Raw genomic sequence first — 72089 nt, 5'->3', positions numbered from 1 at the left:
CGTATGGTGGCATTGGATAATTTCAGTAAAAAAATTAGTTGTAGATTTAAAAAAAAAAGGAAGAAGAGAGACACTCACTTCCCTCTTCTAGTATTTTGAAAAGATATGATACAATTGCTGTTTCCAAATGTCTTTTCACTTGTTAATCTCTTAATTTCATCTTTTCTTTTTTTTAATGATTAACTAAAGACTCCGTTGTCAGCATTTTACAAAGAGGCACAATATGTATCTTTATTTTTAACTAATTCTTTTCACTATTAAGAGCAAATTTGATATAGACTAATAATAATAGAAGTACGTATCCAAATTCCAGCAGTCTTCTTTCATATTTTACTTTACTTAGAACAATAGCTTTTTAAAGCTATTTTAAGTCACCAAGCAAGCCTTCATGTAGACTTATTAATACAATGTATGATAATCAATCCAGAAACAGTTTCTTTCAGCATGTCCTTTCATTTGAAGTCAGCATCATTAGGGCAGGAGAACTGTTTCAACACAGTCTGCTCATCCATACAGTACATTTCCATATGCTCCTAATCCTAGAAAGAGTTACTCACATGTGTCCAAAGATGTTATTTGGCCTGATCTTGAATTCTGAGGGAAGACACTGACTAGGAAGAAGTTGAGTGTATTTGCCAGCTGTACAGAGGATGAATATTGTAAGAGGTGTATTAAAATGGTTTTATTAGGATGCTAATTAAATATTTCATTCACTGATATGAAATCTATCTTTCATTGAAGTGGAAACCTCACACCAGTTAATTTCAAGAGGAATTTTGTGGGTATCAGTTTGGTGTTCTAAAAACACAATTTGGTAAACACAATTTGAATTTTTCAGGAAACATATCCTCCCAGAAATAAGTTGGCAAGTAGAAGTCTGATTAAATGAACTGTAGCTCATGAAAGCTTATGCTTAAATAAATTTGTTATAGTCTCTAATGTGCCACAAGTACTCCTTTTTCTTTTTGCGGATACAGACTAACACAGCTGCTACTCTGAAACCGGAGATTTCTGTATAATTTATTATATTCATAACTGGTCTACTTAAAAGGTCATCTGAAAATCAACTGAAGGTTCCAATTTTGCAGTCAGATTATTGTTCCAAATGTATCTGGAGCCTACCATTATTCAGCCCTCTATCTATGAGCTTCCTCTTTCTCACTTTCTCATTGTCCTCCTACTCACGTGCTTATATATTCACACATATATAAAGTATATATAAAATATACTTTATTGCTGACCCTTCCAGACCTGGCAAGAGTGTGCAACATACGACTGCACAGTTCATATTTCACTAGGACTGAGTTTGGATGTATGGGGGGGGGAGGGTCAAATGGACACTATGACTATGCAGCTGAGAAAAGGACTAATAAGCTTCTGTGTGAGCTATAAAGTGAGGATACAAATGCTTCGTAACAAATAATATTTAAAATGTTTAAGAGATATCACTGAAGTTACAGTCATCATCAACCCCAACTATGGGATTCTGAAAACACTTACAGCCAGGCTTAACTTTATTCACATGTATAGTCCCAATGAAATTCACACTGCTGACATCTCTGTTGCTGTTGGGTCTTATAACACCAATGTCTGAAAAGAGAGACATTAAATTCAAATAACTTCTGATCTGTACAACAGCTGTACACATACATCAATCTGCTTTGGTCCCCTCTTGCCAACTCAGTGATGTGTTGGCAATAATCCAAATTACTGGAAAAAGTAATTTTATCACATGAAAAGTGAAAAAAAGATGAATAAAAGCAATTTAACAAAAATCAATATTTATCTTCTTCTGTTACATGGCTCCTATATCAGTGAAGTGAAATAAATCTGAAATCAAATATTTCATCCAGTGCATTTACTTTCAATTACCAGAAGATTTAGAACTATAAATTACAAAAGAACAATTTGTCATTTTATCCTATCATTGATGAAACTTATTAGTATTGTTCCAGAGATTACCTACGTCAGGGTTCAGTTTCATGTTTATGATTCATGTTGATGGGGGAGTAGATATGTTCAAAACAATTGCTTTTAATTGCAAGAGATGAAACAAAAAAAAGTCACTGTAAGCAAAAATTGCTTTTTTTAAATGACAATATGAATTTCTCCACTCAGTGCAACAAAATCTTTTTTAGGCTAAGGGCTTAAATAATAATAATAACAAAAAATACACTAATTGTTGCTGAGTAGTACCTTAGGCCCAGATACTCTAAGATATTGAGGAGTTAGGCACCTAAATCCTTTGAGGGCCTTTCTCACAAGTCATCCCAATGAAGTCAAAGTCCTAGTGCCCTTATGGTGTGCTCTTCCTCTCTTCTTTCTCAGGTTTATGGATTTTCTTTCCTCCCAGGCTCTGGGCTTAAATAGCAAATGTTGATCACATCATAATGGGCCAAATTCTATCCAGCCAGTTTTGTGTAATTAATACACAATGTAATTGAATACTTATGAATAAAACTAAAAATTTTGCTCAAAGTGTAAAGTTTTAAGAAACTGAGGAAAAATAATTAAAATCAGGCCATCTATAGTAGTTTCTGAAACTTCTGCCAGCAAGTATTTTCCTGTTCTATGTATCTAATCTATATTTTTCCAGAATGTGTCTCTCTTCAGACCATTCTAGCTCGGCTCATAATCAATCATAATTTTATTTTCAATTACACTGGAACCACAAAAGGCTGTATATTTCAAGGAGCACCAGAAACGTTTTGGATAATCAGTAGTTTGGTTAAATGAGGGAGACAGCTGGATAAAGGAGTTCTAGATCTGATTATGTTTGATAAGAGAGATTTTATACTAAGATTAAGAGATATTTAAAGAAGTTAATACTTCCCTTATTCAAAAAGGAAATTTTAAAAATTCTCTTTTTCAGAATATTCATAGTGAGGACAATGACATATAGCAGTAGTGAGGAATCATAAGCAACATTCAATACATAACATTACTGCTTGCATAAATTGGTACTACATTTTTATATTTTATGAAAAAATAATAACAGGGAAACCAGTTATCTGGTATGCACTCACAGAACTCAACTGAGTATCTGTCTTCCCCTAGAGTCTTCCCTGAGTTTAATTGTACCATTTGTTTCACTAGAAAATAAAGGCCTCTAAAATTACAGCCTCATTAGGTTTTCAGAGGTGGAAGCTGATTTTTCTGTCGTATGTCAACTATTCCTTACAAGAGTGTAAGAGATACAATTGGCATAATCATTTACAAATTTGGAGAATAATTTGTTAATCTTTCCAGGCAATGCACTGAAACACACCAAAACCTTGAGGGCTAAGAAGTTAATGCTTTGCTGGTTGTCGTGATCTTTTTTAATTTGTCATAATGGCAGGAACAAATCTGTTACCATCTAATGGTTCTAGTCTATATAACAAATAGAGATATGCTAAACTGACTGTATTCCATCTGTTGATGTTACTATTCATAGTACTCTATTCATTCAGATTTGTAGTCACATTATGTTATGCTATTTTAAGTGGAGTCACACAGTGACATTACTATATGTCACATAGCATTTCACAAATAGAGCTTCTAAGAGATTTATGAATATAGCGGTATGTGAATATGATGTTAGAAAGCCAACAACATTGAATTTTAAATGGTTCACTGAATAGATATACAGATTCTGTAGATTGATACTGCCATCAGTTCTGGAATCCTGTTTAGACTTCCATAATGTTCTTTATAGATCTGTGTAACTAAATGAAACCAGTACCTCAAATACAAGGCCCTTTGAATTTCAAGTTTTCAGATTTGAATCCTTGAATCCCAAACTTGTATTTTTTAATTGCAATGTGGATGGTGGATGATTTCTTTGGAACCCATCAGTCAAGATAGTGTAAACTTCTCATGCTTATTTGAACTTTGTACATTTTTATCACTTTAGAGCTAAAATCTCTCAAAAACAGATTGTGAGATTTTACCAGCATCAAATGCAATCCAGTGCATAAAAACAAAAAAATCAGAGGTAGGAGAGGGAGTTCGTTTTAGGAAATCCATGATACATAACTGTTTCTACTCCATCAAGGGGAAGAAGACAAACTTCTAAGGAAAATGGGCCTCTATTTTATATATATCTGACGAATTTTGTGCAGCTCCATATGTGGCATTTTACATATATCTATTTTCTAAATGCACAAATTAGTCCATAAAATAGTTTGCATATTTGTAAAATATTAGTATATCACCATAAAATTCAGCTTAAAATCATAACACACATCACCATGCAGTAAAAGGGGCAGGTCATAAACTGTAAAAAAACCTGGCAGTTGTGACAGGTGAGTGGATGCTGATGGGGTTTCTGGAGAGTAGGAGAGTACTAGGAGGGGGTTCTCAGGGTAGAAGAAGCCAGAGCAACTGGATCAGTGGTGTCTGGGCATGAAGATGTGGTGGCTATAGAGGAGCTGCAAGATTGGAGATGGCTTGGGGAAGCTAGTGGTAGCGAAGAGAAGCTGGATTTGTGGGGGTATCTAGTGAGGGTGGGGTACTTTTGTTTCTTGGAGGAAAGCTAGGAACATCTGAATTTGTGAGAGGTGTCCCAGGGGAATATGAAGGCAGCTGGGTCTTGTCAGGTGGATGGGAGTGTCTCCGGAGAGGCCGGGTGAGGCTGGATGGTTACTGGGTGGAAGAGACTGGGGTGGGTAGTGCCCCTCTGCCCAGTCTTTGGTTTTTACTACTTCTGTCTCTTCATAGCTGATCTTATGCAGCTCAGATCCAGCAGGGAGATGGTGGCCATGTGGTATAACAGCAGCCATTCCTGTAATGTAGCTCAGTGTGTGATGTTCAGTCTGGCCTGTGGGAATGCATGGGAGGCCACTGCCTGTGTGACACTCGGCAAGTGCAGTAAAAGGTTACAATTAAATAAATCCAGTAGTCCATACAGCACAGTGAGGAGACTTCTCAAAACAAAACTCATCATAATCCCTGTGACTTCAAGTTTCTCTGCATGGTCCAAAAATCATTTAGTAGTCCACATTTAGCAATCTCATTCAGAACATGAGTCAGCTAATGCTCCCTTCCTATAAAGAAAGTTTGAGCTACAACAGGGCAATCCTATAAAACATGAAATGAACTAAATACCTGAACAATGTTTGCTTAATAATGTAGCCATGCTTCCAACACAAACAGTTATCCAAACCACCCTATAAAAGGTACCACAATACCTGCATAGTACACAGTAGCCAATAACTTTAATTCCAGAGAAAACATGACCCTGCAATGGTAGGAGAATCAGAGTGTCTGATACAGTCAATGAAATTTCACTCAATAATACAGTAATAAAAATAAACTAACAGCAATAGCTGTGAAGTTACAGGACAATAGTGACAACTACAGCTCTATTTGGAGTAACAACTCCGCACTTCCGCAGTGCAAAAGGTGGATGGGATGATGTGTCCTAAAATGGGAATGGGGAAGGGATTAGAATAATCCTGTTATTCCGTCCCCTCATAGGGGCATTAATCCAATAGCCAGCTAACTAGCCAGGCAGTAGTTCCTGTTAGGGGCAGTGAGATGCTGCAGTCTGACAGCCTCTGTTCACTTGCGGGCTAGGTGCTCCTCTCATCAAAGAAGGGGAGTCAATGTTTCATTTACATTAAACAAGTTTATATTGGCAACAATATGGGTACATCATATTGTAGCCAAACATGTAATAATCGTATATATGCTCAAGCTCTATCCAAATAACATCTTTACCAAATATTCAGTTTTGAAGGAGAAATTACCTCACTCTGGTTAAAATCTTCGAAGCAGAATTTCAATAAATTTAAAAAAAAATCCCTCTTCATTACCAACATTTGAAAGACTTAAACTGGTGATATGCACCAGATGCAAAAGGAAAGAGGGGAGGAGTCCAGCCTCTGATGGACCACGCCTTCAAAAGTGTAACTAAGATCAATTTGTTGTGTGAGTCGTGTTTCTTACCTCCATTGTTATAAGGAAACATGGTTGTGTGAACAGAAAAACAAATGAACAGGTTTTCCACACCCTTCAATTTTCTCTTTTCAAGCACACTCATAACAGAATTATCATATACAATGGGGAGATTTTATGGGAGACTCTTACTAGTAAGTTAGTAGCAAATCATTGTCAAACAAAATCAAGTCCTTTCTCTCCTTGGTTGTGTAAGGATTTACTAAATATATATCTCCTGAAGATAGTATTATATATGTGAAAATGAATATATGAAAAATACTGGCACTGCAGCAGGCCAAACTACTCCAGAAAAACCTCATAGAAAAAGCAATGTGAGTAGGGAATTGGTGCTCTGTCAGGGTGAGCGGAGTTTGTGGTCTCACAGAAGAGTATTGGTGTGGACAAGGCCTACTAATTCTGCTAATCCTGTATATCTACAGGAAATATTATCCCAGTCCTGGACAAACCCAGATAGATCCTTCACTTTCACAGAACTCCATCCCCTACCCACCAGCACATCTACACTTGCCGTTGTTCTCCTGTTCCACATGGGCTTCCTTGCTGTGAAGGAGAATTAATGTCCAAGTATGCCTTATGTTGACTAAGATTTAAAGGCGTTGTGTTAGAAAGTGTTAGTTGAATGTTCTAACTAACACATTTGAAAAGTCTACTATAGACAAAGCTCTTTAGAGTTTAACATTTGCTGAGCAGGTTGTGTTTAAACCTGATCTCCACACTAGTTTTAACCTAATGAGTTTAGCACAAGTTAAACTTGACTTTTAGAATGTGTTAGTTAGACTGGGTTAACTCCTAGTCAAACTAGGCCTTAGAAGCTGATTATGTCCTAAGTCTCCTGCTTGGCTCTTTTTCTATACTGGCATATAACTCCTCAAAGAAAAAGATTTACAGAAATTCAACTTCAGTGTCTGCATAAAGGGACTTCCACAAGCTTCTGGAGCAGTAGGAGCATTTGCTGAAGCCACTACTTCCTCCTTCCCCTCCCCCATTTGCAGCCTTGGTAGTTTTTGAACCCAATTTATTGCTCCTTTTCTCTGCACAGTGGAGGAGAGAATTTCACCCACTTTTGGATATTCTATCAAATTACTGTTTAAAAAAATCAATTTTGACAATGATGTATTTGTAAGAAACAGCCTAAGAATCTTCCTTGTTCCAGATTAGTGATCAAGCACCTCAATAACCTAAAGGTTTTGTACAGAAGATTTGTTAAAATTAGTAGCCCCTTTGTTCACTGTTTTTAAACATAAACATGGTTTATCCTGATGTGAAATCAATAATTGTTCCATTTCCATTTCTAATTATATCTGGCACTGGTTAGAGCAGTTCATATATAAATCCTAACAAATTCTTCAAAGTGCTGGGATGGAGGGAGGATGAAGACTATTCTGTTAAAAGAGTTAGTGAATATTGTGTGTCTTGAGTCTATCTTGATTGCATTGATTAGTTTATTAAACTATCATTCAGTACAAGTATAATCATGTTTTAGGTGGTAGCTATATTAAAAACGTGAAGACTCAAAACTATAACTTTTATATTGATGTTGTGCAGCTTGACCCGTGAAGCACAACACTAGACTAAAAGATGAATGATTATCTGAATTCCTTTCTATCATGGATGGTTTAAATATTAACATACTTGAAAGAAAAATATTGAAATCTGGTTTGTACTTTTAGGAGGAAAGAATATTTAGTGGGAATGCAGGTTTCTACTGTACTATATGTATTTGTGCCCAGATATGAATTTATTCAGGTATTTAGAAACTCTTGTGTTTCAATGTAAATGCTTGGATAATAAACAGCAGTTCTAGGGCCAGTATTTTAAAGGTCCAATATCTTTGCACATAAATCATATTTAATCAATCAACATTGACTATTTAGTACCTAATCAGAACGTCTTCCTGGCTGCAGACTGGGCATGGACTGTAAAAGAACTTCAACCTACTTGTAACTATGCAAGCAGTTATGGCATCATGAACTTATGTTTACTTTTTAAGATTTGACTCAGTGTTTGATCTCTTTCATAAATTTTGTCATAGCACTGATGAGGTAGAAATCGAAGACGCAGAACTGACATAGATTATGATGCCAGAGTATTTAAAATACTGGTCAGTTTGTCCATTTAACTTTAAAATGGCAGAATAGATGAAGAAATGTGGAAGATATATAACTTATATAACTGACTAAATGGTTTTGTTGTGCTTCTTTGTGGTAATCTAGAATGCGTTACTCTTGCTAACTACATTATTGTTTTATTTATTGCTATGTTTGCTTCCCTTTGAGGCACTTGATTGTGTGAGCAATTTGAATGGACAGCTTCCCAGACCCAGATAGTCAATTCATATACTGGCAACAAATTATTTTCTAAATGCCAAGTAAAAAATAATTAGAAATGGGAAAATAGCATCTTCATACATTTCCATGAAAGACAGACAGAAATCAGAATATTCATCCCTCTACCCTCCACTCCCACACACACATATATATCCCAGGTAGCAGAATTTTCATGAATGCACACACAAGTTACATGTTATAGCATCTTCACCTATAGTGATGGCACCTCTTTGATTCCAGCAAGCATCTATTTGATGAGGAATGGTGGTTTAATGTCGACAATTTTGGACACTAGTCAGGGACAATTTAGTGTTGTGTACATAATTGCAACATCACTGCACACACTTGTTTAGTCACATTGGTATAAGACACAATGGTGCAGTGTATCTACACCAGTCAGTCATCTGTTGCAGTGCCTATCCCACAAGGCTTGACACAGCTTGTGCAGCAGATGCCTATTGTTTATCAAAAAGTCTATTTAAACTTTTCTGGTTGTTCTAATGGACACCTTGAATTCTTCTATCATGCACAAGAATCCATGCGTGATAAGTCGGCGTACTTCCTGGTGGTGAAACACAATCTCCCACTGGCTTATTGATCCTGCCTAGCTTTCAGTGATAGGTGAATGGCTTGACTGTTGACAGAGCCATTGCTCAGAGCTTCCACTGAAAGTTAGAAAGAAACGTTGTGGAATTATACCAGGCGGACTAATTGCATGATTACAGCTGCAAAACTTTGGAAGGGCAGCAGTGGCATGAAAGCCTGTGCAATGTTGCAAGAATGCTTGTATAAAAACAAGAGGTACATTCTGTGCTGCATGCATGCCAGAGGCTTGCACTGGTGATGACACTACCAAAATGTTGTAGCGTAAACAGGCTTTTTTGAGGAAGATGATTCTGGCTGAAGTTTTAGACACATGAGAAGTAAAAATTGCAATACTAGATAAAACCAAGGATCCATCAGGTCCTTCATATTGCCTTCAAGGGTGAGTCTACCTCTGGATATTTTTGTAAATTTCCATCGGTTGAACTACCATTACTGCACCTCCTTCAGTGACAGTAACTGGGGGAGTTCTGGTGCAGGCGAGTCTACAATGTTTTAACCTTTTTCATATTACTATGCTCAAAGTCGGTGTAAACAATATGGTGGTTAGAATGACAGTGGATGTCTTTGCCCTGTCTGTATCAGCACTCCCATAGTTGACGTTTTACTGGTGGTAGTGCAACAATGGGACATTTCAGGAAACTACTAGTGTAGACAAGTCCAAAGTAGCCAATACTACGTTCTTCACAGTTGGGATAATGCCTACCCCATTAATGGACAATTATACAAGAACATATCTGCGGAGGATGTTTCTTTATAACCAAACATATAGCACTAGGTTCATGCCCTAAAGTTTGAGGTTGATGGACATCCCTTCTAAAGTTTTATCCTTGATAGTTTTATCCTTGCCTATTTAAAGCAATAGGAATGATACACATATTGGAATGCATATCCCAGGTATATATCTATTCATTTCTCTCCCACCAAAGAAATATTTTCCAAAGTGTTGCTTTGTTTCATTTGTTACAAATAGCATTGTATCACAAATCTTTTTCTGAACTGACAGCTGGTAGAGTTAGTGTAGTTGCCAAGCCAGCCTCAGGGGGAGGAGGGAGAGCATCAGGCTGGGGCAAATAGGGTGTGGTGAAGTTGAGCTCCCCTACAATTGAACCTCTGACCTCCATTCATATAACTTACATCACTAGCAGAGAATAGAGTAGGCACCATGTAGCTCTAATATTCATCATGTCCAGGTAAACAAAGATCAGTGAGCTGTAACAAGCAGCAGAAGCATGGTGGAGAATCAGCCCATTAGTAATCTATGAAAATTGTTGCTCTAATGCAATGCAGAGAATATGCAATATATTCACTGTGGTGGAAAATATGAATTCTGGGTAGTGATTCTAATGTTATTCTTTTTTTCAGGAATCCTGGTGTATGAATAGTGTGACATATCAAATACACCCCTGCCACTGTAAATTCCATAATTACAATAATCTACCACAACTAGTGATTTATCAATCCCTATGCACCATTAATTATATGTTGCCTCAATCCAAAAGAGATTTGATAAGCTATACTGCGTTGTTTTTTTCAATTTCAGATCCTTTGGCAGAAATTGGAAAAATTCAAGTTTCATTTACAGAATTATTAACAAAACAATTGTCTCATGGAATAAATTAGGGATCATGATTTTAAATAGTAACTGGAACTAAAAGATTGTGCAAATCAATCACCATCTATACTTATATATTCCTAATTTAGGGATCTCTTCTCTTCTCAATGTGTAAGTCCTATTAATGTTAGGTGTTGCATTCATAATTCTATGGTGAACCTAGGCTTCTAACAAGTATAATTAATTTTCTTCTTCTCTTTAAAGCAATGTAAGATAAATGCAGTAAATAAATATCATCATTGCATGCAGACAATCAGTAAGCCACATTATAATGCATAAGTCATTGAGGAACACTGCACATTGAATAGCCAGCAATCAATAGTAAATGAACAGGAAGTTCCCACAGCAGGATTCATAAATGGTTAAAAAGAAGCAAACAGTCAGAATTAAAGGAATAATTGAGCAAAATAATCTTATATCCCTAGTTCTAACATTTTTTCTTCAAGTTAAGGTGTCTGCACAACATAAATCAAGCACAATTTTACACTTAACGGAAATAGTGTTTTAGAACTTTAGAGTTGAAAGTAACTTAGTGTAATAATTTTTTTAAAACTAGGCACACATATACATGTGAGATTAGGCAGAGGGGTGAGTTTGTTGAGAAAACATCACTGCAGGACTCCATTCATACTTATCAAAGTAGTAAAAATAAAATAATGTAAAATAAAAGTGTGCATGTGACAGCACTCATGAAGTAGAAATGGAAAAGTTAGAAATGGAATAGGTTGGAATACAAAACTATGATGATATTTTCAAAGGTGACTAATGATTTGGGTGCCATATAAGTTTTGGTGTGCCCACCATAGAGTGGGTGGACATCACTTTCTGAATATCAGGCCCTTTAAGGGTCATAGGCTGGGCATCCAAGAATTGACATCCCAAATCAGTAGTTATATTTTTTCATGTATTTATTTTACTTTTGTTATGAACATAATTATATGATTGCTTATAAGGTAACACTCAGCAGTCTCATCATGGGTAAATAGAGTTTACCCACTTCTCATTTGGGCAATATGGAATTTAGGTTAGTTCACCCACTTTTTTTTTTTTACCACTACACCACTAGTCGGACTTAGATGAAGTTTTAGGGTAAAACAGGACATCACACTGTTTGGAGGGAAACCTTTATAGAAGCACAAACATTTACAAAAATACTAAATAGAACTTAGAAAAATGCTGAAAAATACTGTATATTTTTGTATACATATCTTTTTCCAAATTTTAATTGTGTGAATTCTTTATAAGCACAGCCTGACCCAGCTGCCACTTAGGTGAGTCTAAGATAAATGCAACCATTCATGGGAACAAAATTACTCGTGTTTGCAGGATTGGGTTGCTTAGATGTACAGAACCGAACTGTTAGGTGATAATTGGGGTAGTCAGCAAAATGTTGAATCTACAAGGTCACAGCAGTGGTTTCACATTTGTTTTACTTCATCTGTTGCAAATAGCTTTGACTTGTGTGATCAGAGAGCTGGTATCAAATAAAAAAAATAAATTAGGTGTATTATATTAGATCAGGCCATTTTCATTTTGAATTACTATCATTTCCCAGTGGATTATATCAGATTCCTTTGTGTTGCATCACAAACAGCTGAGATGGTATAGAAATACAGCTCCTATAGGCTAACAGAACTGGAGGTTCCCTTGATATTCAGCTGAAGAAGTGGAAGCTTAGGAGAAGATTTAGAAGAGATCTTTGTACCTTTTTTTTTTTTAAAAAATTATCACTAAGGTCATGCCCCTCTCAACTCCTTCCTCTGCCCCGTGTAGGGATGTGAACCCTAAGGATACCATCCTTAGGTCCCAGTCCAGCACAGCATTTTGGCACATGCAGCAGGGAACAGTCATTGTGTTTCCCTGAGCACAGGGACAGCAGTTGGGAGTCTCCTTTGAGCCAGGCGTGTAAGGGCCTGAGAGCTCTCCCTGGGGCATACCCATGCAACAGCCACTCACAATCTGATTTTCTGGTTAATAGACCTATAGATCTATTGATGCAGAGGAAAGGTAAGGGTGTAAAACAAAAACTCATTTACTTACTTTTAACACTCAAATGCACCAGTCTTTTCCCATTGATTGTGCAGTTTCCTTCAGAGATACTGGCACTATACAGAGGTTCTATTAAGAACGGATGAATCATCATGAGCATTCAGATGCATATATTAGATATGAGTAATAGTAAGACATATTGCCCGGCACACGCTCAGCTGGATCTTTAAGAATCTGTGCGAACTATTTCTTATTCATTTATGCTGGTAGTTTTAGCTTTATTTAATACTGTGAAATAGCCGAACATGATTCTCTCTCAAGTGCCTTTCCATTGCTGTACTTTTTTTCCATTTGCATGCACTGTAATGAAGCCTGCCTTTATTCCAGTATTCTGTCAGTTTTAAAAAAAGGCGCCAGGTATGCATTCATGTATATTGTGGCATGAAGGGGTTTAACAGGCAGTAGGAAATGATATGATGTTGTGGTTTGTACCAGTGACCAATACCAGTCTGGGTATCAGCTAGTTATGCTTTCTGGGCTACTGCTTTTAACTATTAAATTTGAGAAGTTTTCTCTCTATATATTTGGTGAAGAATTCTTACCAGAAACTTGACTACAAACATGAAAAATTTCACTGATAAACCCAGTTGCCTTAAAAACATAGGGCTAGATTGTGACTTTAAGCACAGCCCTGAACAAGACACGATGCATAAATTGCTCCTATCCAAAAGCCATTTTGACTCAAATGCACACCTCTGTTTCAAAGCCACACCTTGCCTTTTATTTGCTCCTGAAGATTATTAATGTACTGATTACCTTTAAACAGCAGAAAATTGCTACTGCCTCTCATTCTGGCTTAGTTATTCTGACTAACAAGTAAGGACATGGCCTCCATGGTCTGCCCTGCCTCACTCATTCCCTGCCTCTCCTCTCCCTCTCTCTACCCATCTGCCCTGAGGCAGGAATAAGGAGGTAAGTAGCTCTGTTTACTCCTGTGCACCTGGACCAATGGATAGCCTGTTCTTACCTCCTTTCATGCAAGTTAAAATTAAGCCCATAATTCTCAGACAAAACACCTTCACACATGTCTAACTAGGACTATTTCAGTCTGCAGTTGCAAGGTGTTTTTTTAGGCTTCTTGCACTTTAAATCATCTCATAACACAAGGATCCCCAAGTGGGAGGGGAAGAGGTCTAACCCAAACAGGTTTCCTGTTTTTAAAGATTAGGGGTCATTAATTTGATGACTTCAAACATGGGTCTCTCACAACTGCTGGCAGTGGTGTTGATCTGTGTCCCTAAGCAGATTCAAGTACCCCTGAACCATGTTTTATAAGGTTTTACATCCTCTTTGCACAGGTGTAAAAGGAGAAAGTTAATGGAGAATCAGGTCCAAGATATGCAATGTGGGTAATAACTTCATGTAAGTTTGCTGGAGGGTTTTGGAGTTCCTTTTTTTTTTTAATGTTTGATTTTCCAGTCTAGACTGTATTTATGCAGCTCTTTGGTTGATTGGTTGTTTTTTTGGTATGTGTGTGTGTATTATCTGATGTATATATGAAAATAAAACATGAATTGGTAACTATATAATTAAAACACCACTAGGAAATGGCACAGCTTTCAACTTAACTCATAGATCAGAAGATATGTGAACACACATAGAATTTAAAACAAATTCATATTATGAAGACATGGGAAGCAATTGGGCTTTGGAATAATAACAAATGTGTCTAATAGCCTATTAGGCAAGGTTATTCAAGGAAACAACACAGGGATCATTCGGGAAACAAATATTATATGGCACAATGGAGAAAATGAAATACAGAAAAGGGAATGTGTTTTGACAGGCCTTTACTCTCAACACCCCCCAAAAATAATCTTTTGTTTTTATTTATGTCTTTCCTTAGGGCGAATGTGTCCTTGTTGCATATTCCTTTTAAAATGTCCTGTAAAATGATTATGGCACCTGCTGCAGACCAACTTCACTGGTTTATGGCTGCACAGACAAAATGGTCACCGTGTAAATCTACAAGCTGCCAGAATGTTCACACATACTATCCTGGAATTGCTGGTGATCTTTTATTATTTAACTTTAAATATTTTACGCTCCTGACACAAATCCAATATTGCTCGCATGGCTGGATGATGTTTTCAGATTCTAAGGTCACTTGCTGTGGCCAGTAGTTCATGAACCCTGTAAACAAACATTTTCCAACATTGTATTTTGCTTCAATACCATTGTATAAAAATGATCTCTTTCTTGAACATAAACCTGAGATTCTGACACGACTATTCATTCCACAAATGATCACTTTTTCCAGGAGCTTATTTCTTCCAACAATATGTGTAAATCTGAGAGATATGCCATTCTCTAAATCTGAGCAGTATGCCAAGTGATTTGGAAACAAAGTTTGGTAATTCTGAACTCTGTCCATTGGGTAAGGTTGGAGTTTTGTCCATCTGTCAACTAATTATGTAACAAAAGGAAAGCATCATAAAGTACCTGTCTGGCTTTCAGTAAGGGCTCCAATGCAGTCATCTACCAAAGATGTTACTCTTTATACATGCTATGCCATCTTACAGATTTTCTTTACTAAATGATTTTTTTATTTATAGAGGGACAGAAACATTTCCATAAACTTGGGCCTAAGAGGAAGCAGAGGCTAGCTGTTAGAGCACAGAGCTACCAAAGAGTATGATATTGGACATGTCAGCTATTCCTACCATGTCTCAATTTTTCCATCTGTAAAATGCACCTAACATTTCCCTTCCTCAGAGGGGAGCTATGACACTTAGATCATTAATGTTTGTAAAGCACTTTGAGGTCTTGAGATGAGAGGTATTATAATAATTCTTTGCACTTTTATAAGAATAAATACAAATATACCAAACATATAACCAAATTTACTATGTTTCAGAGTAGCAGGCGTGTTAGTCTGTATTCGCAAAAAGAAAAGGAGTACTTGTGGCACCTTAGAGACTAACAAATTTATTAGAGCATAAGCTTTCGTGAGCTACAGCTCACTTCATCGGATGCATTTGGTGGAAAAAACAGAGGAGAGATTTATACACACACACACACACACACACACACACACACAGAGAACATGAAACAATGGGTTTATCATACACACTGTAAGGAGAGTGATCACCCCCCTGCTGTTGGTGATGGCTTATCTTAAGTGATCACTCTCCTTACAGTGTGTATGATAAACCCATTGTTTCATGTTCTCTGTGTGTGTGTGTATATAAATCTCTCCTCTGTTTTTTCCACCAAATGCATCCGATGAAGTGAGCTGTAGCTCACGAAAGCTTATGCTCTAATAAATTTGTTAGTCTCTAAGGTGCCACAAGTACTCCTTTTCTTTTTGCAAATTTACTATGCTCACATATGTCTTTTCATATCTAGAGCTGCTTGAAAATTTATTTTTTCATAAGGTTTGGAATTTTCTGTTTTTTGACAAAATGATTAGAAACAACTGTTATGTGCCAAATTATTGAAAAACAATCAGAAAATAGCATAAGAAGTTTTGAAGAAATTGAGGGTTTTTTTCATTTTAGTATTATTATCTTTACATAGCCTATCATTTTCTTTTTATTTATAGTTTATTTAACTTTATTTTTATTCCTTTCCATGGTCCCACATGGAGCAGAAGCTTTCATTAGTCTGCCCCAGGTGGTTTTCCTGCCAATGGAAACCAAAATGAGCATGAGTAATTTAAATGGTTCCTTCTAATGTATGTTACATTGCACTTACTAGGGCATTATTCATTTTAACTATATTTGTCATGCCCAGTACTTAAGTATTTAGTCTCTTTGGAATCCCTTATAGTATGATCTTGTTTTGATTAAGCTACAAATCATGTCAACTGCAAATTGTATACCTCATTGCTGACCTTTTCTCCTTCTCTGACATTCTCCTACAGATCCTTAAGGTATCCCGTTGTCAACTTTTCCCATGCTGGAAATTGATTATCTATTCCTATTTTTATAGTGTCTTTCTTCACCAGTGTCTAATCCATGACAGTACTTTCCCTCTCACCTTGGTCATACTTAATTTCTTTAATAGCATCCCATGAGGGACTTTGACAAAGGTTTTTTAAAAGACTGACTCAACTATATCAACCACTTTTCCTTTTCTCACTTTTTTGCAGACATGCTTCTAGATTGGACAGCATGTTTCCTTTTAGGAAAAAACACTGGTTTGTCCCTTTCTCATATCATATTAACCTTAGTGTTTCCAAACTCTCTTTTATAATTGTGTCAACTGATTCACCTGGTATTGAAGTCAGGTTTAGTAGTCTGTTATACCCAGGATCATCTCTAGAGCCAATATGAAAGATATCTGTAATATTTTTAGTCTACAGTAAAGTATCTGTTCTTAGCGAGACGCTTCATCTTTTTGTTAGTAGCTCAGATACTTCATTCTGAAGTTCCTTATGAATCCTTGAATGAGCACTATTCAGTACTGGTGATTTATTGCTCTTAGTTTATCAATTTGTTCTAGCACCTCCACTTTTTGCAACATAGTTTTAATTAGCTGAAAACAGAAGAGAAGACTCATGCAATAAAATCATTTAGCTTGTCTGCACTGTTCTTCTCTTCTCTTCCTTACTCCATAGAATTAGGGGATCATTGATTCTATTACTCACTTCCTGCTTCTGATGAAATCTTTGTTTCTTTTAATATGTTAGTTTATTTGTTCTTCAAATTCCTTTTTAGCGCTCAAAATGTCCATCTTAAATTCTACTTTCGATCAACTTTTTTATCGTTAACTTATTCTAGTCGTCACCTCCTCTAAGTGCCAGCTGAGGTAACACTGAGGTATTCCGTATGCTAAGAAGTGAAATTTTCAAATTCTAAGTACTCTACATTAGTGTTTGTTGAATTTCAAGTACAGTGTTAAGTGCCAATGCCAGGGGACTTCATTAACACATACATACATTTTTACAGCATCAAATAAGAAAGTAAGGATTTTCTTTCTAAATTCTAAATCATAAATCTGCAACTAGCATTGCTTCAATGTACGTCATATTTTTATTACAATATAAAATAACTGACCTAATAATGCAAAAATTTAATCTTGTATATACATAATCCAACACAAGCTAAAATCAACTCCCACATCCAAAAAACGCTATTTGGATTTCTCTGTGCCCATCTGACTCACTAAAAAAAGCATAATTGATCCAAAACAGGTCTGTAGTCAGTTCAAACACTTTAGGCGTCTTGCTGCCTATGCCTAAATATTCTGGCCTTCAGTGATCAAGAACAATCAAAATGACATGATGCTTCATCATGGAACTTCTGCATTTGATTAATGGAGCTAGACAGTGAAAGTGAATTAAATATTCCGGCATGTTAGGCATAGGCAGGAAGACATTAGAATGAGAAGCCTAAAACATCTGACCTGACTATAGAACTGTTTTGAATCTCTCTCTCTCTCCATCTCTGTGACACAATGAACATTTAGTCATTTAAACAAAGTGGAACAGGAGAGCTTGAGAATGTGACAGACTGCCCTGAAGCCTGGTGGGTAAAATACTCACCTGGGATGTGGGAGACCAGCATTCATGTCCCAGTTCCAAATCAGCCCAGAGCAGGATTTGAAGCTGGGTGAGTGCCCCAGGCTAGTGGTTATTCTAGAGTTTGTATGCTCTCTTATACCAAAATATGCATCCAGAAACTTTCATGATAAAAGTTTTGTCAAAAATGATGCTTTCCCACAAAAGGGTTCCGTTTTGATGAATTGGTACTTTTCAACAACAACAAAAAATTAATTGAAAAGATCCTGACCAGCTCAGCTCCCCACCCTGATTCACTTTATACCATATTCAGGTAGTTTCATTAAAATGAGTGGAACTACTAGCAAGGGCCAAAGAATCTGGCCCTTTAGTTACAGTTGTATTGTTAGGTTCATTAGGATTGGAATCTGTTTATAATCTCTTTTCAATAGATTAGTCTTTAAAATAATATTAAAGGGCCTGATTTTGCAAAGTGCTTGCTTAATTGTTAAGCACATGCTTAAGTCCATGTCTATTCACAAATGTACTTTAATCCCATCATTTTAATAATAATCTTGTTCAGGGCACATCATGTAATCACATTCTAGCTTTTAACAATAAAAGAATGTGAGCTAAAATAATCCATATGGATAATGTGCAAATATGAGATTGTAAAATTCCCAGACAGCTCTATTATATAAAATGAAAGTTTTTTTATAGGAAATGCCCATTCATCAAAATCAAAATGGTGAGAAAGAGTTGGAATCAATGTAATATAATAGTAATCAATGTAATCAAAGGTAATGTCCTAATTCAAAAAAGTCTCAAAATTGTCAGCATGTCCCATTTCAACATTTTCTAAATGAAAAGCTTTCATGGGTGAATACCCACTTCATCGGATGCATGAAAAGGGTTTATTTTTCCAATTCAAAATTACTTGTTTCAAAATTTTAATTTATACAAAAAAATTAAAAGATCAAAATGAAAAAAAATAAATTCTGAAAAGCAAAATATTTTAATCAACTTGATAGAAAGCTTTTAGATTACCAGTTTGCAACAATTTGAGATTTTGACTTTTTTTGTTTCAGGATGGGGAAAAAATATGGTGATTGTAAGAATTCTTTCAGGATCAGAAAACCATATCCTGCCCAGCTTTATCATATAACATAGATCTCACTGTATGTTTGGGCTTTATCATATAGTAACAGCAACTCAAATAAACCAGAATTAATAAACCTGATTCACACTCACAATAAAAAACTGTGAATGATGCTATGGAAGTAATCAATCATAATTCCAATGAAGGGCTTTAATGACATCACAATTGTAATAGGACAGCTCAGGAGGTTTATATAGTGATTTGAATCTAAACATGGAATTACAGTTTCAACTGCACTTGTTTTATTCAGACTAGTTCCAGACTCCTGGCACAGATTTCTGCTACCTCCCTTTTCCTGTCTTCAAGTCACACAATCCATTTAATTGATGCTTTCTGCTTCCTTTTCCTACAGATTCACATTGTCAGTGTTACCTTCCTTCCTTCTTCCAACCCTCACAGCTTTTTCTTCCTCATCTAGCCACCCATCAATTCCCCCAGTAGTTACTTTCCCCAATAGTCTTCTTCAAACACAAACAAAGCATTCTTCTCTCCTTTTCTGGCAGCTCTCACCTGCCATTCTGGTGACTTCTACAAAACTAGAGTGGCCGTCAGCTAACTTTACAAGAAGGGAAGATAGCAAGCAATTGCCTGCTGTATTTAATAATTCATAGGTCTGATGACACATTAACTGACATTTTTTCCCATGGTTACAAAATGCTTAAAAATATTATAGAGTCCCTAAAAATATTTCCATACTTCAGAGAAGTGGGAAAAGTTTACCTGTTATTCCAATAAGAATACAACTAACCTTTTATAGAAGAAATAGCCTTTACACTTGTCTTTTCATTAGAACACCAGAATTCACCATTATTTCAATTAGTAGTGAATACTCATGAAATACATTTTTATATAATCAAGCATCAATATTACTGAGAGGCCTGCTAGTGTGCATCAGCAAGGTCAAATGCTCAGAAGCACAGCTTAACAAGAAATGCATTTTTATAAGCCTTAATTAAAATTTATTTTTATTCTTTTTTATTACAGTGGTAAATTTCAGCCTGCAACATTCAGAAGGAGAAAAAATCCAACGAAAGAACAATTTTTCAAATTCAAGCCTGTGGCAAGGAGAGAAACTACATCACCTTAAGTAACTCCTTCAGTCCTGAATACAAGTTTGTTCTTCAAGTGGATACGATATAGTCATGACAATTTTAAGGACTTGATACTTCGAATATAGGAACCAACTTCTGGGACACACTTAACTGGGAAAACACTGTGGGCTATGGATCCATAGCTGTCTATTCCATACAGCACAAACATACTCTTACCATTGACATCCAGTTTTAGAAAGTGGTGCCAAGGTTGCAAATATACTACAGAGAGCCCTGTAAGAGGTTGGGTAACTCCAATGAGATGCTGAGCATCTTTACAGAGTACCTGGCAGATTGGCTCAAAATCTCCAGTTCCTCTAATGAATATCCTAAATTTTCTTTTGCTCCCTTCTCAGGGCTGGCACAGAATTCAATTCAGGTGCAACTCTCTTTTGTAGTGGCAAGTGGGCAAAAAAGATTAATCTTTCTCATACTGCTGACTATCATATTGCATTGCCTCACGCATTTTCCCTCCATTAATATCTTATGTATCTTCTCTCCCTTCTCTTTACACCCAGATTCAGAAGGTCTTGGATGCTTGGGAGAAGCAGAGGTGAAGGTAGTATAACTCAGTCACCCTTTCCCTCTTATAATGTAGCTCATTGAGTAGCCATGCCTGACTATCTGTGAAGAGGAGTTTATCATTATGTATTTAGTTGTTTTATGCTTAATGTCATTCATTGATCTTTACTTCTGGAAATACTGTACTGGATAAATCAGAGACCAATAGCTGACATAAATGTCATTTAAATAAACCTGAAAATTTAAATTGAAAAACAGACCTCAGATTCACTGACACTCAGATGATGTCCCCAGAAAATAGTATCAACTGACAAAGATGACTAAAGAAAATACAAATCCAAAAAGTAAGAGGGCCAGATTCTCAAAGTGATTTAGGCACCTAAAAATGCAGTTTAGTGGGATTTATAGAAGCACATAAGCAGGTAAGATACCTAACTCCCTTGAAAGTCAATTGAACTTACGTGACTAAATCACAGACACTTCTGAAAATGCTACAAGGCACCAATCTGCATCTTTGAAAATGATTTTGAAAATCTGACCCAAAATAGATATTTAGAAGAATAAGACAGTATCTTAAAATTTTGGCTGACCAGTTGGGACATGTGATGGATTTTGAAGGATTTTCTGTCATATGCTTATTATTGGTTCCCAACTTTCAGAATTTCCCATTGTCATTTCAATTTCAACTGTGAAGAGGGAGTTCCTTTAAAGAAATTTGTTTCTAGAATTATTTCATACCATCCTGCTCAAATAAACATTTGACAGCAGACACCTGGCCGGTTTTGTTTAGAAAACTCCAAGATTAAATGTAGCCCACTGATTAATAATCATACACTAAATTGATATAAACTAGATTTTAAATGAATTAAGAGTGTACACAAGTTCTTCACCAGTCTAATTAAATCAGTTTTTAAACTGATTTAAAGTTAAACCAATACTTACTCTGAATATAGACAAGGCTTTAGGCTCCAATTAGACATTTAAGTATGTCTTTAACATTACCACATTTGTAAAAAATGGAATTTGTAGGCCTGTTTAGATGTTGGTATTACTAGAAAACCGATTGTTAAATGTGTATGGAAAAGAAGGAGGTCATTGATGGGAAAGGGCACTCTCAGATTTTTAAAGACACCTAGATATTTAAAGATGCAGATAGGCCTAGTGGGATTTTCAATAGCACCTAAGCAGCCAGCTGCCATTGAAATTAATAGGAATTATTCCACTAGTTGATTTGCTAAAGTAGAAGTCTTCATGTTTAGGTGCCTAAATATCTCTTAAAAATCTGTCCTTCAGATAATATCATACCATATCAGATAGATTAGATTGTTAATATAATTGTACATAACCTAGTTTTGCAGCCTTCCAGGTACAGTGATGATCCCATGCCATTGGGATACTCTTAGCTGTCTTGTTCAAATTAACTTCAACAAAATTACAGACTCTATGGCCACTTTTTAAATAATTTGTGTCTGATGTCATAACTACCTAAGCTCAGCACACTACAGGCAAGGGAAATGTATTAAGACACAGACAAGGTCTATAGCATAATTCAGTCTCTTTTGACTGGGAGAGCACATGGAGGGATTTTGCAGCATGAATAGAAGAATAGATGCTTTTGTTCTGAGCTCATCCATATACTCATCCAGCATAAAAAAATTAAAATCCCCCAAATGATTTTTTTCTTTAATATTGTTTAGAGGACAGAATTTTTCTTTCTTTCTTTTTCTCCCTCCCTCACTCCAAAAGACAATTTCTGTATACAGAAAAAGGACCAGAGAATCAATCAATCAATCAATACATTTTGCAGTAAGATTATTTTTGTTTTTGTTGTCTACCTAAGTGTGAAAATTCTTTTCAACTAGTAGGGTTGCACAGGTGTAAATCAGGTTACACTTTGGCTATTTACACATAAATTTGAAGAGAATTGCATTTCCCTTTCAGAGCACGAGATAGCTGCTGACCCAGTAGTTTCAACAGGATTTCCATGCTTCAGGGTCATGAAGGACAACTGCTGTTCTTTGGAGGATGTTCCCTCTCCTCCAGAACAGCATGCTTAGAATGCCTGATTTAAAAAAAAAAAAGTATTTGTTAAGCCTGGCTAAGCAATGACTATTGGGAACATGAAAACAATCTACAAAGTCTAAAATGATGGAAACCTAAAGGAAGGATGGCTTACCTCACTGCCCAGCTATCTATGTTTCTTATTGGAGACTGTTTTTTTTTTAATTAAACAATCCCAACAATACATATAAAATGATGGGGTCTAAATTAGCTGTTACGACTCAAGAAAGAGATTTTGGAGTCATTGTGGATTGTTCTCTGAAAACAGCCACTCAATATGCAGTGGCAGTCAAAAAAGCTAACAGAACATTGGGAATCATTAAGAAACGGATCAATAATAAGACAGAAAATATCATATTGCCTCTATATAAATCCATGGTACACCCACATCTTGAATACTGTGTGCAGATGTGGTCATCCCATCTCACCAAATACATACTGGAATTGGAAAAGGTACAGAAGAGAGCAACAAAAATGAATAGGAGCATGGAACACCTTCCACATGAAGAGATATGATTTAGATTGGGATTTTTCAGGTTGAAAAAGAGATGACTAAGGCACGATCTGATAGAGGTCTGTAAAACCATGACTGGTGTGGAAAAGTAAATGAGGAAGTGTTATTTACCCCTCATAACACAAGAACTGTTGTGGAAATCTGCTGGTGGGCCAGGACAGTTTGCTTACCTCCATGCCTGCAGGTTCGGCTGATCACAGCTCCCACTGGCCACAGTTGGCTGTTCCAGGCCAATGGGGGTGCGGGAAGTGGCATAGGCCGAGGAATGGCAAACCGCGGCCGGTGGGAGCTGTGATTGGCCAAACCTATGGACACTGCAGGTAAACAAACCATCCTGGACTGCCAGCAGATTTCCCTGGTGGGCCGCATGCTGAACGTTGCCAATCCCTGAACTAGGGGTTACCAAATGAAATTAATATGCAGCAGGTTTAAAAACAAACAAAAGGAACTATTTCTTCATACAACACAGTTAATCTGTGGAACTCTTTTCCAGAGGATGTTGTGAAGGCCAAGACTGTAATAGGGTTCAAAAAAGATATATTCATTGAAGATGGGCCCATCAATGCCTATTACCCAGGATGGACAGGAATGGTGTCCCTAGCCTCTGTTTGCCAGAAGCTGGGAATGCGTGATAGGGGATGGATCACTTGATTACCTGTTCTGTTAAATCCCTCTGAAGCACCTAGCATTGGCAACTATTGGAAGATAGCGTACTGGGTTAGATAGACCTTTGGTCAGATTCAGTATGGCCATTCCTATGTTAATTATTTTTGCCAGTTTGAGCATCAATAATAGTGTCCCTTTTCATGTATCATCAGTAAATTCATTCCTCCTCCTTGATGTATTTACAAAAGCTTTTCTTATTTCCCTAAAATATTCAGACCAGCTCCAGTATTAATACATTTTCTACTTTTGCTGATTTTACCTTTTCCCTACAAGCCTTAGCTGCCTTTAAATATTATTTTGTTGTTGCCTTCTCTTTTTCATTCATATCACACAAGGCTATGAAGAGATACTTGTGAATCAGTTGTTCCTTGCATTATTCTTTTCAGGGAATTGTAGTTTGTTGCACGTTAATTGTGTCTTTTTCATTCCCCAGCCTTCTTCCACACTGGTAAATTGTTATATTACCTCCTAATAGATCTTTCTTACTAAATGTGTTAATTCCTTCAAATTTGATCTCTGAAATTTAATATCCTTGTACTGCTGAATTTAATTCATTCCTCACTATTCTTGGATTCAAGAAGATATTTTGCTAATAACCCTCATATTCTCAGCCAATTTATTTCTATTGGTAAGAAAGTAGAACCAAAAGGAATGGTTTCTCCTTTAAGCAGAGTATTAACTTTAGGCAAACAGTCTTTACAAATAAAGAAAATCTTTCATGATGCATGTTTGTCCTCATTTGTTACCCACCGGATATCCTATTAAATAAAATCCTATGCAATTACAGTAACTTGTGTTTTTCAGTGTCTGAAAAGTTGGTGCAAAAATCGTTTGTTGATTTTTCTTCCCATCGTGATTATCTGTAACAAATTCTCCCTGTCATTTTTCTTGTCTTCCAGGCCCTGTATCCTAACTCAAAATAATTTTCCCTTGACACTAATAATTGTTAAACTGTATCTTGCTGGCATTGTAAATACATATGTTGTACTATATAACTGCATCCCTCCATCTCTTCTTCCCTATCTCTCTTATATAGTTTGTACTAATCTCTATTGATATTCCAGTTATGAGAATCTCACCAGATTTCAATGATGCTCAAAAGATCATAACTGCCCTCATTTAGCAATGTGTTAGTTCTCCTTCCTTGTTTCTCAGGCTTTTTGCATTTGCGTACAAATGCATTCATGCCTTTCATCATCACCTTCCTTTATTTTACAACAATTCTATCTTCTGATTTGTTTTGAGATATTATTGGGGCCATTCGCTTAGCAAAAAAGGATTAGACATTTGTATGGATAATAAGAACATCTACACTTACAATAAAATACATGCTTCGGGGTATGATCAACCACTTCCTAGCTTTAGGAAGAAAATTACTCTACCACATACAAGTCCATTATGGGGGAAAGACATTTTTTGTCAATAATGTCCATTATTGCTGTCAGTGAGAACTGCTGGATCCCAAGGACTTTTGAAGATCAGGTTCCTTATTTAGATGCCTAAAGACGGATTCAGAAATCTAAGCCCTTTTTTTAAAAAAAAAACCTGATCTAAACACTGAAAATGACTGGTCTGAAGTCACGTCTCAATATTTTACAACATAAAACAATCAGGTAAATCTCACTACATGAAAATCAGGGAAATAAAACAAATGAAGCACCTTCATTCAGACTGTTTAAGATGGACCAGTTCTGCTCCAGGTACAGTGTTTAGCATGTATCAGCACGAAGTAAAAATAAATGAGCAAAAGGAGAGTGGGGAACCTAGATGCTGCACTACCGAGAGTGCTGCTGAGCAGTCACCAACTCAATACCATCTATCAACAAGAAAAAGGCCATGTCTCGACAGATATGTGCATTCTCCACCCATACCCTGCCCACTTTTTACCCAGCACCCCCAACAGGAAGGTGGCAGGCTCCCAAAGGTTTGAGTCTTCTACCTTATGCCAAGGAATATATCTAAAACTTGACTTCAGTTGCACACAAATAGCCTACCTGTTTTCATGCATTCGCTCCAGTGCCAACAGCCTTCTGTTCACTGCTGTATAATGCACAATATGTTGCAGTATTATCAGAGATATGGCTGGGATCTGCTGCTGGTGCTGTAAAAGGTGAGGGACCAGCCATTAATTCACCAAGTGCTTTAAGCTTCTCTGGGTCTCAGCAGACTTCAGCAAATGTTTGCTCCCTTGGCCTCACTGGCACATTTCCTAGGTGCTGACTCCCAGAGTGTAACCCTTTCATATAATGAAGCCCACACTTGCCTTACACCCCCTAGACCAGCTCTGACCTCTCCCTGCCAAGATACCCCAGGAGTTTAAACACATTGTCTCTCAGAACTCCACCCGAAGACATGAGCTTTCTGGTTGACCTTTTCAAGGCACCATGTAAGTTGCAACATATAACACACAAAGGTCCCACACATGACTCGAACATAACGTTTCTTTTTAATAGCATAAGAAATACACAGATTTATACAAATATAATAAACCCTACACTGCATTATGTGAAGAAATATTTTCTTATGTTTCTTTTAAACCTGCTGACTATTAATTTCATGTGGTGATCCCTGGTTCTTGTGTCATGTGAAGGCATAAATAACGCTTTCTTATTCACTTTCTTCACACTATTCTTGATTTAATGGTCCTCTATCATATCTCTACAGAGTCATCTCTTTTCTAAAATGAACAATTCCAGTCTTTTTAATCTCTCCTCATATGGAAGCTGTTCCATTCCCCTAATTATTTGTGTTGCCCTTCTCCATACCTTTTTCCATTCTAATATATCTTTTTTGAGATGGGGCAACCAGAACTGCAAGCAGTATTCAAGTTGTGGGCATAACATGGATTTATATAATGGCATTATGATATTTACTGTCTTATGATAAATCTTTTTCCTAATCATTCTTAAAAGTCTGTAAGCTATTTTGAACATAAGAATGGCCATACTGGGTCACACCAAAGGTCCATCCAGCCCAGTATACTATCTACTGACAGTGGCCAATGCCAGGTGCCTCAGAGGGAGTGAACCTAACAGGTAATGATCAAGTGATCTCTCTCCTGCCATCCATCTCCACACTCTGACAAAAAGAGGCTAGGGACACCATTCCTTACCCATCCTGGCTACTAACTATTAATGGACTTAACTGCCATTAATGCCAACCTCCTCAGGCAAGGAGTTCCACAGGTTGACTGTGTGCCGAGTGAAGAACTTCCTTTTATTTGTTTTAAGCCTGCTACCCATTAATTTCATTTGGTGGCCCCTAGGTCTTATATTATGGGAACAAGTAAATAACTTTATCTTATTCACTTCCTCCATACCACTCATGATTTTATATACCTCTATCATATCCCCTCTTAGTCTTCTCTTTTCCAAGCTGAAAAGTCCTAGCCTCTTTAATCTCTCCTCATATGAGACCCATTCCAAACCCCTCATAATTTTAGTTGACCTTCTCTGAACCTTTTCTAATGCCAGTATATCTTTTCTGAGATGAGGAGACCACATCTGTACGCAGCACTCAAGATGTGGGCATACCATAGATTTATATAAGGGAAATAAGATATTCTCCATCTTATTCTCTATCCCTTGCCACCTCACTGTTTACCTCTTTCTCCAGATAATTTATGAATAAGTTGAATAGGATTGGTCCTAGGACTGACCCTTAGGGCACCCCTCTCCATTCTGAAAAATTTACCATTTATTCCTACCCTTTGTTCCCTGTCTTTTAACCAATTCTCAATCCGTGAAAGGATCTTCCCTCTTATCCCATGACAACTTAATTTACGTAAGAGCCTTTGGTGATGGACCTTATCAAAGGCTTTCTGGAAATCTAACTACACTATGTCCACTGGATCTCCCTTGTCCACATGTTTGTTGACCCCTTCAAAGAACTATAATGGATTAGTAAGTAAATTTGAAATGAAAATTCAAATTCATTTTTAGCCTAATTATACTTTTAAACTTGGCTTGCCAGAGTTTGGACTTCCAATTTTTAAAATATGTTTGTCTCTGCGTCTTTTACTCTGTCAAAGCAAATTTAAAAGATTAAAAAAAAAACTTTGACCCAAAACTGACATTTTCAACTTAATAAATAGAAACACGTTGTTTGAGCTGAAACGTTTGATACCATTTGTTTTTGAAGGGCTAGATTCACAAAACAGCCAGAAAAGGAGAAGCAGTCCACTGTATAGTCTTTAGCCCAGTGGATTAGTAGTTTGCCATCTGATAAAGATACATACAGAGAGTTCAGTCTCACACAGAATTCATGAACAGGCCAATCCCCAAATTATTAGAAATTATGGCCTAAAGTTGCAAATAACCACACACTAATTTAGTACATTTAGTATTGTAAAATTAATATTTCAGAGCACAGACATTTCAAAATTGCTGCACCAACCTTAACTCTGCCACGTTCCCCTTAATTAGCACTCCCCATCTAACATGTAATACACCAATCAAAAAATTATGATCTCCTCTACTACTTCTGGACCACAAACCCTACACTTCCTCCCCAGTATAGGCTCACATCTTATTTATTAATACTTATCAGAGAGAAACCTGCTCCCATTGATCCCATATTGCCCATATTATCCTCCAAATACTGGACCACTCACTCAACTATAAAAACAGATCAAAGATCAATTTTTAACCATCTCTACTACATACAGAAGATATAAGATCTAAATACCATACACATCCTGACTTAGGAGTGGTGCAAATTATATATGCAATAGGAAAGAATGGTAGGGAGAAATCAGGAGTGATAAGATTGATAGAGGAAACTTAACAAATTTCTTCACTTTCAAAACATTAATTTATTAAGACACTTTAGCTTCAATGTTCTACTAAATTAAAGTGGATTTACCACCTTATTTTTGTCCTAGTTTATATAGCATGTCGTCCTCCCCCCCATATCGTGAGTTAAAGAGATCAGTATTAACTAAATTGCCTTGTTTTGCTGGTTGCAGTCAAACCTTTTACACTACTTACACAGTAAGCTTTTTGTATTATTTCTTTTTTAAAAGGTCTGCCAGTTACTGTATGAAATAGTTTATCACTTTCACAGTCTAGCTCTTTTCACCCCATCATATACTCAGAAATCAATATTCTGTGTATTTCCAACTCTGGAAATTAGAGAAATAAGGTGATCTTCGATCTGATCATGCTTGTTTCTTCTCCTAGTCTTAGAGTTTAGAAGGTTGGCACTCCCTTGCTCCAGTTAGAAATGCTATAATAGGTTGCAATGTGTTTGACATTGTTATTTCTGAGGTGACAATAATAGACTAGTGGCCCAATTTCAGAGATATCGACAATATTACCCACAGCAACTTTTAAGTGTTTTTGTCTTTCAAAGAAAATGGATTTTAGGGTTGTTGGGGCTTTTTATGGAGCTGGCTATTATTTTATGTCCCTGTTTAGAAATCTCCATGTTGTCAGAAACATAATAAATTTCTATTCCTCTTGGAAGAAAAGCCTTTTCTGCATTTGTTCTACAATGGTATTTAAGTTTTCCATCTGGATTACTTTGTGCTTTTTGCTTTGTTTTGTCATCATCTTGAGGATCACAGTCTCTGTATCTAATTCACATTTTGACCTGAGGAGTTTAGTTAATGTACAGAAAAATAAAACAGGCATTAAACAAAATAATCCCTTCCCCTTCCAAAACAAAGAAAAATGCATCTATTTCCACTTTTAAAAAGATAAAATTATAAAACAACATATGCTGGATTCTATCAAGTGATCACAGAATAATAAGAATTCCCTACTGCCTTTCACTACCTGTAAACAATATTGAGTACACATTGCAAGAATTATGTTTTGCATAAATTTGAGATAATCACCATTCCATAATTTCTATGTAATAGTTCTATGGATTTTAATTGTGTAATGTGTTATCTAAGTTCCAGGCATCAATTAGAAAAGATGGAACCATTCTCACAGTTCTCCACTTAATAATGTTGGATTTAGTAACATGATTATGAATAAAGAAAAGGAGTACTTGTGGCACCTTAGAGACTAACAAATTTATTAGAGCATAAGCTTTCGTGAGCTACAGCTCACTTCATCGGATGCATCCGATGAAGTGAGCTGTAGCTCACGAAAGCTTATGCTCTAATAAATTTGTTAGTCTCTAAGGTGCCACAAGTACTCCTTTTCTTTTTGCGAATACAGACTAACACGGCTGCTACTCTGAAACCTATGATTATGAATTGCAGTAATACATGTTGTGTATATTTAGTCTCAGTTATTTGGTGCCTCCATGATAAAGTTCAACAGAACATGATCTTATCTCTACTGAACAGTTAAGACCAAAGATAATTTTAACCAAAATATTTTAATGAAAATTTACAACAGAGACAGATTTAAAAACTTTGATCTATACAATTTTTCATTGCATTCACAAGGGTCTTTCTTCTGTCAAGTGATCACTTCACATTACTCCTCTGAGTCTAGATCTGCCCTGATGCTAGATTTAGCCTATTTTAAATATTTGTGTTTGATTCCTTTATCTTCAGTTAATTGAGAATTAGCTTATTTCTTTGAAATTTTAATAGGTTTGTATCTCAGTAGCCTAGCCCTAAGATACCTTCTATGCCCTTCATAAACTTATTTAATATACTCTATAATTAATCTGGTTTTCCCCTTCAGAACTGCCATATGTTTTCACACACAATGTTAGGCTATGGCAATTTCATCATTACATGATGAAAATTATCTTTGGTCTTAACTGTTCAGTAGAGATAAGATCATGTTCTGTTGAACTTTATCATGGAGGCACCAAATAACTGAGACTAAATATACACAACATGCATTACTGCAATTCATAATCATAGGTTTCAGAGTAGCAGCCGTGTTAGTCTGTATTCGCAAAAAGAAAACATTTAAAATTTTGCTACCAAAATGTTCCTAGATCAAATTATTTGTATCTATAACTTTTTATGTCCCCTGCAATGCAATGAAAAATTGGCTTTGAAAGGCAACTTTGTAACAAATGTAGTTATAACCTGCCCCCACATTATACTGCCCAAAATTTACAACGAGAGTGCATCAACAACAGCCTGTTTCAACTAAGCATATTAAACTGCATCCGAATATTAAGAAGAAACCATAAACAGACCCACTCAGAGGACACAAAAGCAGATGAATCAATCTACATTTGCCCAGGCTATTTTGGAAACCACTTCCTACAGTGAACATTTTATTTGCTCCAACAGAGCTCTCTCAGATTGGCCATACTTTTCTCCAAATTTAATCTTTCTTCAGTTTTGCTCCATCAGTCTAGAAAGGCTGGGGCTGTACAGCTGGTTGAACTATTTGTTAAAGAACCTTTTTTGTGGGTGTCTACAAACAGTATGCACGTAAATAAATTTAAAATTAACAGATTGGGAGTTTCATGCATACGCTCGGAAAGATCCTCAGCTGGTGTAAGCTTTTTTTTTTTTTTAATAGCTCCAGTGAAGTCATTCAATTATCATTGAAGTGATTGATTTCAATAGACCTATGACAATTTACACCAGCTGAGGTTCTGCATCCTACTGTGTATCTTTCATGTGTCTGAAATTCAATATTCTGGCCTGATTCAGCAAAATACTTAAGCACATGCTTAAATTTAAGTACATTAATAGTCCCACTAAAGTGAATGGGGTTCCCCATTTCTTTAGAGTTAGGAATGTGATTTAGTGTTTTACGGAACTGCAGAGCTCAGTTTGTCTGATTAATCACTTCAGAAACCCTATTGTGTTACTTCTCATGAACTGAATGTTCTCACTTTCATTAACAAAGCATACCTGAATGTCTCAGGGAGAAAGAAGAGAGGGAGCACACTAGGGAGAATGAAAGCATGCGTGTTTGAGAGAGAGAAAGCGAGCGGACACGCAGGGTAGAGAATTTAGCACATTTTAAAATCTTTTCTATTTAAAAACTACTCTCCCTCCAAAAAAAAAAAATTACATTTGGCTAGGTGGATAGATTTCACATTTAAAAATAGCTAGTTATTTCTAGACTGAGAAAGTGAAAAAGTTATAAGCCTGATTTACTGTCTTCTTAGCAAACTTATATTTACTTTTCTCTCATCACATTGATACTGTACCAGTTGAGTCATGTTTCAAATGTTGCTGCAACGTTCTGTGGGTTCCAATGCTTTGGCTCGTAAACTTCGCAATGCTGCTACGTTTTTCCTTCTCAGACACCATCACACATCTATCTACAAACACGTAGCCTAGACTCCACTGGTCCACCTACAGTGTCACACAACCATTCACCAGTGTTATTACAGTCACTGATCACATTTACATGCACTGTCCTGGTGTAAAGAATTGTGCCTTGTGTCTCTTCTTTGATTAGCAGAATCATGAACAAGATTTTTAGGGAATTGCCTTGTATAGTTAAGTGTCCCCTTGACTTTCCATGTGATAGACTATTTTCATATATCTGCCAAATTCATGGATTGGATTTAATTACATCAATTTTTAAGTTTTCTTCATTAACACACACTGCAAGTCACAATAGCAATTTAGTCATAATGTATGTGTGTTTGGCCTCAGCTGTGAGAGTGTGATCACATACCCTCGCCCATCTTGTTTGATACACTGTATTAGTACCAGACTTCTGTCATGTGGTTTTGGGAACTGCTTTTGATAAGTGTCCAATCATTCTGCTTACAACATTTTGTATAAGCTAACAGTCTGACTGAACTTATCACTTTTCCTACTTTTAATCCCCGACTTCTACCAATAACTCGAGTTGTTGACATCTAAGTGTGTGTGTGTCTGCAACTACAGTTCTCCTAGCTGGGAAAGGTAGCCAGCCAGTCAGGCAGCAGCACAGACAGCTGCAGCGGCACAGGAGCTAGCAAACAGAGCTCTAAACAGGAGAGTTTGAGTGGGAGTTCTGTTGGAGAAGGTAGTTGTACTTGGTCTTGTATTTTTAGTATTTGTATTTGTGTGTGTGTAGGGTTTTTGTGCTGGGAGAGCAGCTGAGCCTGATTAGGGGGTGGGGCTTTGTGCTGAAAGAGCAGCTGAGCCCTGCCTAGGGGGCGGGGCTTCTGACAAGGAGCCCTATAAAGGTAGCCAGCCAGTCAGGCAGCGGCACAGACAGCTGCAGTGGCACAGGAGCCAGCAAACAGAGCTCTAAACAGGGGAGTTTGAAAAGGGGGTTTGGATTGTGGTGCTTGTTTGGGGTTTGCTTTTGCTGGGGAGGTGGTCTTTTTGGTGTGGCTTGTGTTTCCCAGATTAACTGGTTTAGGTGGGAAGGAGATGACAGATACAGAGGCAGCTCTGGGAGTGACTCCTGCAGTGAGAGACACATTGAGGATGACTGAATGTGGAAGCTGTGGTATGTACATGATCCTGGAGAGGGGAACCGGTAAGAGTTTTTTCTGCATGAAATGCCGTCTGATAGAGCTGATGGAGGAAAAGATCCGAGGTTTGGAGATGCAGGTGGAAAGTCTGGTTGAGTTTAGGAAGGGGTTTGAGCAGATGGAGCAAAGATATGAGGTATCTGAAGGGAAAAGCTCAGACGGAACCAGGGCTGGGGAATTTTGAGGAGAGACTGGATGAGGAAAGTGGTCAGTGGAAACATGTGACTCAAAGAACCAGGCAGAGAAAAAGATGGGCTAGTGAAGGAGAAAGAGCTTAGGAACAGGTTTGCAGAGTTGGAAAAAGAAGAAGGGGCTCAGTAGGTACTTGTTGAAGGTGGAAGGGTAAGGAAGAAGAGAAGAGAGGCTAGCCCTATAGAAAAAGGGGAAGAGTCAAGGGAGACTACACCAAATATGAGCCCCAGGAGGATACAGGATGGGTTGAAGATTGTAAGGGAAAATAGGAATGGAAAGAACTTGCAGCCAGAGAGAACAGGGGAGACACTGGAGAATAGCACTGTCACCAGGAAAAGGCAGGTCTATGTGATCGGGGACTCTTTATTGAGAAGAATAGACAGGCCTGTAACTAGAGCTGATCCTGAGAATAGAAGGGTGTGCTGTCTTCCGGGTGCTAAGATACGGGATGTAGACCTGAGGTTGAAAAGGATCCTAAAGGGAGCGGGAAAGAATCCCCTAATTATCCTTCATGTGGGAACAAATGATACGGCTAGATTCTCGCTGGAAAGTATCAAGGGAGACTATGCTAGGCTGGGGAAGACGCTTAAGGAAATTGAGGCTCAGGTGATCTTTAGTGGGATCCTTCCCGTTCCTAGAGAAGGACAACAAAGGTCTGACAAGATTATGACTGTCAACAGATGGCTTAGGCAGTGGTGCTATAAGGAGGGCTTTGGGATGTATGACCACTGGGAGGCATTCACGGACAGAGGTCAGTTTTCTCGGGATGGACTTCATCTCAGTAGGGAAGGAAATAGACTTCTAGGATGGAGGCTGGCACAACTGATAAAGAGAGCTTTAAACTAGGAATTGGGGGGAGATGGATGGGAGATGTCCAGAAAATCTCCACGCCAGATTTTAGCATTGAGGGGGAAGATGAAGAAAGAATGGATACAGCAGTGGGTAGGAGAATGTATATAAGGAGCGAGGGCGGTGTGGATACTAGTCTAATAGGTTATACTGGCTGTAGAATGACTGTGCCTAATAGGGTACAAAATGTGAGCGAGGCCAAACAGCAAAAATTAAGATGTTTGTACACCAATGCGAGGAGTCTAGGTAACAAAATGGAGGAACTAGAGCTACTGGTGCAGGAAGTGAAACCAGATATCATAGGGATAACAGAAACATGGTGGAATAGTAGTCATGACTGGACTACAGGTATTGAAGGGTATGTGTTCTTTAGGAAAGACAGAAACAAAGGTAAAGGGGGTGGAGTAGCATTGTATATCAATGATGAGGTAGAATGTAAAGAAATAAGAAGCGATGCAATGGATAAGACAAAGTCTGTCTGGGCTAAAATTACATTGGGGAAGAAAACTAGTAAAGCCTCTCCTACAATAGTGCTTGGGGTGTGCTATAGACCTCCGGGATCTAATTTGGATATGGATAGAGCCCTTTTTAATGTCTTTAATCAAGTAAATACTAATGGAAACTGCGTGATCATGGGAGACTTTAACTTCCCAGATATAGACTGGAGGACCAGTGCTAGTAATAATAATAGGGCTCAGATTTTCCTAGAAGTGATAGCTGATGGATTCCTTCATCAAGTAGTTGCTGAACCGACTAGAGGGGATGCCATTTTAGATTTAATTTTGGTGAGTAGCGAGGACCTCATAGAAGAAATGGTTGTAGGGGACAATCTTGGCTCAAGTGATCATGAGCTAATTCAGTTCAAACTAAATGGAAGGATTAACAAAAATATATCTGCAACTAGGGTTTTTGATTTCAAAAGGGCTGACTTTCAAAAATTAAGGCAATTAGTTAGGGAAGTGGATTGGACTGAAGAACTTATGGATCTAAAGGTAGAGGAGGCCTGGGATTACTTTAAATCAAAACTGCAGAAGCTATCGGAAGCCTGTATCCCAAGAAAGGGGAAAAAATTCATAGGAAGGAGTTGTAGACCAAGCTGGATGAGCAAGCATCTTAGAGGTGATTAAGAAGAAGCAGAAAGCATACAGGGAGAGGAAGATGGGAGGGATCAGCAAGGAAAGCTACGTAATTGAGGTCAGAACATGTAGGGATAAAGTGAGACAGGCTAAAAGTCGAGTAGGACCTTGCAAAGGGAATTAAAACCAATAGTAAAAGGTTCTATAGCCATATAAATAAGAAGAAAACTAAGAAGGAAGAAGTGGGGCCGCTTAACACTGAGGATGGAGTGGAGGTTAAAGATAATCTAGGCATGGCCCAATATCTAAACAAATACGTTGCCTCAGTCTTTAATAAGGCTAAAGAGGATCTTGGGGATAATGGTAACATGACACATGGGAAGGAGGATATAGAGGTAGATATTACCATATCAGAGGTAGAAGCGAAACTGAAACAGCTTAATGGGACTAAATCGGGGGCCCAGATAATCTTCATCCAAGAATATTAAAGGAATTGGCACCTGAAATTGCAAGCCCATTAGCAAGAATTTTTAATGAATCTGTAAACTCAGGAATAGTACTGAATGATTGGAGAACTGCTAATATAGTTCCTATTTTTAAGGAAGGAAAAAAAGTGATACGGGTAACTACAGGCCGGTTAATTTGACATCTGTAGTATGCAAGGTCCTGGAAAAAATTTTGAAGGAGAAATTAGTTAAGGACATTGAAGTCAATGGTAAATGGGACAAAATACAACATGGTTTTACAAAAGGTAGATCGTGCCAAACCAACCTAATCTCCTTTTTTGAAAAAGTAACAGATTTTTTAGATAAAGGAAATGCAGTGGATCTAATTTACCTAGATTTCAGTAAGGCATTTGATACCGTGCCACATGGGGAATTATTAGTTAAATTGGAGAAGATGGGGATCAATATGATCAAAAGGTGGATAAGGAATTGGTTAAAGGGGAGACTGCAACGGGTCCTACTGAAAGGCGAACTGTCAGGTTGGAGGAAGGTTACCAGTGGAGTTCCTCAGGGATCGGTTTTGGGACCAATCTTATTTAATCTTTTTATTACTGACCTTGGCACAAAAAGTGGGAGTGTGCTAATAAAGTTTGCAGATGATACAAAGCTGGGAGGTATTGCCAATTCGGAGAAGGATCGGGACATTATACAGGAGGATCTCGATGACCTTGTAAACTGGAGTAATAGTAATAGGATGAAATTTAATAGTGAGAAGTGTAAGGTTATGCATTTAGGGATTAACAACAAGAATTTTAGTTATAAGTTGGATGCATCAATTAGAAGTAACAGAAGAGGAGAAGGACCTTGGAGTATTGGTTGATCATAGGATGACTATGAGCTGCCAATGTGATATGGCTGTGAAAAAAGCTAATGCGGTTTTGGGATGCATCAGGAGAGGCATTTCCAGTAGGGATAAGGAGGTTTTAGTACCATTATACAAGGCACTGGTGAGACCTCACCTAGAATACTGTGTGCAGTTCTGGTCTCCCATGTTTAAAAAGGATGAATTCAAACTGAAGCAGGAACAGAGAAGGGCTACTAGGATGATCCGAGGAATGGAAAACTTGTCTTATGAAAGGAGACTTAAGGAGCTTGGCTTGTTTAGCCTAACTAAAAGAAGGTTGAGGGGAGATATGATTGCTCTCTATAAATATATCAGAGGGATAAATACAGGAGAGGGAGAGGAATTATTTAAGCTCAGCACCAATGTGGACACAAGAACAAATGGGTATAAACTGGCCACCAGGAAGTTTAGACTTGAAATCAGACGAAGGTTTCTAACCATCAGAGGAGTGAAGTTTTGGAATAGCCTTCCAAGGGAAGCAGTGGGGGCAAAAGATCTATCTGGTTTTAAGATTCTACTTGATAAGTTTATGGAGGAGATGGTATGATGGGATAATGGGATTTTGGTAAGTAATTGATCTTTAAATATTCAGAGTAAATAGGCCAAATCCCCTGAGATGGGATATTAGATGGATGGGATCTGAGTTACTATAGAAAATTCTTTCCTGGGTATCTGGCTGGTGAATCTTGCCCATATGCTCAGGGTTTAGCAGATTGCCATATTTGGGGTCGGGAAGGAATTTTCCTTCAGGGCAGATTGGAGAGGCCCTGGAGGTTTTTCACCTTCCTCTGTAGCATGGGGCATGGTTGACTTGAGGGAGGCTTCTCTGCTCCTTGAAGTTTTGAACCATGATTTAAAGACTTCAATAGCTCAGACATGGGTGTGGTTTTTCATAGGAGTGGGTGGGTGAGATTCTGTGGCCTGCGCTATGCAGGAGGTCGGACTAGATGATCAGAATGGTCCCTTCTGACCTTAGTATCTATGAATCTATGAAATGTGCAATCAGATCTCAGTAACAGATCACATGTTAAGGGACTCTTTCTAGTGGTCTATCCCCTGTTCTGTGAACTTAAGAAATGCGTCACCCCTGTTTGTAAGTGACATTGCATTGTTGACCAAAAGATACCTACATAGTGAACAAGAGAGAGGCATGACAGAATGCCAGTGGAGGGAGGAAAAGGATGGCAAAAAATTTTAAATATATGCCTCAGACAGTTGAGGGCAAGAGTTGTTACTATGCTACTATGGTGCTAGTTAATCCTGAGGGCAAGGAAGAGCATGAAGGGTGATGTGTTAAGTGTCTTAGGGAAGCAATTGCTAGTGTACAGGGAAGAAATATTCTCCATAGGTGAGTGGCAGTGACATTTTGCTTCAGCAGTGTTTGAAAGGAAATATACCTTCCATCATGGGGATGGGGAAGAGAGGGAAGCGAAACGCAGAGGAACAAAAGCTATTTGTAGGGATTCTGAAGTTTCTACAGTGCTGTAGTAAGTGCTTTAGCTCCACAGGAAAAAACATATGCAGGGTAGAGCATCTAGTAAATATTAAGCAAAATCATGAATATGGGAATATTTTACTATGGAACTTTTTACTTCAGGCCTAACATTTGTCTGGAACATTAGCAGATGTTACCTATGAATACCACATCTATTATAAAATATCCCAGCTACTACTTGGACTGGTTCTTGGTTCTGTTGACGAAGCTCTTGAGTTTCCTTAAAAGCTTATGGTTTCCATAGCAAATGTGAAAACAGTTTCAGCCTGGTGCTTTGGGAGGTTCAATCTATCTTCCTTCAGGTTATTCTGTTTTATCTCCATCTCCCTTTGGTTCCTTGCTTACAAGAACTTGTTGTGCACTGTAGAGCCATCTACACATTACTTATCTGCTCTGTTTACTATATTACACCAACAAAAGTTTATTAGTGTCTAATTCAGATGTTGAACACTACAGATCATTTGCTCCTTGTTTCTCACTCATTTCTTAACTCACTTCCCAGTTCTATATCAATGTTTATGCTTTTGTATTCCTGATTATCCTGTCACCAGTAAAATTGTCTATTCCTCCTCCCTGGTAATCAGTCCACAGCATACATACATTGTTTAGTACCTCCAGCACTCAAATTGCATATACTTACACTTAGTTTCAACTCATATTGAACTTTAATTTAGTTACAGTAATAGGAACAAAATTTCCTGTGCCAAATTAGGCCATTGGTTTATCACATCTCATATCTTACTTCCCAATACTTGGTGCAAAAATAAAATCTAAATATATGCATCCTATTTTGCAATAATGTATGTAGGATGAAAATAGGTTTCTTGGTCCTGAAGGCAAATCTGCTAACACCTCAAAGCATGAAATCTGATCACCCTTATCTGAGCTTGCCAAGTAAAAATGTTAAGGGTAATAATATCATCAAGACCTTTTTATAATCAGCCACAGTATTTGACTTGATGACCTAACCTGTCAGTGAATTCATAGCATAATTATAAGATGTATAATGAAATGTTTGTTTTAAATTTATCAACAGTCAGTATGATTGACTGGTCCTGCCCCTTGTTTCCATATTTAGGGATAAAGGTATACAGGTGACACTGATCCATCTATTTTCCCCACTATAGCCTTCATAATTTTGTTTAGCTTGATCCCTGCCAGCTTTTATATATTAAATAACATTGCTGGATAATGGTGTTTGCCTCAAATGTAGGTCCTGACATACACCGACTAACATTTTTGTTGCTTTAAGCCTTTAAAATAGTTATATCTTTAAGTTGTGATGAGCTAAACTTGAGCTTGTACTTCAGAAGAGTTCTCAAATAAACCTAAAAGAATATAAAACTTGCCTGCTTTAGAGGTTAATTGCAGACCTGACTCTCAGCCTACATTTGCCAAAGACCTTGTTAAGTTTCCTAAACATCTGAGCAAATATGACCCCAGTTCTGGATTAACTTGAGAGTTATGATTGCTTGTCAGAAAATTAGAACTGGTTGAAATTTTCATATGCAAGCATTTCTTGGGGGGGAAGTGATTAAAAAGGAAAAATGTCAACTTCAGAATTTTCAATTTTATAGTGAAAACTTGGAATGTTATTTATTTAAAAATTTGTTTTAAAACATCATTGAACACATTGACAAATCCAGTTAAAAATACTCATGTCACAGGCACTTTTGCACAAACCAAAACAAAGACCAGAAAAATGTCAGTCAAGATATCTGAAACAGATTGTTAATTTTATAACTTTAATGTCACACAATTGCTTCGCTTTTTTCCTTTAAAAAAAAACTCAACTCCTTTCATGAAACTTGGAGTTTACTGTACAGTTTGTTTTGACTTTCATTTTTCATTGACAGCTGCAATAAAAAAATGAAACCCAAACCTTGCAGACACTCTTGGATCAACACTGAAGAATAGTGTCCTGCTAACCTCTAAAATAAAACCATGAAATCTTCAATCAAGCAAAATAAATTTATCATATGCCAATTGATTCTGAAATTGTAGCACACTCTATTGGAGTTATTTTCAGGTTATGCATGCCCAGTGTGGAGCAGCAGTTAAAATCTGCCCACATGAAATTCAGCTGAGCAAGGAGATGTCATTAGAATATTTTCAGCTGTGTTCCACCGTTTTAAGGCACACAAGATTCCTATATACTTTTTCAATTGCTGGTGCACACTGGGCAGCCAGCAATTAGAGAAATAAATAGGATGTTTGGGTGTCTTAAAAGAGGAATAGAAGATAAATATTACTTTACATCTTTCCAAGCAACTAAGCATTGATTTGCCTTTTTAAACAATCAGCAGATAATTGATAGCTAACCAGAATGAAAAAACAAAAAATGATACTTGGGTATGTTAAAGGGAAAAAACAAAACAAAAGTACAGAAATTATGACCTCACTGCTTGCTATCATGGTGCCCAATCCACTAAGGCAAGTTGTTTCTTGCCTTTCTCCATAGTTTGTTAACTCAATTAACTTATAGTCTAGTTCAGTCTCCCTTATTTCTGATGATTCCAATATGACTACGTGTGGGTTATAGTGCTTCTTAGCATGAATAAGAGTGGCAGAATTTGACCCTAAATATTTTTGTAATAAACAGTGATCCCAGTACAGACACCTGAGGCAATCCTCAGTTTGCCCCCTCCCCATGGGCTGAAAGCAAAGGAAAGGGGGCATAGAGAACAATATTTTAGCTGCTCCCACTTGAGTTCTCTCCCTTCTCAACTCAGAGCGAGTGTCTCCACTGCTGCAGACTGTGTGAAAGCCCTACAGCAGCTAGTGGGGTGAGGTGGGGTGTATTTTGCCTTAAAAATACAAGTGATTCAAGTTCTTCCTTTGACTTCAATGAGACCATGTTATGCAAGTCAGGGCAGAATTTGGTCCTATTTTCTTAAATAGCTTGTGGGGCACATTATGACAAATTAGGGATGGATTTACTTACCTGCATGACCATGACTATAATTCTCTGACAGACCTCTTTCTTCCCAGTCTTTCCATTTAGAAAACTGCCTCTCCTTTTCCTGGATCTGGCCAAAATCCATTTATCACCACTAAATACTTGTCCTAAACAAATAACCTTTTTAGCCAAACTTGGTACTTATTCTTCTTTAACTTATTTTCTTTAACATTCCACAGGAGCATTCAGTTCTTTACCATAGTGTTGATCATTTTTACTACAAAGTGGTAGGTTATCAAGAGTTCCTTCAAAACCATCCTGATCTCCAAAACCCAGGGACCATAATGCTTTCTTATAGCACAGAGGATGATGTCCAACCCAAAAGTGCAGTTTATATTGTAGGGTTTGATACTTTCAATATATTTCTAGCCTGTCAACCCCACCACCATTGGAAGGTTAGATACATTTCCTCCACAACTGTTCTGATCAGGTAGCAACTCAGACTTTATGGCCTTATAGCTTTTGAATCTATAGGTGTCCTTTTTTCATCTTATAGTTATTAATCCATAAATTAGGATTTGTATTTACTCAATAGCATCTAATTTTACCAGATGCCCAGCATCAGCTCATATTTTATTTATTATTTAGTATTCAATAGAACTTTACATGGACAGGAGACTTTGTATACTCTAACTCTTTAAAAGAATTGGATGTAGTTTTTAAATGGTCATAGATTAAAGATCAGATTTAGTACCCAAATTTTGTGAGCAAGTGGCATACCCAACAAACTGTCATTGCAAACTGCCATTCAACTTGAGCACAAATGAAAATTTCCCCCCCATAGTGTGTCTGTGGGGGGTGGAAAACTAACACTAGTGGGCGAATCAACTTGTGATTGGGAAGTTTAGACTTGAAATTAGACGAAGGTTTCTAACCATCAGAGGAGTGAACTTTTGGAATAGCCTTCCAAGCGAAGCAGTGGGGGCAAAAGACTTATCTGGCTTTAAGCTCAATAAGTTTATGGAGAAGATGGTATGATGGGATAACATGATTTTGGTAATTAATTGATCTTTAAATATTCATGGTACATAGGCCCAATGGCCTGTGATGGAATGTTAGATGGGGTGGGATCTGAGTTACTACAGAAAATTCTTTCCTGGGTATCTGGCTGGTGAATCTTGCCCATATGCTCAGGGTTTAGCTGATCACCATATTTGAGGTAGGGAAGGAATTTTCCTCCAGGGCAGATTCGAAGAGGCCCTGGAGGTTTTTTGCCTTCCTCTGTAGCATGGGGCACAGGTCACTTGCTGGAGGATTTTCTGCTCCTTGAAGTCTTTAAACCATGATTTGAGGACTTCAATAGCTCAGACATAGGCGAGAGGTTTTTTTTTTTTGCAGGAGTGCATGGGTGAGATTCTGTGGCCTGTGTTGTGCAGGAGGTCAGACTAGATTATCAGAATGGTCCCTTCTGACCTTAGTATCTATGAAACTATAACTTTAAGGTTACTGAATTGCCCTAAAGAAGAAAAGTACAGAATAGCACTGGAATGAGAAAGGAAAAATCATTTTTTTGTGAATTAAGGAAAGTTGTAACTGAAGCATCTAATGAAATATTGTGACGTAATCAGAGAGACTGAGGATATGTCTACCCTGCAATCAGACACCCACAGTTGGCCCATGTCAGCTAACCCAGACTCACAGGTCTTAGGCTATGTGCTTTTTAATTGCACTGTAGATGTTCATGTTCAGGCTGCAGCCAAAGCTCTGGGACCCTACCACCTCGCAGGGTTCTACAGTGTGGGCTCCTGCCAGAGTCCAAATGTCTACCCCACAGTTAAACAGCCCTTTAGTCCAAGTATGACATGCCCAAGCCAGCTGGTACAGGCCATCTATGTGTTTAATTGCAGTGTAAATATACCTAGAAATCTCAGCTGATAAAAATGTAATGGGTTGGAAGCTTGCGGTCTTCCTTTGTGGTGACTATGAAGTGGCTTTCTAAGAGCTGATGAATACACAATGTGAATATGTTCTGACTGAAAAAGGAATGCTGGAAGTGTTCACAACCAGAGAAAATTGCCATTAATATACCTGAGAGCAGAAATTGGTATCTTCAGGAACAAAACACCTTGGAACCCATGTCCAGGAAGCTATTGTGAAAAGCACTCCAAAAGGATTTTAGAAAGTTATGAAATTACCAAAGTGTTCACTAGATGCAAAATACAGGCCAGCTAAGAAGGTGCTTATCAGAGTGGAAACTGGGACTTGTATAAGGAGGCCTAGAAACAGCAGTAAGGTGTGTCTGAAGAGTAACTATTCAAGAACTACCTTTCCGTGAAACAAAATTTGAGCATCTTACATGAGAAACCCTACCACTCCTTCAAAGTGCAGTACAAGTGGGATGGTGAGCAGAAAAAGCCCAGGCCTGAACAAATACTGGGACCAAAGAAATGAAGTATATGAATATCATAGGATGCTCTACAAAGGAATTTTTTTCCATAATAGCAACCATCAGATCAAGCCAAGCACAAACTGCCATGCACATCTAGGAATTGATAAATGTAAGCTCTTTGGAACACAGAGCATATCTTTACATATATTAAAATAGCACCAAGCACAATGAGGCCAAAGTCTTAGTTTGAGCCTGTGGGTGCTACATGGATATAAATATTAAATAGGAATTTTTTTTATCCTTGTATGAATGTCCCATTTAAAATACAGTATCCAGGGTAAAAATCTGGAACTAATACTAATACAAAACAGCCACTTTAACTATATGCTATTATTTTGTGCCCTTGGTCCAAGATTGGTAGAAGATCTATTCAGATTAAATGGGAATGATGATCTTAGTAGTGACCCACTACTCGAATTATTTTGAAATTGAACTCTTAAAGAACAAATCAAGGAGCAGTGTAACACATTGTTAATCATACGTTGCTCACTACAGCATTCCAGCTGAGTTAAGACAATTCATGAGTGGCTCATTTGAACAATTCTCTACACAGTTCAAGCTCATCACAACAAGCTTTTACAGTGCAAGAAAAGGCAGTTCAGATAACAAAGAAGTTAAAAAAGGCTTTGGAAGATTCTAGATATTACTTAGCTTTGCTAGAATACCACAACACTCTTCACAGTGGTATCTGGATAACCCGTTTACAGACTTATGGTCAAAAAGACAAATCTTATTTCCAATATCAACACAATTTTGTGTCAGATATAATAAAGCCCAGAATAGTTAGAACAGTTACACTTCAGCAAAACAAACCACAAAATATTTTATGTAAAAAAAAAAATCCAAACAGTACCACTCTGTCAAGTGGGGAGAATTAAATCCCAAACAAAAACTAAATGGCATCCTGCCAAGGTAACATAGCACTGAAGAATAGATCTGAGCAAACTCTTAGCAGTGAACAATTTATTCAACAAATGTAGCCCTATGTCTCTTCATGGATAATTTGCAAACTAATGTAGATTTGTATGAATTTGTTCATTCAGGTATGCAGGGAATATTCAGAGGTGAATAAGCCAGTATGCCCCAGTATGGTGTACCGGCAAGAGCCAGTGCACTGTACTGGGGTGGATCGGCTTCCCCAGGTGCCATTTAAAGGGCCTGTGGCTCCCAGCAGCAGCTGGAGTCCCTGGCCCTTTAAATTGCTGCCAGAGCCCCACTGCCGGAGCCCTGGGGTAGCTGCGGTGAGGTAGAGATTTAAAGGGCCCGGGGTGGTAAAAGCAGCCAAGCCCTAGGCCCTTTAAATCATCCCCCAGAGTCTGCCAGAGCCCTGGGGAAGCAGCAGCAGGGCTCCAGGGATGATTTAAAGGGCCCAGGGTGGTAGTGGCAACTGGAGCCCTGTCCCTGGAGCCCTGCGGAAGTGGTGGCAGGGATCTGGGAGTCAATTTAAAGGGCCTTTCAACCACCCAGGGCCCTTTAGACTGCTGCCAGAGCCCCTGGCTGCTGCTGTTACCCCAGGGAGGGGGAAGGAGGCACTTGCAGGTACAGGGTGTACCAGAGCTGGCTCTGACCTTCCCCAGACCTGCCCCTTCTGCCTGATGCCCCACCCCTTCCAGGGGCCAGAGCCAGCCCCAGCCCAGCCCCATGCTGGCAAGTCCCTAGACTTACTTTCACCCCTGAGTATATTCTGTGATCAAATTCTGCCTATGGATTGCTCACAAATTGTGTTCTGATTATTGTTTCAAGTATTCACGATCTGAGCTAAATAGTGAATACAATGACACACACACGAGAAAAGAACTTTAAGACTTTTGCAGAAAGTCAGTCAATACTATCAATATATACCAATATCGTATAGATGAAATTTCATTGCTACTGAAGTTTTTCATCCTTTGTCCCATAATATCCCTGTAAGTATAACACAAGTGGGTAAGCTGAGGCATAAACCGGTTAAATGACTTGCTTAAAGTTGACAGTGAGTTACAAGTTAAGTCATGAATAAGAACTCAGGTGTTTTGACTCCCAGTCTTCAGTTCTATTCAGTACAATAAGCAGCAGTTTTATGAATACTGAGCTAACAGGTAGAGGTCCCACTCATGGACTTTGTTGTATTATACTAAAAATGAATAAAATGTTACTACAGAATAATTTCTGGTACATCAAAGCATCGATATCCAACTCACAAAGCCCTTCATGTGTAATGTCAGTAACTGGGAAGCACACATGAACAATCATGTTAATGTGTTTAGAGTACTGGCTAACTCTATTCTGGGTAGAAAAGGAATTTTAAAAGATCTTAAAATGAAAACTTTTCATGATAACAAAAGTCATTGTTATCTTTGGCTACTTTTATAAAAGGAATGGTCATCTGACAGGGAATATCTGACAAACGTTCATATTATCTTGTTTCTAGCTAGTGGAAAACCAGGTATCTTTTTTACAACCTTTGCATATTTTCATTACATGTGATATAATACATCATAACAATGTTGTTCAGCTGCCTTTCATTCACATTTACCTTATGTCCGTGTTGGTTCAAACCACGTTTCTGAGAGCCAAAATGAAGGGCATACATTTTAAAGATCAATCTATCTTGATGTGAAAAGGCCAGGTTGACATAATCGGATGAATACATTGCCTTCTGTGTCACATAAGGTTTAATATATTGCTAAGAAGTGATCTCAGTGGGGAAACTTTTCTTTCCAGTCAGTCTGCGCATCTCTTTTCAGTTGCACCCTAAAGCAGAGCTTATCTCGTTATATTGTAAGTCCCTAAAACATGAAAAGATACCAAAACAAAAAACCAAAAAAAAAATGAATTTAATATATGGCTAAAGCTGCAAAAGTGTCTTTACATACATCAATTTCTACTGAAATACTTGCTTGAAATAGTAAGTTGTTTACTGGCCAGAAATGTATTTACAAATGCCTTTTTTAAATGAGGCAATACCCTAAATTTGTTTTAATATGTATGCCAATTAATTGCAAGATTTCATTACAAGTAAAATTTAAAATAGTCCATTGTGTTATTAAAATTGAAATGTGCTCCCTGTAATATATTTTGATAGTATTTCTCTGTTTTTCCCCACACTGTCACTTTTCTTCCCCCTGACCAACCTCCGATATAAAAAGGCAGTGAAACAGTCCAGCACTCGATACGGCCCAAAAGCAGAAGAGCTTGAATAGTATGTACCTGGAATTCAGAATTTCATTTTCCATGTGGAATTTCCAAACGTTGTCTTCCCCCCAACTGCAACTGTTTACTGAGAAGACAGTATAAGAAAGAATTCATCTTTCAACACCAAAAGCTTAAGACAGTTCATTTTAAGTAAATAAACTTTCAAAGATGATCAAAGTCTTGTATTGAAAATACAAACTCACAAATAATAAAACACTTAATGCACTATACAACCAATCAAGAATATACAGAAAGGATAATAAAGACACTCTCTCCACATGAGAATCTAGTATTGCTATACTAAATCTCTAGGATCTTTTTATTTAAATAATTTTGCATCACAGTCAGGAAACATTTCTAAAGATCTATGAAAATTGTGATTTGTGGATGTTAACATTGGGCTTGATCATTCCCTCCTAAAGCAGTCTAGACATGCAGAATTAGTTTCCTCTTCCCCAGACTCCCTGAGAAGGAGATAGGGAGATGTACATTAGTCCTCCCAAAACCCCGAGGAACCCCTAGGAAGTCACGACACACTGAAGTTGTATGATGTTTTAAGTGGAAGCCCTCCATGTTGTGGAGCCCACTTTAAATGTCCTGGCAGGGGACAGGTAAGCAGGAGACAGCAGCATGGAGGCACCTAAAACTGTTTTACTGTGCTATAAATCGAGCTTGTGTGTGTGTGTCAGAGGGTATTTTCAGTGCATATTGTATTAGAAGCGTGCTAAACTCAAACAGTGTTAAATTTCATGCTACATGACCCAAAATCTGAGGTTTATTAAGATTTTCCTCCTGCTGTAGCATATTTGTCACATCATGAATATTGTGGGTGCATTTGATGCATTCCTTAGAACCTAATGGGTGGTAGGATATATGATCTGGTACAAAAAAATATATTGTCCATTTGAGTGCTATTTACCCCACTGAAAGAAAGAACTGGGGCTATCAAGGTGGGATTGATCAAAGTGGACAGCATTGTCCTAAAATTCTTCTCCTTTTGAAGTAAACAGAAACTTTACTCCTGGGAATTACAGTTAGGCTAATACAGAGCCCTTCTGAAAAATCCCACCCCAAATATTTAACTCATTAACAATGAAAACTGCCAGTCTAGGGCAGTGAAGAGTTAGGTCTGAAGTCTTTGTTGAGATATGGCCTTAATCAAATTTCCTCTGGTAGCAGTTGCCCAGAAAATATATCTGGAATATGCATGGCCTAGAGAGAACAGTTAAGCTACCTCAGATTAATTTGAGCAGGACAGATGTCAAAAAAAAAATCAAGCAAAGAAGTCTAAGATGACACAGGACTGCTCTATCTTGCCAAACAGGGTAGTGGGCAGCTGTGAATTTTAAACAACTATAGAGCTAAGGGATTGGTCCTTTTCACATTTCACACCATGTCAGCTATAACAAAGTGTGTCTGCTTTCACATATTTAAAGAAAAACTCCAACATAATATTCAACTACATCAGAGGATAGACAATACAATAAATGCTTCTTGACCACCTTAATCCCAGATATTATGGTGTAAAAAACCAGAATACTACAGGACTAATTATCAGAGGAAGAAACCTGTTTTAGACTTTTATTGTGTATCCTTCTGACTTCAACTGTAACCATTACCTGGAAGACAGAAATAAGCATTCCTATTCTCAGGCTCGCGGGTTTTAATACACCAGTAAACACTTTGGACATGCAAGCCATAGGTGGATATTTTGTAGAAGCAAATATAGGCACCTAGATGTGAAGACTTGGCAGCTATATTAATATGTTTTACTGTAAAGCATAAACAAGTATATCAGTTTCTCATAAATATAAAGGGAAGGGTAACTGCCTTTCTGTATACGGAACTATAAAATCCCTCCTGGCCAGAGGCCAAACTTTCACCTGTAAAAGGGTTAAGAAGCTAAAATAACCTTGCTGGCACCTGACCAAAAGGACCAATGAGGAGAAAAGTTACTTTCAAAGCTGGGGGGAAACAAAGGGTCTGTCTGTGTGTGTAATGATTTTCCAGGAACAGATCAGGAATGCTCTTCAGAACTTCTGTTAAATTGGTAAGTAATCTAGCTAGAAATGTTAGATTTTTTTTATTAAATGGCTGGTAAAATAGGTTGTGCTGAATGGAATGTATATTCCTCTTTTTGTAACTTAAGGTTTCGCCTAGAGGGATTCTCTGTGTTTTGAATCTGATTACCCTGTAAGGTATATACCATCCTGATTTTACAGAGGTGATTCTTTTAACTTTTCTTCAATTCAAATTCTTTTACGAACCTGATTGCTTTTTCATTGTTCTTAAGATCCAAGGGTTAGGGTCTGTTCACCTGTAAAAATTGGTGAGGATTTTTATTAAGCCTTCCCCAGGAAAGGGGGTGTAGGGCTTGGGGGGAGATGTCTCCAAGTGGGCTCTTTCCCTGTTCTTTCTTTAAGAGGCATAGGGTTCGAGGACAAGGCAAAGTTTGTACCTTGAGGAAGTTTTTAACCTAAGCTGGTAAGAATAAGCTTAGGGGGTCTTTCATGCTGGTCTCCACATCTGTACCCTAGAGTTCAGAGTGGGGAAGGAACCTTGACACAGTGGCAGAGCGGAGAGATCATTTTGAGATTTTTTTGAACCATAAGCACAGCAAGATTTTAAGAGGTTTTGTAAAAGAGGCCTATAGCTATAAATTCTGTGTCTCTGCCTGGGGGACATCAAGCATAACAAAGGGATTTGTCTTTTTTGAGCTGGAGTTCTCTACCTCAAGGCAGGGTAGTTAACCTCATTCAGGGAAATTCATAAGTTTCACAGACCTGAAGAGCTTTTTTTTTTTAAGCTAACAGCAGCTAGAGGATTTTTCAGTAGGCTGAGAATAGCTATCACAGTACATATGTATCAGGTTACAGCACAACAAAATTTTACAAGCCAGGGTTTTCTGTTTTGTTTTCTTTTAACACTCAGGTGTAAAGTTAGTTAAAAAATAGAGGCTAACATGACAAACCAAGACACAACACAAACTAGAGTTAACCAGACTGGAGGCAGCGAAAGAGGCAGAAAAAGCCCTAGAGGATGCCCACAGGAGAGAAATGGAGGAAAAGGGGAAAAAAAAAAAGCAAGCATGCAGAGGAGGATAAGGAAAAGAGGAAGCATGCACTGGAAATGGAGAAGGCAAAGGCTCAGCAGAATATAACAACAAACCCTAGCAATTCTTCTCCAGGTACCACTTCCCAACCCAGAAGTTTCCCCACCTATAAGGCAGGCAATGATACCGAGGCCTTTGTAGAAAACTTCTAGAGGGCCTGCCTTGGGTACAGCATCTCTACAGCTGAAGAGGAAGAGATGTAAAATTCCCACTCAACAACAAGCTAAATCCCATTTATTCCAATTCTTTAAATGTGTGCATTATAGATTGTTATTAAACTGTAAGAAAGGAAGAAATGTTATGAGGCATGAAAAGCCAGGAAGCTTCCCTATTTCTTTTAAACCAAATGTTCTCCTCATGAAGTCAAGATTAAATTAGCTATTGCAAATAAATTTGGTTTTAAATCTCACTTTTGTCTCTTTAAGTGAGCTTTATAAGAGATTATATTTCTTTTATATAATGAATGTGTAAAATACTCTGTAAATAGACCCATACATTTAGGTTGGTTAAATGTAATTTTCTTAAGGTATACTTACAGTATTTGAGTTATAAGTATGCCATTCAATAAATCTAAGTATAGTGTTCAGCTTTTTTCCAAATAAGTTATTCCTCTACGACTTTATTCGTAAATATAAAACTGTGTGATCCACATTATTGGAAGACTAGACAGTTACAGTAACAATATAATCAGGTACAACTGAATATTCAAACCTTCACTTGATTGCTAAATGAAATATAGTGGCAACCCCTAGATGGTGCTCATTAAATTCTCCAGGCACTAAAATATTGTGAAATTATATTTAGTAAATGTGACAATTTAACCCACGGAATATTATTTGGTTTATTTTCTGAGTTGTGCGTTTTGTGGTATCTGTAGTTTTCTAGCATATTCTCCATTTCCTGTGTTGGTTTAAATGTTATTTATCTGTGCAAATGATGTTTTCTGTTTAACTATGGAGAGCATTGACAGCCCTCAATCTGAATCCTAATATTAACATTTATCTTCATAAGTGAAAACTAACAGCTCAGAAGTTATGTAGCCTTAACTGACTTACCTTTTGTCTTCTTATGAGTGAAAATGGATAATAGATCACAGCTGAACCACACACACTTACTTCTTTAGTATGTTTCCTCAGATAAGTTCTATTTTATTTGATATTTTCAGACCTGATCCTCCTCTTATTAACTTTGGTGGGAGGATGATTAGACCCTACATTTATCAAAGTGTTCAGATGAAAAGAAAAAAGTTCAATAAAATGGAAAGTGTAATGACCAAATGAATGAATGAACAAAAACCAGCAAAATTTACTTTTAGCTTATAACCCTCTTCAGAAGACTGTGCAAACATTAGCAAACTAATTCTCACTGTGTAAACATTAACTATCTAATCTTCACCACACTCATAATAGGTATTTTAAATATGTTGGAATTATTGCTATTTTGACTGATGGGGAAACCAAGGCACAGAGAGGTTAAATATCTTATCCAAGGCCTCATGATGATTCATAAATAGAACTCAGGGTAGAGGAAGTTAAAATAAGAAAAGTAGTATGTTTTCAGATTAATTGCATATCTTCCAATATTCTGCTTTTGCAGTGTTATTATTTGTTATGACCATATATTTGTTCCCTCATTAGGCTAATCCATTTCTGCCCTCTTTCCACAAAGAGCAGTGGCTGAAATACCACAATCTAAGCATTAATATTGTTCTTTGAAGAGCTACAGTTGTATATAGTGGCTTGATATTACTATGAGAGAGGACCAAGCTCCAACAAATTAGATGTGGAATTCAAAAACACACATGGGTTCAGATTCAGGAGTTTGTTTTATCATATTGAAAAGGCCAAGTACTAAATTTGGATTTAGATGTGGGTTCAGTTTCTAAACCTATAAAACAAGAAAAGGAGTACTTGTGGCACCTTAGAGACTAAAATTTATTTGAGCACAAGCTTTCGTGAGCTACAGCTCACTTCATCGGATGTGTCTAGAAAGCTACCATGATACCATGAACAGAAATCAAACTCCAGCTGCTGCTACTGCCCCAGAGCCATTTAAATCCCTGCTGCCGCTACCCCAGGGGCAGTACGGGGGCTGGAGCTCTGGGGCTCTTTAAATCCCTGCCAGAGCCCTGCTGCCCGAGCCCCAGGGTAGCGGCAGTGAGGCTCCAGCAGGTATTTAAAGGGCCGGGGCAGTAGCGGCAGCTGGAGCCCCAGAGCTCTTTAAATCCCCACCACAACCCCGCCGCCACTACCCCAGGGCTCGGGCAGCAGGGCTCAGGCGGGGATTTAAAGGGCTCCGGGGCAGTAGCAGCAGCTGGAGCTCCGGGGCCCTTTTAAATCTCTGACAGAGCCCTGCTGTCCAAGCCCTGGGGTAGTGGCGGTGAAGCTCCAGTGGGCATTTAAAGGGCCAGGGCAGTAGTGGCGGCTGGAGCCCCGGAGCCCTTTAAATCCCCAATGGAGCCTGGCCACCATTACCCCAGTGCTCAGGCAGCAGGGCTCAGGCGGGGATTTAAAGGGCTCCAGCAGCTGCTACCACAGCAGAGCCCCAGGCCCTTTAAAGCTCTGCCAGAGCCTGGAGTAGTGGTGGCAGCCAGGAGCCCCCAGGGCTCCTCAATGATTTAAAGGGCTCGGGGCTTCGCTGCAGTAGCAGCAGCTGGAGCCCTGGGCTCTTTAAATTGCCCCCAAGCTCCCAGCCTCCTCTGCAGCGGTAGCTCAGGGGTGATTTAAAGGACCCCAGGTTCCCAGCTGCCACTACCACAACTGGAGCCCTGGCCCTTTAAATCAAGATTTAAAGGGCCTGGGGATTTAAGGCCCTGCTTCTTCCAGTTGAGGCCACACCCCCTGCTCAGGACTCTGGCATACTGGTAAGTCCTCTAACTTACTTTCACCCCTGCTTGTATCAGGGGGAATACTTGTGCCTGTATTCTCCATCAGATGAGGGAGTGTGGTACTCACCCCTGCAGTGCCTTCTGCTGATCATTTGAAATTAGCTCTTTTCCAGTCTGGAGCACCCTTTGCAAGCCAGTGATCCACACAGCTCTGGCCCCCTGTGTCCCTCACAGACACCAGTGTCCCTTTCTCTTGGGTTCTGCCCCCAGGCAGTACCCCCCACACTCTGCCTCTTCTCTTCCTGGGGAACCCACAACCCACTATTCTCACCTTGCCTCAGTCTGAGCTACTGCCAGTCATCACCAAGCCCCCACTCCCTAGAACAGATTGCACTGTAAAGGCCACTCATCATAAGTAAGGGGGTTCAGACCTGCTGCCTTCCTCTATGGACCTTGGACCAGGCTCTACAGCCTAGGGTGTTGCCAGCCTGCACCCCCACTTAGCCTGCTCCTTCCCCAGTACTGCACCACTCTCAGTACCCTGGAAAGTAGGCAGCCTAACCCTGCTCTCTCCTAGCCCAGAGAATGACTCCTTGGGCCTCTGGCTCACAGCCTTTTTATACAGGCCAGCTGGGGCCTGATTGGGGCATGGCCCAGCTGCGGCTGCTTCCCCAGTCAGCCATCCCCAGCCACAGCCCTGTCCAGAGCTGCTTTTAACCCCTTCTATTTTAGGAGCGGGGTAGCCACCCCGCCACAGGCCTCTAGGATATTTCAGGATATAAAGTTAAAAGCCTTATGGATGGGGGGAAACAGTAGATATCATATATCTTGATTCAGTAAGGCTTTTGATACTGTCATGCATGACCATCTCATAAACAAACTAGGGAAATACAACCTAGACAGAGCTACTATAAGGTGCATGCATAGCTCATTGTAAAACTGTTCACAGAGAGTAGCTACCAGTGGTTCATAGTCAAGCTGGAAGGGCATATTGAGTGGGGTCCTGCAGAGATCAGGTCTGGGTCCAGTTCTGTTCAATATCTTCCTCAATGATTTAAATAATGGCATAGAGAGTACACTTATAAAGTTTGCAGACAATACCAAGCTGGCAATGGATTGCAAGTGCTTTGGAGGATAGGATTAAAATTCAAAATGATCTGGACAAACTGCAGAAATGGTCTGACATAAATCGGATGAAATTCAATAAGGACAAATGCAAAGTACTCCACTTAGGAAGGAACAATCAGTTCCATGAATACAAAATGGGAAATGACTGCCTAGGAAGGAGTTCTTCAGAAAGGGAACTGAAGGTCATAGTGGATCACAAGCAAAATATGAGTCAATGGTGTAACACTGTTGCAAAAAAAAAAAAAAAGCAAACATTATTCCGGGATGTATTAGCAACAGTGTTGTAAGCAAGATATTAGAAGTAATTCTTTCACTCTACTTTGTACTGATTAGGTCTCAACTAGAGCATCCAGTTCTGGGTGCCACATTTCAGGAAAGATGTGGACAAATTGGAGAAATTCTAGAGAAAAGCAACAAACATTATTATAGGTCTAGGAAACATGACTTATGAGGGAAGATTGAAAAAACTGGGTTTTTATAGTCTGGAGAAGGGAAGACTGAGAGGGTAGATGATAACAGTTTTCAAGTACATAAAAGGTTGTTACAAGGATGAGGGGGAAAAATTGTTCTCATTTGACCTTTTAGGACAAAAAGCAATGGGCTTAAATTGCAGTTTAGACTGGACATAAGGAAAAAAACTTCTTAACTGTCAGGGTGGTTTAAACAGTGGAATAAATTGCCTAGGGAGGTTGTGGAATCTCCATCATTGGAGATTTTTAAGAGCAGATTAGACAAGCATTTGTCAGGGATAGTCTAGATAATACTTAGTCCTGCCATGAGTACAGGGGACTGGACTAGATCACCTCTCAAAGTTCCTTCTAGTCCTATGATTCTATAGACAATTCCAAAACATTTTTTGTTCTTAGAAGCATGAAAAATTAAAGTAATCTGAATTTATTGTTACTTTTCAAGAAATATTAGGTCTAGTTTTAGATAAAGATTCAGTTCAGTCTTTATTTTCTCCAGATCCTTTCACCTGGTCTTGCTAGTAATATGAACTGCCAGAAGTAAATTCCAGTGTTTTTTATTATTATTTTTACAAACCTTCTTAAGGTAAAACATTTGTTACTTGAAAAGCAGGTGCTTTCTGCAGATATCTGGATTAGTAGTTCAAATTAGTAAATTTCTAACTATACTTTCATATAACAATGAAATCAGTACTCACTGAGAAATCACAACAAACACATACAGCCTGCAGGAAGTTGCATGCCACGGTCTCAAGGAAAGAAACACTATAAAAGCACTGTTTCTAGTGTGTTTAGGGAAATAAACCTCCAATCAATGAAAGACAGTACAACTAACAGAAAAATGGGTTGATCTCATGGAATGGGAGAAGAAGAAGAGGAAGTGACATAGATTGTGTTTACCAGACAAAAGAAAAAGCATAGATAACCTAATTCGGATCCAAATAATTTCCTTACTCAACAATATACATGTTGTGTATAATAAGGGACAGCAACAGAACTCAAGAAACTGAAAAAAAAATAGTCTAATATTTTCATGTTTAGGAATCAATAATATGTTACAAAGCATTAATATGGACATTTCCTTGTAACCCACATACCTAGTAGGGAGATATCTCTTTAAGAGATCTATTGGGGGATGGATAGGAATTAATTGTGTCTGGGTCATTGTTGCTAGGCAGATGCACAATTAGCTCTCCACACTCAGAAGTTTCTGCAATTGGGTCTTATAGTTCTGGGTATGCTCAATAGGTTTCCTGTTGCTGGACTAAGACTCCATAAGGGCAAGTAGTCATGGCAGCTGCTTTGCAATATTCCATGTGCACTGTGTGATTTGGGAGAAGCTGAGCCCCAGGAGCAGAAAGCAAGCTGTTTTCCCTAACCCTGAAGCATGTTGCAGCAGGTTAGTGATATTGTTAACCTCCACTAGGGAAGCCCTAGGAGTGTTAATCATAGACAGGGAAAATTAGGAGGGAAAAGTAATTTATTTTAATTCTATACTTTGTTGTTTATTATTTTAGCAAAACTATTTTAATTACATTTTCTCAACTAGTATGATTCACTAACTATTCTCTTATTTAAATGTGATGATGGGGAATGAGTCATTTATTTTGCTATTCTATTTTTTGTATTTTTCTTGTAATAGGTTTTTTTTTAAATGCTTAACTGAGTGGTTAGTTAATTGGTTAGCTGACTAGCTAAATGAGTGATTTCAGCAGATGAGGAGGAAGAGTCTGCATGGATTCTAACGGAATATTCCTACAAGCAAGTGGAGGGAAGATGTTGCTTTTGACTCAGCAGACTGTGTATATTTGCTGATCAAAGACTCTAACTCGGACTCAGCTTTTGGGAACTCTGAGTTTTTTAGCACTGTGTTTCTGTGAGCACTGACTTGTTTAGAATTGTGTTTTTTATTTATGTTTATGTATGACTGTCAAGATAATGTATGTGGCTTATAAAGTAGTCATGTTATGTTATGTTTCTTTATCATAAGATTTTATAAAGTTTGTACTTAACAATTAAGATAATTCCTTTTGTTCATTTTGGAACTTGAATGTGAGGAGTATGACCCTGTGCAATCCATGCTGAAAATCCTTAGAGACTGAATTCTGGGTCTCCAGCTACTTTTCTATGGAAGATGGGGATTTTTAGGCACTGGAGAAGGGCAATAAAGTAAATGCTAGCCCACCCAAAGGTTACACTAGAACAACAAGGATGCCAGTAGAAAAGTTCTCTGGGGAAAGATTTGTGCTGCATGAAGCAGCACTAAAAGCTTTGAAAATGACATGACTTCAGTTATTCTGATATCTTTACAATTTTAGGTTATGTACTAAAATGAAGTATATGTTATTAAGTACTAGAAACTCCACAGATTGGGTTTCAGATGTTCTGAATAGGATTTTTGAGTCACGAGGGAATTCCTGTAACTAAGCATTGAGAAAGTCCACTATCACAGTAAACCTTTCACTTAAAACAGAACTCAACATCCGCATTGGAAAAGCCGCCACAACAATGTCTAGACTGAACACATGGGGATGGCAAAACAACAAACTGACAGAGCACACAAATATCTGTGTCTGTCATGCATGTATTATCAGCACACTTTTGTATAGGAGTGAGACATGGACCTCATACTCTTATCAAGAAAAGATGCTCAACAGTTTTCATATGCATTGCCTTCGTTGACTCTTTAGAATCTCCTGAAAGGACAAAGTCACCAACACTGAGGTGCTCAAGCAGGCCAACATATCCAGCATGCAAACACTCTTCAGACAGAGATGCCTCCACTGGCTTGGGCATGTGAGTCAAATGAATGATGGGCGCATCCCAAAGGACATCCTCAATGACAAATTGGCATCCGGAAAAACAACCAAAAGGTTCCCAAAATTGCATTTCAAGAATGTGTGCAAACGAGACCTCAAAGAAATGGGCATGGATCTGCACAACTGGGAAGATCACATTCAAGACTGCAGCCTCTGGAAACAAGAGCTAAACAAAGGTCTCCGGAGGTACGAGAGGAAGCTGTCCAGCTTAGCAGAGGAGAAAAGAGCTTCAAAAGGCAGAGCCCAAACGGTCAAAACATCACCTTTAAATGTGACAGATGTGGCAGAGATTGTCTCTCTGGAGTGGGTCTCTTCAGCCTTGTCTGTGGCATAAAACAAACTGAGTAAATTCTTTACATTTCAGGGGTGCATATCCATGGTCTCTTGAGACTGAAGGATGCCTACTACTTATTATTTAAGCACAGAATTTCTGTCCCTAGACATTCAATGGTACAGTTTGATTCATTGAGATTTTTATTATATTTGACTCTCTGCTTTTTCACATATAGTACCACTCTGCCACCAGTACAACTTACTCTGTCATTCCTATACATTTTGTACCCTGTTCCATTAATTAGCATCATTGCACACAAAGTTTCTGTGATGCTTATAAAATCAATAGCCTCATTTAATACTAGTCACTCAGGTTCACCCATCTTAGTATTTAGACTTCTAGCATTTGTATACAAGGGCTTAGAAAAGTGGTCATTATTTAGTTGTCTGCCCTCACATGATGTAATTCAATGGGATTCTTCTTCATTTGACTTTTTTTCTTCAGTTCCTACCTTTAGTTTATCAACTTCTATTCTTTCCTCTTATCTGCCCACCTTAAAAAAACACCACAAACAAACAAAGTGCTGCAGAAGTAAAAATAATGCAGGCAGAAGTCCAGCAGCACAGTGGGGACAGCATGTTTGACTACCTACCCTTTGGGTAGGTGGTGTATATGTGCACCTGATGAAAGTTGTTCATGGCCCTCAGAGACTGAAGATGGACTCTTGATGCCAGAGTGCAGAGAGACGGAGAGCTACATAGATGAGACTTTCTGGGACACAGTACAGCAGTCCCACTCCCCAGTCTGACCCCCTCTGTGCTTTTGAGGAGGATGAAAGTCTTACGGAAAGAGAACATCAAACTGGAGCAGAAGGGAAATGATCTTTGCAGATGATATCATGGTATCCTTTCATACCAAGGATACTCATCCCGGGAGGCAATCCCAGTTATACATGTAATAGTATTGGGGGATTTGATCATTAGAAATATAGATAATTGAGTTTATGATGACTGAGAAAACTGCATGGTAAATTGCCTGAAGGGTGCAACAGTTGTGGATCTCTTGAGACATCTAGACAGAATTAGGTGTAGTTCTGGGGAGGAGCCAGTCGGTACCATGACACGGGGAAAGATAGTTGCGAGGTCCTGGAAGCCAAAGTTAGGCTGGTAGGTAAGAAATTAAAGTCCAGGATATGCATGGTAGCATTCTCTGAAATGCTTCCAGTTCCATGCACAGGGCCAGTTAGACAGACAGAACTGCAGGGTCTCAATGCGTGAATGAGATGATGGTGCAGGGAGGAGGGGCTTAGATTTATTAGGGACTGGAAGCCTTCTGGGAAAGGAGGAGCCTATATAGGAAGGATGGGCTCCACCTCAATCAAAATGGAACCACATTGCAGGCATGTAGATTTAAGGTCATAGAGATATTTTTAAATTAAGGGCTGGGGAAGAGACGACTTCTGTCTGATGATACTGGGAAGACAAAATGTAAAGGTGGGGAGGGGCACTTGTTGTCTCTGGGAGGAGTCTTCCAGCCCTACCTCCATGAGCCAGGGAAGCCAATCCCATAGGCTCCTCATTACGGGGAGGGGTGTGGGCAATGCCCCTAACTCAGGCTGTGCAGAGGGTAGTGCCTCCCAGTGCCTTCACCAGCAATCCCCCTATTCTGTGTCCAGCTCAGGGCCACTGCACTCTCCTCACCAGAATTGCCTTTGGTGATGGTGGGGGGAGGCTCTGTCCTTTTCCTGCTGCACCTTCCCCTGGCGTGTTTCCGGTTCCCTCACCCCAGTCCATGGCACCGGGTGGTGAGCGGAGAAGGTGGGATGGAGCCGTGTCTCATGGTGGCTGAGAGTGGCCACTTTGGGTCACTGCCTCTGAGCAGCATAGTGGCTGCCTAAAGAAAGCCCAGCTGGGGAGGCAGTGGCAGCCCAGGACAGGGGCAGAGTGAACCAGAGCCCCTCTCCCAGTACATTTCTGGTAAATGTATACTCTGGTAAAGAGGAGAGGAACATTCCATCAGTGAAGTCTCTCCAGTCTCAATCTAAGGATCATTTATAAGTGTAGAGTTGCTGCATGCAGGTTGTACCAACAGTTGCAAATAAACATTATATGGTGGCAAAACATTAGGAGCTGGATTTTCTGGTCTGCTAAATCCACTTTGTGATGTGTAATCTTTTACACTAAATCGTAGAAGTGGAAGGGACCTTGAGACTTCAGTGGATCCACTCACATATGAGAAGTTAAGCACATGTGTGCCAGATCAGGACTATAGATTGCCTGCCACACTGGGAATCTGTGTCCTTAGCTGATTCTCCATCATCAGCTGTGCTGAGCTACGCGTGGTGGCATTTGTTGAACCTGCTCTAATCAAGTAATGTATCAGAAAAATGAATTTCATATTTTAGACAACCCTCTCATATTCACCATTACTTTGAGGATAACACAATGGATGTAATGTGGTGATAGGCGATAGGTGATAATCGTCCATAAATTATATTATTATTTGCTGACAAACTGTGAATTATAGTCTGTGACAAGTTTATCTGGACTTCTCCATCCTGATTGGAAATGTTTGGGTAAGCGTGAACATTTTAGCACCTGAAAAAGTAGAGAAGTGCAGCCAAGTTCTTCTGTCCCCATACCTCAGATATCAGTTTTCACCTTCCTTAAGCCTCTGGTTGACAGTTGAGAAACTATTAATTGTTTCTTAGGCTAGGATTAGTTTGAGTATTGTGGATTCCTTTCCAAATCCCAGCCAATAGACAGACATCTTTGCTCATTAAAGATCTTTGCTTATGATCAAGTAATCATTCACTCGGAGTCTCATAAGTATATTTTGCTGCTTTTGTGCTGAGATATATTATGGACATATATATTCTATTTATACATTTGTACTTTTCCATAGCAATCCTGTGATATGTGAAGCATTGCATCTAGCAAAGTAAATCACCATGACTAGATGCAAAAGCTTCTGATGTATAAAATGTTTACTTTTTCAGTTCTCTCTTTCTCTCACACACACACACCACATGCACGCGCACACATGCACACACACATTATTATGCAGTGTTTATTACTTCTAACAGCCTGTAGAATATATGTAGAATACATACATATATATATATATATATATATATATATATATATATATATATGTAGAATATAAGACCAATATATCTAAGTGGCATTAACTCTGCTTTAACACCTAGTAACAAAAGGCTTTAAAAGGAACTCCGGCATCCACCACTCTCTTCAGTGAAGACACACACACACACACACACACACACACACACACACACACACGCATACATATATACATACCCCATTACAACAGCACAGAAACTTCATATTCCCACTCCTCTATATTAGGAAGTGTAATATTAGCACTTATGACAGCACTGTAACAAGTGCTGGGTAAGCAGTCTAGAGTTAAAACATACTATGCCAAATTACCAAGATATTGTTACTAGAACATTTCTCACACTGGAATAATGACTAATAATACTAAAAAATATGTATCAAATAAGCACCAAACAGAAAAAAAACTACTGTACTCTAGGAAAAATTCCAAGAACCTTCATTAAAACATTGCATCAGGTCCCTGTATGTTGGTTTCTAGTGGTCTCTGTTGTTTTCTGTTGGAGATAAGTAGCCTCAGGTACTAGTAGTTTCATTGCTCTGTACCAAAACCTAGTTTTCAGAAAGCTTAGAGTCCACAGGAATAAATTAGAAAATATTTCAGACTGTCTGTTTACTCAGCTACAGAAGTGCCTAAGGTGCCAATCAATAGCACTCACAGGACCAACATGTTGAAACAATTGAAGTCCTATCACATAGCATGACCCAAAAGTAGAAAATCAAGAAAAATGTAAAACATGATACTACGAATAAGGAATGAACAATGATAATAAAAACAAAACAAAATATTGGATACCTCTGGATCACACATACTCTGTATACTATATTTTATTAATATAGGAGAATAAAGAGGAATGAATGTGTGGGGTACACAAATATCCAATATTTTGCTTTATTTCCCACTGAGATCATTGCTCATCCTTACCCATAGTATCATGCTTTGCATTTTTTCTTCATTTTCTAATTTTGGATCATGCTACGTGGCAGGACTTAACTGTTTCAACATGTTGATTGTCCAAGTGCTATTGATTGGCACCCTGGGTTTCATAGCTGAGTGAGCAGAGAGTCAGAGAAGTGTTTCCTAATTTACTGCTGTGGAATCCAAGCTTTCTGCAAAAGAAATGTGTTTTCTTTGCCCCTTCTTCACTCTGTCTTCTTACTGTCGTTAGATGCATTTCAACTTAATGTCATAATCAGCTGAATGTTAAAACTTTCAGCACAGGTAGAATTCTGCAGGCTTGTGCTGAGGGTCAAGTTCAAATATCTTCAACTGAAATGAACAACCATCAAACTCATAATCAGAAATAATAGCAATATTGGGCTAAATTCTGCTTTTGGTAGGCTCATAGCACTCACACTGAAGCAGCATTTACTTCTTAGGTTTATATTGATACACATTTGGACATGAAATACTGTAGAACAGTTTAATTGCATGTATTTACTTTTGCTGGAAGAATCACAAGGGCTGGAGACCTGCAGACTTACAATACTCCTTTGGCATATCTGTGGAGCTTATAAACTCCACCACAGATCCACTGAGGCCAGATGTTGTAAGCACTGCAAATGTACAATTTACATGATTCTTGGGCTTTGGGCTCCAGCTGTTTCTTGTTTTGTTTTTTGAGAATTTTAAGAGATTAATGAAAAATTATTTTGCTGTGGAAAGGTCCAGTTCTACACTATTTACTTTTTGTTTTACTCTTTCTCTAGCTCTGTTTTTGTGTTTCTTTGATTTCCTTTCTTCCTCTTCCCCCCGTTGTTGCCTGGATGTTTTTTATAGAGTCATACAAAGCATTTTTATATTCAGATAGGGTTTTTATCGTCAGATGGGAAAAGATAGATGGAAAAATTATTAGATAATCCCCAGTTACTGACAGGGCAGCATACATTCCATAGATGAGGATATGTGAAATACTCAATTTATATAATTATTGCACTTTGAAAACAAATATTCATTGTATTTTCTTATTATAATTATATGCTGTTATAAGGTAACGGAGCTAATGTCAAACTTTGGAAGCTTCTGCATCTCTGCGTAATGGGAGGTAACACTGAGATATTTTTGTTTTAATTTAATGAAAATATAACCTTTGAAAACAGATTAAAATATTTTTGTGACATAGCAGCATAAACAAGTTACAGAACATTTTCAGTGTAATTTGATGGCTTAACAAGCATAGTGGAAACAGCATTATTACTAGACAGAGAATTTGAGGGAAGTGCTTAACAACAAATCAGAATTACCTGCAGAAAATTATTGTTGTACAGAGATTATAAAGTATTCAGACTATAGGGCTGAAGGAGCCATCTAGATTTAGAGGGCTGAAGACTCGGATGGTATGTCTACACAGCAGCTGGGAGCAAGCCACCCCAAAATGGGCAGATTTGCATTAGCGGTGCTCCAGCTGGCATATGAAAAATAGCTATGTGGTCCCTGTGGCTTATGCTGCAGTTTGGGCTCCGAAGCCTAAGAGGTTGAGTAGGCTTGAGATCCAAAGCTGAAGCCTGAGCCTCAAGGTCCATACTTCTATTTTCTGTGTACTAGCTCTAAAGAAAAAAGAGCACAGAAGGCTAGAGAACTCAGTCTTCTCTGTGACCTCCTCAACAGAACACCATATTTCAATATCAGTTCCTTTTGATACTGCACGTTCTGTCTGCCCCATTCCTTCCTTGCAGATTAACTGCTACACTCACAGCAGCAGTAGCACATTTATCTAGAACAGTGTTTCCCAAACTTGGGAGGCTGCTTGTTTAGGGAAAGCCCCTGGAGGGCCTGGCTGATTTGTTTACCTGCTGCGTCCACAAGTTCGGCCGATCGCGGCTCCCACTGGCCGCGGTCCGCTGTGCCTGGCCAATGGGGGCTGCAGGAAGCAGTGGCCAGTATGTCCCTCGGCCTGCACCACTTCCCACAACCCCCCATTGGCCGGGCATAGCAAACCACAGCCAATGGGAGCCGCGATCGATTGAACCTGAGGACGCAGCAGGTAAACAAACTGTATGGGCCAGCCAGGGGCTTTCTCTGAACAAGCAGCCTCCCAAGTTTGGGAAACATTGATCTAGAAGAAACCCAACTAATCAATGAAAAGATGCCGGGTTAGATTCACAAAGCAACTTGGGCATGGTAACACTGAGCATCTCCATGCCTAACTCACAGGTCATCCCAAAGTTCACAGGGAATCACAAAGCCTGAGTTAGGTCCCTAGGCTCCCTATGCAATGAATATGGAGATCTCTAAGAAGGAGATTCACAAACACAGCATGCTAGGCAGCTCCCAGCCAAAGGTAGCCAATAGGAGATGCTGAAGAGAAAGGTGTGTCCTAAGTCTCACACCTCTCACATACATCTGGTCTGAAAGGAGACACCTTCCTCTGCACCTACATACCGGATCGGGACACACAGGCAAGCTACATGGAAGAACGCTATCTTCCCCCAGTTCACAGATTGCACTGGGGGTTACATGTCCAGGCACAGAGAGTGAGGCACAAGTGCAGGTGGATGGAAACAAACAGAAACACAGGTGCTGAGGGAACTTTTACTGCAAAAATTCAGTTGTCAAGTGAGTGTAGGCACCTATAGGTTCAGCAGCTGAGTGTGGGTGGTGAGTGTGGTGTGTGGGGCGGGAGAGGTTGGGGTTTGAATCCCAGTGGGGTCTGCTTCTGGGATTTAGATGCCTAAAGTCCTGTTGTGAAACTAGCCCATAGTTACCCATGTTAATTATTCCTTGGAAGATTTATTCCTGAAGTCCTGATCCTAAAAGCTTTATTTTTACTTACTTGTCCAAAGTGATGTAATTCAGTAATCCAAGGAATGTACTTTTTTTGATGTCCCATTGACTTCACTAGATATTAGGCTCTTTAAGAAATAAAATACACAGGTTTTGTGTGTTATACACAAAAAAAGAAAAACAGATGGTGGATAGAGAAGAAAAAGAAAAGACTGGAAAAAGGGAATGGCAACAGAAGTGTAGACTGTCAATTTATATTTGCCAGAGAAATAGTATTGGCAACTCTAAGCTCTCAAAACTTATAAATTGATCCCCCAACAAAAATAATGAGATCAACTTGATTCATGAGACTTTTGAAAATATTAAAATTTTAGGGCTTCTGATTTGCTTTCTGGGTTTAGCTTTTAGGGGGCCCTGTTTTCAAGCTTTTTTCCACAACCAAAAGCACTAGAAATATAGTTGTTTTTTAACTGAAATGTCAGTGTCTCACATAATAACATGATTCCATGAGGTGGAAGTTTAAGTAAAACAAACAAATATTGTGAGAACAGGTAACACTGGATAAGGGGCAGCACACAGCTGTGTTACTTTAGGAGCAGACCATGAAAGAAATTGTGACTCAGTCACTTTTCTCTCCCTGACTTCTCCCTCCCTGAAGGGGAAAGTTTAAATCAGAATTGAATTGTGTCCCCCTTCACACTAGTTCAACTATGCCAGTTAGCCATTGGCATGGAATCAAGGTTCAGCTTCTAAGCTCCTACCCACATGTGTGGAAGGTGGTGTTGCAACCCCATGGAGGCTATTCACCTTTCTTCAAACTATTACTGTGAGGTGGATAGCCCACACAGAGGAGTAAGAGGGACCCTTACTCCACTCCCCTTGTGGAGGACTGTAATCCAACTATACATATAGAATCATAGAACTGGAAGGGACCTCAAAAGGTCATCTAGTCCAGTCCCCTGCACTCAAGGCAGGACTAAGTATTATCTAGACCATCCCTGAAAGGTGTTTGTCCAACCTGCTCTTAAAAATCCCCAATGATAGAGATTGCACAACCTCCCTAGACAATTTATTCCAGTCCTTAACTACTCTGACAGTTGAGAAGTTTTTCCTAATGTCCAACTTAAACTGCCCTTGCTGCAATTTAAGTCCATTGCTTTTTGTTCTATCCTCAGAAGTTAAGAAGAACAATTTTTCTCCCTCCTCCTTGTAACAACCTTTTATGTACTTGAAAACTGTTATCATCTACCCTCTCAGTCTTCTCTTCTCCACACTAAACAAACCCAGTTTTTTCAATCTTCCCTCATAGGTCATGTTTTCTAGACCTTTAATAATTTTTGTTGCTCTTCTCTGGACTTTCTCCAGTTTGTCCACATCTTTCTTGAAATGTGGTGCCCAGAACTGGACACAATACTACAGTTGAGGCCTAATCAGTGCGCAGTGGAACAGAAGAACTTCTCGTGTCTTGCTTACAATACTCCTGCTAATACATCCCACAATGATGTTTGCTTTTTTTGCAACAGCATTACACTATTGACTTATATTTAGCTTGTGATCCACTATGACTCCCAGATCCCTTTCTGCAGTACTCCTTCCTAGGCAGTCATTTCCCATTTTGTATGTGAGCAACTGGTTGTTCCTTCCTAAGTGGAGTACTTTGCATTTGTCCTTATTGAATTTCATCCGATTTACTTCAGACCATTTTTCCAGTTTGTCAAGATCATTTTGAATTTTAATCCTATCCTCCAAAGAACTTGCAACCCCTCCCAGCTTGGTATCGTCTGCAAACTTCATAAGTGTACTCTCTATGCCATTATCTAAATCATTGATGGAGATATTGAACAGAATCGGACCCAGAACTGATCCCTGCAGGACCCCGCTCGGTGTGTCCTTCCAGCATGACTGTGAACCACTGATAACTACTTTCTGGGAATGATTTTCCAAACAGTTATACACCCACCTTATAGTAGCTCCATCTAGGTGGCATTTCCCTAGTTGCTTTTTTTTTTTTTATGAGAAGGTCATGGGAGACAGGATCAAAAGCCTTACTAAATTCAAGATATACCACATCTACCACTTCCCCCCCATCCACAAGGCTTGTTACCCTGTCAAATAAAGCTATCAGGTTGCTTTGACACGAGTTGTTCTTGACAAATCCATTCTGACTATTATTTATCACATTATCATCTTCTAGCTGTTTGCAAACTGATTGTTTAATTATTTGCTCCATTATCTTTCTGGGTACAGATGTTAAGCTGACTGGTCTGTAATTCCCCAGGTTGCCCTCATTTCCCTTTTTATAGATGGGTACTATATTTGCTCTTTTCCAGTCTTCTGGAATGTCTCCCATCTTCCATGACTTTTCAAAGATAATTGCTAATGGCTCAGATAGCTCCTCAGTCAGCTCCTTGGGTATTCTAGGATGCATTTCATCAGGCCCTGGTGATTTGAAGACATCTAACTTGTCTAAGTAATTTTTGACTTGTTCTATCCCTATTTTAGGCTCTGATCCTACCTCATTTTCACTGGCATTCACTATGTTAGATGTCCAATCGCCACCAACCTTCTTGGTGAAAACTGAAACAAAGAAGTCATTAAGCACCTCTGCCATTTCCACATTGTATGCTATTGTCTTTCCCCCTCATTGAATAACAGGCCTGTTCTGTCCTTGGTCTTCCTCTTGCTTCTAATGTATTAGTAGAATGTTTTCTTGTTACCTTCTATGTCCCTAGCTAGTTTGATCTCGTTTTGTGCCTTGACTTTTTAAATTTTGTCCCTACATACATGTGTTATTTGTTTATATTCATTCTTTGTAATTTGACTGAGTTTCCACTTTTTGTAGGACTCTTTTTTTGAGTTTTAGGTAATTTAAGATCTCCTGGTTAAGCCAAGGTGGTGTCGTGCCATACTTTCTATCTTTGCTATGCATTGGGATAGTTTCCTCTTGTGCCCTTAATAATGTCTCTTTGAAAAACTTCCAACTGTCTTCAGTTGTTTTTCCCCTCAGACTTGCTTCCCATGGGATTTTACCTACCAACTCCATGAGTTTGCTAAAGTCTGCCTTCTTGAAATCTGTTGTCTTTACTGTGCTGTTCACCTCCTACCATTCCTTCGAATCATGAACTCTACCATTTCATTATCAGTTTCACCCAAGTTGTCTTCCATTTTCAAATTCTGAGTCAGTTCCTCCCTCTTTGTCAAAATCAAATCAAATATAACATGATGGGGTCTAAATTAGCTGTAAACACTAAAAAAATGTGTAGTGACAGTCAAAAAAGCTTACAGAATGTTGGGAATCATTAAGAAAGGGATAGATAATAAGACAGCAAATATCATATTACCTCTTTATAAATCCACGGTATACCCACATCTTGAATACTGCATGCAGATGTGATTTCCCCATCTCTGAAAAGATATACTGGAACTGGAAAAGGTTCAGAAAAAGGAAACAAAAATGATTATGGAAGAGCTTCCGTATGAGGGGAGATTAATAAGATTGGGACTTTTCAGCTTGGAAAAGAGACAACTAAGGGCAGATATAACAAGAGGTCTATAAAATCATGACTGGTGTGGAGAAAGTAAATAAAGAAGTGTTATTTACTCTCTCATAACAGAAGAACTAGGGGGTCACCAAATGAAATTAATAGGCAGCAGGTTTAAATGAAACAAAAGGAATTATTTCTTCACACAACACACAGCCAATCTGTGGAACTCTTTGCCAGAGGATGTTGTGAAGGCCAAGACTATAGCAGGGTTCCAAAAGAACTACATAAATTCATGGAGGATAGGTCCATCAGTGGCTATTAGTCAGGATGGGCAGGGATGGTGTCCCTAGCATCTGTTTGCCAGATGCTGGGAATGGGTGACAGGGGATGGATCACTTGATGATTACCTGTTGTGTTCATTCCCTCTGGGGCATCTGGCATTGGCCACTGTCAGCAGACAGTATACTTGGCTAGACGGACCTTTGGTCTGACCCAGTATAGCCATTCTTATGTACCATGATCAATGGAACTAAATTGAGAGGGCCCATGTTCCCTGGAAGTATTATTATTTAGTGGGAACCAAGGAAATGGGAGTATGGGAAGTAAGGCTGGAAACAACTCAGTCCCATGGACTGAGCTGTACACGAAGTTTATTAAAGTTCTACTTTTTCAACTTAACCAGCATTCAGCTTTACTGTTTGCTAATGAAACAGGCTGGAAGTGAGAAATGGAGACATGGGAGAAATCCTGGCCCCAAATGAAGTCAATGAGAGTTTTGCCATTGACTTCAGTGAATCAGGGATTTTAATTCAAGAACCTAATCATCCCCTCACACAATCTCCATTGATTTAAATAAAGGCCCAAGCTAGCAAAATACCTACTAGTGGCAATATCATACCTGCAGTAGCCCAAAAGCATTGCTAAGTGATATGGCTTCAGAGGATGTACTCAACTAAGGAAAATGTGTTTAGTTTTACTTTTGAGCATATTTAAAATCTATTTAGTTGGGGAAAGTGAATTCTTATTGTATTCTCTATAAATTCCCCAGGAGAAAACAATATTTTTCTAAATAATTTAGGATGTTCTTAATGCTTCCAGAATGCTTTTGTAACATATTTTGTTCATTTGTGATTGGAAACTTTAAATTCCATTATTAACCTTTCCAGGGAGAGCATGAAATACCATAAGAGAATCATAAACTAATATCAGTTTTGTATTAGGAGATGGTTTTGCTTTGCAGCAATAACATTTTCACAGAATTATGCAAACTTTAAAGCAGTTTCACCAAAATATGATTAGACTAGCCTCTACATTAGTATTTTGAAAATGTTAAGGTAAAGATAATGTAAACAACAGGAATTGCATTAAAAACTGGAATTTTAGAGGAACGAATATCTGAATTGAACACTTCTGTTTTGGCAACAAAATAGTTGTTAAGCCTAGAAAAATAGTTATTGTGTTGCCTGGCATGCAAATTTAACTGGAGACCTCAACAATTGATCCTACACAAAATAGTCTCTGTAGTCATTTGGGGAGCTCTGTGAATCTCTTGTGCTTTGCAGTTGCATTAGTTCTACAATATTGCCACCTACCAGATTATCATAAATATACATTTGTTCAAAAATATAGGATTGAAACATACACAAACAAAAATAGCAAACACAATTTAGAATGGCAGAAGACAATAGTGTGCAGTGCTTTTTCCATATATTATTTGATACTACATCCTTGTTTTGAGCTCTAGGGTTGGCACTGGATAACCTGGTGATCAGCTGTGACTAATTTGACCACTGAGATGACTTATAGTTCCAGTATATTAGCCTTCCAATATATCCAACCTTGGCCTCAAGCTACTCCCTGTTTGTTTTCATCTATTTATTATGCCTTGACACTTGGAAAGGGTTATCTTTGTTTCACTTGTTTGTACAGTGCCTACCATAATTTCAGCTGGAATCAGGAAGTACCTAAAAAGATTTAAAAAAAAATAGTTTATTTTAACATTTCAGTGTATTAATTCAATTTGAATTTGGTTCTAAAAATGTATAAAGGATCAAGGAGGATGATGGGGGATAATCTTATCTGATCTCAAAAATATTTTCAGTATCTTGAGAAAGTGTGGAAGGAGGGGGGGTATTTATCAGTATCTATCATATCAACCTTCCTGAATTAGATGAGAGATGTGATGAGGTTGTTTAATCTTGAATATTCAAAAAACTTTAAAATCCAGTTTGTTTGGTTCCAAGGATGGGAGAAGTTTCAGGCTGAGGCAGAGGCGAAAGTAAGCCGGGCCAGTCCGGTACAGAGTACCGGTAAAAAAAGATGCAGTAGTATACCGGCAAATAAGTGGAGCATTCAGTACTGGTTTACTTTCACCTCTTTTGGCTGCAGAAAAAAAAGTTGAAACTCAAAGCTAATAAAAGCTTGGAAAGGGAAAACTCACTGTCACATTTGTTTGTTGTCTCTCCTCCTCCAGCCAGGCTGCCGATGCTAGGTTTCCCGGTCCCCCAACCCTCCCACTCAGCCGGCGCTGCAGGGGCTCCCCTCTAGCTTGTGGCAGGGAGCAGAGGGACCGGCTGAGGGAGAAGCCTCCCCAGGTAGCCTGCTGTCTGCATAAAAACAGTTTAAACTGAGCTATTCACTCCGGGGTCTGAACCGCTGGATTCAGGGCTACTTCTGGCTTCCTTGTTAATTTCACTCAGGGTTGTTGCTGGGAGCGGGGGAGGAGGGGTTGTGTGAGACCAAGGCAGGGGCAGAATACAATAGCCATCTGGCCGCACAGCTTAAACCTAGAGCTAATAAAAGCCAGTGGAAAGGGAAAACTCACTGTCACATTGGTTTCTCTCCTCTTTCCTCCTCCAGCCAGGCTGCCCTACGCGGCTAGCCTCCCCGTTCCCCTTACCTTCCCCCCCACCTCAGCAGGGGCTCCCCTCTAGCTTGTCGCAGGGAGCAGGGGGACTGGCTGAGGGAGCAGCCTCCCCAGGATGCCTGCTGTCTGCATAAGAACAGTTTAAATTTAGCTGTTCACTCCGTGATCTGAGCCACAGAATTAGGAGCTATTTCTGGCTTCCTTGTTAATTTCACTCACGGTTGTTCGGGGGTGGGTGGGTACCAAAGCTTGGGCAGTTCTTTTCTGCCCCCTGGATGAGGTGATCTTCAATAATATAATACACAAAAATACAATCAAAATCAGGAACCATTCCAAGTTCAAATCTATCCCATTCCCTCCCCAGCAGAGGATCATGGTTGTGATGTCCAAACTGCTTGCAGATTCTCTTTGAAATGTTACTGTTTAAAAAAAAAACTTGGAGAACATGGTGGGAAGATGTGTTCTGATGATGAGGGTTTATTTTGGGCAAAGAAATTTTGGTAAAACAATGAAAGATTCAAAGGGAAAGCAAATAGCCCCATAGACAAAACCACAAAAGGACTGGAGGGGAAAACTGGATATTCAGGGAAATTATTGTGCCTCCTTTGAAAGAAATAGTAGTTTTCATTCCACCCTCTTTATATATTTAATTAAACACCTGAAATGGCCTTAGGACATAGGGGCTCAGATCTCTTTTTGTTTTGTGGGTGTTGGTGTCCTGCACAGTGCGGAGGCTGAAATTGACAAAACTTTCTCTAAGTATCTAAATGTGCTTCTGCTGGTATAGCTATTTTTGTACAGGAAGGGGAATAAGCGATACTGGTATAAGGCACCTTTCTTGAAATGACTGGAGGAGGAGAGAGGAGAGAAACCAATGTGACAGTGAGTTTTCCCCTTCCACTGACATATATTAGCTCTGGATTTAAGCTGTGCAATAAAATGTCTATTGTATTCTGCCCCTGCCTTGGTGTCACACAACCCTCCCTCCCCTGCTCCCAGCAACAACCTTGAGTGAATCTCCCTCAGCCAGTCCCTCTGCTCCCTGCTACAAGCTAGAGGGGAGCCCCTGCAGCATGCGGGGATCGGGGGAATGCGCAGCCTAGCCGTGTTGGCAGCCTGGCTGGAGGAAGAGGAGGGAGGACAAGGAGAAAAATGTGACAGTGAGTTTTCAGGCTTATTTCAATAGTAAAGTTTTATTACAGACAGTACTAGTAGTAGTAACTTTATATTCTATATCTAAGTCATGCAATGGGATGGATGCATGAAGTATGTAGGAGAGGTAGGTTGCTTGTGTTTGGACTGTAGGGGTAAGAAATGTAACTTACTTCCACCCCTGGCCCTGCCCCTGTATTTTACGTTCACCCCTGGCCTGAAATAATACATTTCCTGTTCTTTCCTAAACATTTTTACTGCATC

The 72089-nt window shown here is 38.7% G+C and overlaps 1 long non-coding RNA gene across 3 annotated transcripts; it reads right to left on the bottom strand.

The window, feature by feature from the left end:
• Positions 1-22579: 22579 nt before the first annotated feature.
• LOC119842481 lies at positions 22580-53581 on the bottom strand. Of its 3 annotated transcripts, XR_005288758.2 has the most exons (5): positions 52901-53581; positions 46850-46919; positions 46176-46428; positions 25988-26094; positions 22580-22814 (listed from the first exon to the last, which is right to left on the bottom strand). It is a non-coding gene; the product is annotated as an uncharacterized LOC119842481 (long non-coding RNA). The 3 variants fall into 3 exon arrangements; XR_005288766.2 differs by lacking the exon at positions 25988-26094 and having other exon boundaries at positions 52901-53502; XR_005288757.2 differs by lacking the exons at positions 22580-22814; positions 25988-26094 and having other exon boundaries at positions 43852-46428; positions 52901-53501.
• Positions 53582-72089: the final 18508 nt, after the last annotated feature.

The sequence above is a fragment of the Dermochelys coriacea genome, chromosome 1 (genome assembly GCF_009764565.3).
Source record: "Dermochelys coriacea isolate rDerCor1 chromosome 1, rDerCor1.pri.v4, whole genome shotgun sequence".
Classification (NCBI taxonomy): domain Eukaryota; kingdom Metazoa; phylum Chordata; order Testudines; family Dermochelyidae; genus Dermochelys; species Dermochelys coriacea.
Note: the sequence above shows the minus strand (reverse complement) of the source record. Positions and strands in the feature narration are given on the sequence as shown.